Consider the following 72,089-nt stretch of genomic DNA (forward strand, 5'->3'; position numbering starts at 1 on the left):
CCATTAAATTTGAATACAGTCCAGGAAGTTGATTAGAGAAGCATGCACGCAAACTCTTTTGAAATAAACTTATGTCCCTTAACGATGGATTTGGCATTTTATTTATGAAAAGGGGCATCTTTGAAGTTCTGGTTGACAACTACCGAATGCCAATATTGAACAGAGCATGGTCATAGAAAGGACGCAGGAGTTAGGAGTTCAGACAAATGTAGATTGGTTCTACTCTTTATCTGACCATCGATAAGACCTTATGGAACCTTGGGTAACTTCTAGGAGTTTCAGTTTCCTCATCTGTAACATGGGAATATTAATACTCCTTTGCTAGCATTGTTGGAAGGGCTAGAAATATAAATGACACGTAAAGTCCCTGTCACGTAGTAGGTGTACAGTAAATCACAGTTTTTGTTTTCTGTTTTCATGTTTTGAAAACTGTGGTGCACTTCCCCAACAAATGGTGATTTTTTGTTGGATGGGATTCTGAGCTCATACGATCTGTGAACATGTTCTATAGCTGTATAACTTTCTCAACATTTGTACAGTACAATTAAACACAGAATAATCCTATAGGAACAGATAACTAGCTCAGGGGTTTCGTATCTGTGAAAATATCATTCGTCTAATAACTAAAGTCAGAATAGGGTTAAAGCAGCACAGAGAACAGTAGTGAAATTGGTTTAAACAAATCTGTTTATATTAATTCCCTCCACTTTCTATAGAATGAACAGTTTTATTAGAAAATAATCAGTGTGGGGATCTCTTTTTTTCTACACATTCTATCCACCTTCCCTACGTAGACCCTCTTACTCTCAGTGCTTCTTGTTGAGTTGGGTTCTTCACAGATAACAGTGAATTTTAAGCATAGTATTTACAGCATTCTTCATTCTGTGGGGAAATTGATTTGATGGGAACAGTAGATTTGGAGTTCTAGCCTGGGGCCCTGTGGAGAGTTTATAGAAAAAAACAGATAACTGGGCAAAGTAAACAATATCTATACAGAACTTATCATCCCCCCTCCAGAGAAGGCCAGCAGAGTCATTCATTTGCTGGGTATCTTATTTTGTTAGAAACATATATCTCAGTTATAAAATCAGTTGCAGACTCCACTACATGACTTTATAAAACACACGCTTGTAAGCCTCACGAAGGTTCCACACACTCGAAGCATCCTCCTCATCCCCTCGAGAATCTTCCATTAGAGGCTTGGGATATATGAGTTAATAGGGTTCATGATCCCCATTCTGTTTTCTTCCAAGCAGATTTCCTAAGAGTATTAATTTACGCATTCTATTCCAATAGAGACTTTAATGCTAAAAATGTCAAATTATTACCCACATAATTTTTGTCACTTATTAAAGTCTCAGTTGTCAGAAGTCCCCCTTCACCTGAGATGTTTGCACGAGAGGAGCTCCAGCCTCTTTGCTGTTACCCCTGCTTTAGTCCAGCACTCTGGAAATTCTGTGTGCAAATCTCCTTCTTTAGGGGAACAGGACCCTTTGACCTCCAACTCTTCTTCAGTAAAGACAGGGTTCATCCTGCTTGGTAGTAGACGCTAGTCAAGTTCTAACAGTCCAGTCTTCTTTGCCTTTGCATCAGCCGCACATTGTCCCCATGCTGTTTGCTCTTCTAGTGGCAAGGAATTTTAGAAAAGGAAATATCCCATATTGTAATGGGCTCTTGTTTTGTGGCAAGAGTTGGAAGGTCTCAACAGAGGGCCCTTTACAGTTTGCTGGGCACTAGTTAGTCTCTGTGGTTAAAAAGCAGAATGAGAGGACGAGGGGTCCTCCCGTAGACCTCCTGCCTTCTTTCTGGCTGCAGTGGAGCTGGCAGCCTAAGGTCAAGGTGTGGGCCCTATAGAGCTCTACCTTAGAACCCTGGAGAATAAATCCATTGATTTACAAGAGGTTCTCCCTGATCTCAAAGGGTGATAGAAAGTAGGTTCAGAAAGTAGAATGGTGCCTGCCAGGGGCTGGCTGGAAGGAGATGAGGAATGCTTCTCTAACGGGTATGGAGTTCTAGTGTTAGAAGATGAGAAGAATTCAGGGGATGGATGGTGATGATAGCTGAGCTGTGTTCTTAAGCCTGGTGACTTAGTGGCTTTAAGTTCCCGCTGCTTCTCCTTGGGCTCTTGGGCTGACTAGATCAGCTTGATTCCTCTCCACCTGTAACACCATTTGGAAACTGCCTTATCTTTGGGGAACTTTGATTTTAGATGGTTTTCTACTGAGGGAGACGGTGGGGTAAGTGCTCAGATGCTCTAACTATTCAAACTCCCAAACTCCGAAGACTCTGCTGTACCATGACTTTGTCCTAATGAGCCTCTCCTTGGAAAGATTCCCGTGGAATACATAGCTCTGGTATGAAGTGCAAATTCTCTCCCTCCAATAAGAAAGTCTTCCCCAGATTAAATCGTTCACTCCCCTGCTCCACACTTTCTCAAGGTTTCACATCTTGGTAAAATACATAGTGATTAATACGGCCGCAGGTCTCTGTGTGATCTGGCCTTTGTCCCCTCTTAAACCTCATGCTTTCTCCATCTCTCTTACTCTATTCCAGCCCCTGTGGCCTCTTTCCTGTCCCTCTAAGCTGGCACAAATGCTCCCCCGTCAAGTGCTTTGTCCTTGTTCTTGTCATAGCCTTCTCAGATGCCAGCTGCGGTTTTTCAGCCTGACGTCAGTGAGTCAAGATGAGTAATAATATTAAAAATGTGAGTGGCCTGGGAAACCTTGGGGGGCTCAGTTCGTTGAGCATCCGCTCTTGGTTTCATCTCAGGTCATAGTCTCAGGGTCGTGGGATCAAGCCCTGTGTTGGGCCCCACACTCAGCCAGGGTCTGCTTGAAGATTCTCCCTCCCTCTGCCCCTCCCCGCAACTTGCACATGCACGCCGCATGCCTGCTCTCTAAGTCAGTCTTTAAAGAAGAAGTGCATTCATCATGATGAGCCCCGAGTAATGCATAGAATTGTTGAATCATTGTATTGTTCACTTGAAACTGACATGGTTAAATATACTGGAACTGAGATTAAATAAATTCCTACCTTCTCCCCCTCATCCTTCTCGGCTTCATTCTCATCCTTACAACTCATCACTGTCTCGTGTACTGTTTAGTTTGAAAATGTATCCTATTATCTGCTTTTAGAAGCGTAAGCCACCCGATGGCAAGATCTTCCACTCGTGGTGTTCATTCCCGTATCTCTAGCCCCTAGAATAGTGCATGGTACGTACTAGGTGCTCAACAAACATTTGTTGAATAAATGAATGCGTGAATGAAGGACAGACTGAAGGATGGGCTCAGGGCCACTTACTGCCATTCCTGACGGTCCTTGCCCAAGAGCAGCCAGCCCATCCTCTCTACAAATGCTCAGAGATGCTCTATACACTCTGATTGTGCTCCCGAAAGCCTAATGTCTGACGGATCCTTTTTTCATCAGTCATTGACCTAGCGGGGGGTAGGCGGGTGAATGCAGTAGGTATTCTGCGGCTCTTTGCATACACAAATTGATTCTCTCCAGCCTCACCCTCCTGTGGATACAAATGAGATTGTATTTAACCGAAACTTACATCGTAGGGGCTCTCAGCTTTTACCCCTGTAACTGCAGGACCTCAACCCATCTCCCCCAGTTTATTTCTTCCATGTTCTTCCGTGCCAACTTTGCCAAGGCACCTGCCCATATCTCTACTGCCAGCGCCCTCTCCAGAAAGATTGCCAGCATGCCTGGCACCTGAACTACTTAAGGGTCTTCTCTGCTCAGTCCTGGGGCTTCTCTGTGGGCTCTGGAGGGGTGAGGGGAGGAGGGCAAGCATCTCTGTTTCCGCTCAAGACTTCAGTGACCACAGCTGCCTTGAGGCGGCCTGGGTCTGTATGTTCCAGTGACACAGTTACGGAGAAACGCTCAGGCTAGCGGGAAGCAGAGAACTCGCGTCCTCTCCTTGATCCCCGCCTCCCCCTCCCCTTCCAGGTGCTCATGTGAAGTAACACCCCGTCCCTCCTGCCCGCGACACATGACAGAGAGGTCTCTGTGCAAGCTGGAGGCTGGGCTTCTGAAGTTGTCACCCATGGGCTAGACGTTTCCAGTCTTCGACGGAACAGGCTGTCAAAGAACTCATCGGCATCCAATGCAGAGGGTCCCTCTGTGCAGCCCTCTTCCTGTGACCCTCCAGGTCACTCGGAAGGGACCCGGAGGCAACATTTACTCCTGCTGGGAGCACAGTGCCCGTTCTCTCAGGCTTCTGGCAAATCTACAGCCTTCTCTGCACAAACCCACTTCTTTCCTTCTTTATACGTAATCACGGAGGAAAAAGCAGAGCCCAGCATAGCTCTGATGGACCTACGGCCGCTCGCCCTGAACTCAAAAATTCATATTCTCACTCAGGACAATGAAGAGCTGTCTAGAGAAAAAAATATCACCCTAAGGTGTCATCTTCCCTAGTGTCTTCCTTTACTTTGAGATCCATGACGATGCCCTTTCCATACTCCTCCTGGGAATTTAGACCCCCCTCTCCCAACCCTTCGAAGCCTTGGTCATTTTGTGATACCCTGCAGAGCCTCAGGCGTGGAAAAATATTGGATCTTAACCAAATAATGCAAATACCTCCAAAGGGAATCAGCTTTTTGTTCCTGCCTCTTTTAATGATTTGGTGGTAGCGGAAAGATGCCAGTTTGATACAAACCATAGAGCTGGGAGATGTGGCTGTCCAAAGCGGGCAGTACTTGGTGCGACCTCTGAACTATGAAAGACAGCAGCCCTGGAGTTAGGAGTCCGCAGCAGTGAGCTCCTGAGCCCGTGCGGGGGACCCCAGTTCCATCTGCCTATGTCACCATGTCACCCCACGCTGTGCCCACTGACTCTCCCGTTCCTCTGTTCTGCACGTACCCTCCTTTGCTGTCACGTCAGGACAGACAGAAGTTTGCCAAAGCTCCCCATGTGTGCTCCTCTTGGAAGAAGGATCAAAACTGAGAAAACAATAGGAAGCCACTGTCCTCAGAAGAAGAGATGTAGGACTTGTCACTGTCCGGGAAAGTGGCCGGCGGCGTGCACCCGGAATCCTACACGAGCTCTCCTCTTCTGAAGGCGGTTTACCGAACAGCCCGCCGGCTCGCGTGCAGCAAACAGACCGGCTGCCCCAGTGGGTCCCCAGAAGCTTCCAGATGTTGTAGAGAGGGACCTGCAGGCCACAGGCCAGCTCCCGTGGGAGCTCGGTGGGAGGCAGTGGCCTGCTCTGCTGTCTCTCAGGCACCAGTGTTTCTCGTGGAAAGGTGTTTGAAAGTTGCTGCTTGGAGAGCAGCAACTTTTTTTTTTTTTTAATTTCCAGAAAAAGGAAACTGTTTTTCTTATCAAATGTCTTGTAGCCTTGTGACCTGAAACAAAGTATCATGAAGGTTTGAATGCCCTAAACTTCAAAAAACGAAACGATCCCTGCGTGCTCCAGGCTTCGAATAAGAATGAGGCTCCAACTCTCCGTGGCCTAAGTGGCCCACGCGGGTTCTACTCAGAATCACTGCTGATCTGTTTCTCCTGGAATAAATGCAATGCCATTATGTGTTGGTGACAACAGAAATAAGCTTTGGCCAGGTCTGCGCATAGTTTGGGGATGAAGAAAATAAGTTCTGAAAGGCAATGGGTAGTGCTGATTATAGATTTTTATTAGGAACAGATGTGGGGCTACGGCTGTTCGTGGTGGACGAACTTATTGAAACAAGCAGCTAAGAGCCACATTACCTTCTTTTTTCAGGAAAGAGAAATAGTAACAAGTTGAGTTTGTCACCTTTTTCTTCCAGGGACGGCCCGATCATGAAAAACACACTCTGAAAACATTTCTCTGTGCCTCTGTCGAAGAGGGCACAAACGGGGCACTGTGTGTGTGAACATGTCTGCAGGCAGAAGCAGAGGTTTGGAAAGTAATTCTAACAACTTCTTTTACCCCTGTGCTAAAGCTTCAGATCTCTGCACTTTAAATTTATTTATGGCCGCTGCCTTCTAACTGGTGTGATCCTCTTGGAGTGCCGAGGTGTCGACCCTGCGTTATATTCTGTTAGGACGCTTTGCGAGAATATTCCAGGGCTGTTTTGCTCTTCCTACAAGGACAGCCTCACCATTCTGGATCCCTTCCTACCCAGTCTGGGGCTAGGTTGGCGAAGGGGCAGGCTTTAGACATCACAGACCATCGCCGTCTCTCTCTGCCATCCTTTTTGGTCACCGTGCATGGCGAGTCCTTCACTTAAGGTCACTCCCCAGAAATTTCAAAGGACATTTCCAATCATAGACCATTGGCCAGAACTTACTCATACGGCCATGCCTTGCTTCCAAGGAGTCAGGAAAGGGAAAGTTAATCTGAGCGTCCAGGTAACTCATTACAATCAGGAGTCAACTCTGTGGTTGAATGGGAAATGCATAGCGAGACTGACCATAGGCTTGTACCAACCTACCCTCCTATCAGCAAATGAGAGCTCTGTGTTCTCCATGTTTTCAAAAAGACCTGGTTATTGTCAGACACTTTGATTTTTGTCCATCTGATAGGTACTCCTCTATTTTTTCAAAAAACCCATTTATAGCCCTGAGTGACTCCATTCCATCCCCCACAATAGACAGACAACCAATCTAGTGTATTTGATATAGATCCGTGTTTTCTATGAGGCATAGTGGGTATTATTTGGTGTTTATATATTTATAAAATATTTATATAATATCTATAAATATATTTATATTACATACATTTATGAAATATATAAATGTATTTTATTTCTTTGATTCATAAAATAGTTGCTGTCCAGGTCTTTTTTCACGAGGCACTGTGTTTCTAGGACCGTTCGCGTCACTGTGAACTCGCCTGGCCTGTTCCTTCGGACGGCTGCGCGGTACTCTGTGGTTCCCTCCGACCCTTCTTAGGCTGCCTCTGATTCCCTGACGTCACCTAATGCCTGACGATGAGTCTGTGTGAGGAGTATTATCATTCCGACTTTACAGATAAGACCATGGAGGTTCAGAGAAGTGAAAAGAGTTTGCCCCAAGTCCCCCTAGGTAATGTACTCTCCCGCCTGAGGATAACGGCCTGTCGAAGGAAGAACGCCTGTGAAAACCCACTTGTGGGTCCGAAAAGGGAAGGGTCTCTCTGGTGTGATTTCAGGGGTTCCAGGAAAGCTTTCCTGCTCTCAAACATCTCCCCCATTCAGCTCCAACGCAGCCTCCAAGTTGAAAGCAGAGATCCTTTTCTTTGCATCGATGATTCCTCTTTGATCAGAGTGCAGATTGACTGCCAGCCTCATTGGTTTCTATGCCTGGTGGTTTAGTGAGTTTTCAGCCCCTTTCTGGAGGGGAGGGATCAGGCGAGCTGTTGTGGCTACTGAGGGGTCAGAGGTCAGTGCATCAGCTGGGACTGAATTCTGCTACGAATACAAGAAGCCAGAGGCTTCAACAGAGGGCAGCTCAGTCCTCTAGTGGTTCTCTAGCCTGGGCTCCAACCAGTGGAATCAGCTTTAGCTGGGAACCTATTTCAGGCCTCACCCCAGACCTTCTGAATCAGACGCTCTGGAGGAAGTTCCCAGAAGCCCATGCTTTTAGGAGCCCGCCAGGTGATTCAGAGGCCCACTGGAGTTCAGGAGCCACAGGGCCATCCTTCGTAGCAGGAAGGCCAGAGTGGGCAGCTGGGGCTGGTACAGTGGTACAGCCATGCCACTGAGACCACAGGCTCCTTTTCTCTCCCTGCCCTGACACCTTCCATCTATGGCTCCCATCTCTGCGGGAGGAGGGTGTCCTGCGTTCCAGGTAGGAAGAAGGGGCAAATTCGGAATGGGGGGGAGCCGGTATGGGGAAAACAAACGTCTTTCACCAACATCTTCTGCTCCCGTCTCCATGACCCCAGATGTCACACAGCTAGGCCCGGACGCTGCAGAGTCTGGCTCCCAGGAGGTCAGTCATATGGGCTGCACCTGCTTCATAACTGTTCTGGAGGCTGGCTCGGGATGGAGAGGAGATATCACTCCTCGCGAGCCCAGGCACCTGACAGAGGGTGCCCTTTTCACTGACCTCGGAGAGCCAGAGGCGTTCCCTCCTTCACAGTGACAGAATCCGAAACACTAGCCTCCCCAAGAAGGTAACCCATCCTGCAAAACCCACCGCTGCGATTAGCAGCAGGACAGAGATTAAGAAAGGCTTGTTGGGATGAGCCTGTTTACAGGAGCTCCCCACAGCCCCGGGAGAAAGGATCATCATTTATTTTTGCCTCTTGGCCTTGAGCCTGTTTTGATCCCTGAGTATCTCTGCCTGTTGACTTACTTGCCAGCTCTGGGGGTTTTTCACGGACTCTCCAGGTGAACTCGGGGATGGGCTCCGGATGGAAAGACTGTCCAGAGCTTTATCGTGGTCCTCCAAAGACTACTGTTTTGTTTTGTTTTAAAGAGCTTATTTATTTATTTGATGGAGAGACAGCGAGAGAGGGAACAGAGGTGGGGGAGTGGGAGAAGGAGAAGCAGGCTTCCCGCTGAGCAGGGACCCCGATGCGGGGCTCGATCCCAGGGCTCTGGGATCACGACCTAAGCCCTGCCAGGTGCCCCCAAAGGCTGCCTGGTGAGGAAAAAAAGCCAGACCTGCCCTGACTTAAGCATTTGGAGGTTATGGAGCACGAGGGAGATCCTGCCTTTGCCTGGCCGCTCCCCGGCAGCCTTGCTCCCTGCCTTCCTCCCGGGCCGGGCGGGGTGCTGTAGCTACGGGAGACCTTTCATGTTTCCCCGCTCCTCGGAGTGGGTTGTGCCCCTCAACACGACAGGTGGGTCCGAAGCAAGTGCCAAACAGGCAGCTGCACAGCCCAGGGACTTTGAGCTGTTCGCAGCCCTCCTCTCTTTGTACCCCTGCCAACTCACACACACCTGGGATTTCACCAGCTGCCTGCCCACCGCAGCCCCCTTCCCACCATGTGACCTAATCCGCATTACACCTGCTTCTCTTCTGGGCGGCCAGCCCCATCCCCACCTCGCCGAAAATACGGCCCCGGGGAGGTTTGAACAGGACCCACGCTATTCATGCCTCAAAGAGCCAACTCCCACTAATTTCATGGCAAATTACGGGGGATTAAGGTTTCCTTCGAAGAAAGGCTGGAGCTGACAATTAATCAGCTTGGTCATTTGGGGATCAAATTAAATTGGACCTGAGACCTCGGCTCCAAAATGGAATCCGATTCTCTCTTTGGCATGGTGTGTGTATTGGACTGAGACTACAAACACAGACTGTCCCCATCTTGCTTCTTTGCATATAGATGTTGGTGGGTAATTTTGAAACACAGCAAGGGGCAAAGCAAGTGAATGCAGGGCGTCTGTTGAATTCAGCAAAGACTTCTTTTGTCCTGCTTCTATCTGAGGAGCCTCTCCGTTTAGGTGTCGGGGCGATCAGGCAAGATCTGAATAATTCCAGAGCCGTGTCTTCAGGGAGATCAAAAATCCCATGATTTCTGGAAATGATATTAACATGAATTTGACCATCTAGCACGAGAAAGTATTTTAAAAAAGCTCTAGAAATGATGAATTCCGATCGGGGATTAGCAATGATTTTGCAGGGGACGTGACATTGGGGCTGAGTTTTGAAAGCTGGGTTGTAGTTCCGTGCTTTCTGTCTTTGGGCGGACACCGGAGGTCCCCTGCCGTCAGGATCTTTTCTTTGGTTGTGCCCGACCTTGTTCTGCACGATTATTGTTCCTAACCTTCTGTGCACGGCTATAGTCCAAGGCTAAAAGCGGTAATCACCTTTGGAAACTGCCAACAAACATGAATAACTGTTCTGGGGCCAGCTTTTCTCAAGGAAGTAATAAACGTCCTCTCGTGGCTGATGGCAGCAGGCGTGGAAGCCCGCTACTCCCTCCCTCCCTGCCTTGTGACTTTGGACGTGAAACGTATCAATTCATCGCCTTTGCAAGCGTGGTTTCTTCCCGATGGCCATCACGAGCAGACGAGTTGTAAGCTCTTACTGTGCACTTGGTACTGTCTATCGCCACTTCTCTGCATCACAAAAGTGCAGAAAAGATGAAAAACAGGGAACAGAAAGCACACTAATAGCAACATAAAAACAGCCTTGTTATTTTAAAACAGTACCATTTTCAGAAATGACTGGAATGGTCATGGCGGGGGGGGGGGGGGGTTTTATAAGTGCTTTGCAAAGTTTAGAATTCAAAAGGCTTTTCTGGTTGCTTGGAGAAGGCACACAGACCCGCGCCCGCCCCGCCGTGCCCCTGCGCTGCCCTGTCTGCTCACTGTGGACCAGCCTATCTCCAGTTCTCATTCGGGGACCACAGGGGATGGCATTTCTTACAGTTCCTTGAGTTTGGGCATGGCCACGTGTCTTGTTTTTGCCAGTGAACAGTGAGTGTCAGTGGCTTCATACCTGAGCCAAGGCGTCTGGTCACCCGCCGTGAGCCACACCGTCCTCATACCTCAGGAGCGATTTCCATAGGAAGGGTCTTGCCAGGCCGTCTGGAGGAGGGTAGTTTCCCTCCAGAGTCACACAGGCTTGCAGTGGCCTCTGCTTAAGGAAAACAAAGCAAACAAACAAACAAAAAAACCTTTTGAGAGTTTTCGAAAAGCCCTGAGAATTAGGGACAGCTTGTTACCACGGTATAACCCAGTCTGGCCTGACTAACTCAACAGCTGATTAGATGTCATTGAGTGTGTCCCGTGTAAGAGATTGGACGTGATTAGAACACATACACCTGGGGCGCCTGCATGGCTCAGCCTCTGCCTTCAGCTCAGGTCATGATCTCAGGGTCCTGGGATGAAGCCCTGCATTGGGCTCCCTGCTCAGTGGGAAACCTGTTTCCACCTCTCTCTCTCTGCCTGCCTCTCTGCCTACTTGTGATCTCTCTCTATCAAATAAATAAATAAAATCTTAAGAAAAGAAAAAAGAACACATACACCTGAGGTAGGACTGACACACAGGGCTCATCTCAAGGTAGGTCTGTGCGTGCTCAGGCCCATTACGTACATGATCTTATCTGAAATCTCACAGGAGCACCATCTGATAGGTGAAGTCCCACCTACATTCCACAGATGAGAGAATCCCAGAATTTAAGTAACCTGCCCACAATCACACAAACGTGGCCGGTGTGGTGCCAAAGGCCACATTCTTTCCTCACTGCCTCCCAGAACACTTACCTGGAGTGTTCCCTCCTGATCATTTTATGTCAGACACCTTCCCATCAATCCAAAATCCCCATGGGGCAGGTAATCAGCTTCCCTTTTCTCCAAAGGTCGCTCACCTCCATCTCACCTGATTTCTGAATCTAGCATCTGATGGGTGTCAGTGTTAAGGAAACCTGATGGGTGGGGTGCCTGGCTGACTCAGTGGAACGTGTGACTGTTGATCTCAGGGTTGTGTGCTTGAGACCCATGTTGGGTGTGGAGATTAGTTTCAAAAAAATCTTTAAGAGGGGGGGAAAAAAAAGGGCACCTGGGTGGTGTAGTTGGTTAAGCATCTGCTTTTGGCTCAGGTCATGATCTTGGGGACACGGGACCGAACCCCATGTCAGGCTCTGTGCTCAGCGGGGAGTCTGGTGCTCCCCCTGCTTGTGCTCTCTCTCTCTCTCTGTCTCAAATAAATAAATAAAATCTTTAAAAAATAAAAAAATATTTAGAAAAGAAAGAAAGAAAGAAACCAACCTGGTGGAAGGATGTGGAAGGCAGGAGGCAAATGTATCCCAACTTCTAGAAAACGCAAACCAGATAATTGGCTAACGGAGTCCTCATTCTGTATGAAAACCAAGCAAGATTTCCAGGGACTAGGTAGATCAAACAAAAACAAAGAAGTTGTCTATTCTCTATTTTTCTAGAAAACGTGGTGGCAGCCCAGCCAAGGTCAGTGTTGTTCAGGCATGTCCTTCAGTGAGGTCCAGGACGGTTTTCATCATTTCAGGTAGTCCTTCGTTTTGCTCGCACCCCTGCCTGTGGATAAACACCCAAGTTCCCCCATTTCTGCATGTGACCCTCCAGTCCAGCATCAGGCTATTCACAGGACAAGGTGAAGCTTTGGGGGGGGGGGCAGGAACCGTGACCGGTTTGTGAATTCGTGGATCTCAATGCCTAGTTTGAAGTCTGGAAGGCAGGAAGCTGCTCAGCATATCTGTTAGACGGTGAAGTTAAAGAACCCATGACCACTGATCAAAGTAACAAAATAAGGACTCCTGGGTGGCTCGGTGGTCTAGGCCTCTGCCTTCGGCTCAGGTTGTGATCCCAGGGTCCCGGGATTGAGCCCCGCATTGGGCTCTCTGCTCAGGGAGCCTGCTTCTCCCTCCCCCTCTGCTGCTGTACCTGCTGCTGCTCTCTCGTGCTCTCTCCAATAAATCTTTTTAGAAAAATAACAAACACAGAAACAAGAGTGTAGTTTTACCAAAATGAAAGGAAGACCTGGTTGAGCCGATCACATGAAGGTTTATCCCCCAAGATCCGGCTGTACAACCTCTACAAAGTGGCATAGAGCTAGCCCAGGTCTAAATGCAAAATAGTGCTTCCCTGTATATTTAAACTGAAAACCTCAGGTTTTCCTTTTCCGCGCACACTGTTTTAAAATCAGCAAGAATCTCATTAGCGCTACTAATACGACCTTTTGGTGAAGGAAGAAATTTAAATTGGGGGGTTTTGGAGACTTTTGTTTGGGGAGATGCCAGCATCTGGATTTGGGTTTACAAGTGGAAACCAAAGCAGGCAGCGAGCGGTGGACACGCACTTCAAAGGCCGCTGCCTGAGGAACCAGAGGCGCGTGTTCCTCTTTGAGGTATAATCACCCACCCGGCATCGGGACTTGTAAGAAGCATTCATTGCTTCGAAAAATAAATAGTTCCTTATTCGGCAAGGTTAATTTCAACACGTGTGTCATCGATTCCACAGCGAAGATGAGAGAAAAAAGTCACCGGACAGATTTCATCAAGTGTAGACACGGACGTGTGCGGTGGGTGCTGCGCTGACAGGAGCTGCACCCCACGTAGACCAGCGCCTGCCTTGAGAGTCCATCACGAAGAATCCACAATTTGCTAGGATTTTGCGCTGCTTTCCTTTGTGTTGTTACGTCTGGGCTCTTAGCTCCGTTTCCTCTCCTTTCTGCAGTTAGTTGTTAACACGTGTGTCGTTTCGGGGGGAGGTTTAAGTAAACGTTTGATTTGCTAGACTCACACAGGACGGAATTGCGGTCAGGGGCGTGCGCTGGTAATTAGCTGGTTTAAGCTCCTTGCAGGCAGAGGGCACACTGGACTGGATTTTTTAAAAATCCTTGTAGCCTTTAGCTTTGCATTAAACAGGTGTCTCGTAAGTGCCTGTCAGGTAGGCTAGGTAGAGTGTATATGGTGCAAACTCTACAACAAATAAGTTGCTTTCTACTTTTTTTTTTTTTTAACTAAAGACATTTTTTTTTTGCAGATTTATGCTTTTTTTAAATTTATTTTTTATTTTTTATAAACATATATTTTTATCCCCAGGGGTACAGGTCTGTGAATCGCCAGGTTTACACACTTCACAGCACTCACCATAGCACATACCCTCCCCAATGTCCATAACCCCACCCCGCCTTCGCCTAACCCCCCTCCCCCCAGCAACCCTCAGTTTGTTTTGTGAGATTAAGAGTCACTTATGGTTTGTCTCCCTCCCAATCCCATCTTGTTTCATTGATTCTTCTCCTACCCCCTTCACCCCCCATGTTGCATCTCCACTTCCTCATATCAGGGGGATCATATGATAGTTGTCTTTCTCCGATTGACTTATTTCGCTAAGCATGATACGCTCTAGTTCCATCCACATCGTCGCAAATGGCAAGATTTCATTTCTTTTGATGGCTGCATAGTATTCCATTGTGTATATATACCACATCTTCCTTATCCATTCATCTGTTGATGGACATCTAGGTTCTTCCCATAGTTTGGCTATTGTGGACATTGCTGCTATAAACATTCGGGCACACGTGCCCCTTCGGATCACTACATTTGTATCTTTAGGGTAAATACCCAGTAGTGCAATTGCTGGGTCGTAGGGTAGTTCTATTTTCAACATTTTGAGGAACCTCCATGCTGTTTTCCAGAGTGGTTGCACCAGCTTGCATTCCCACCAACAGTGTAGGAGGGTTCCCCTTTCTCCGCATCCTCACCAGCATCTGTCATTTCCTGACTTGTTGATTTTAGCCATTCTGACTGGTGTGAGGTGATATCTCATGGTGGTTTTGATTTGTATTTCCCTGATGCCAAGTGATATGGAGCACTTTTTCATGTGTCTGTTGGCCATCTGGATGTCTTCTTTGCAGAAATGTCTGTTCATGTCTTCTGCCCGTTTCTTGATTGGATTATTTGTTCTTTGGGTGTTCAGTTTGCTAAGTTCTTTATAGATTTTGGATACTAGCCCTTTATCTGATATGTCATTTGCAAATATCTTCTCCCATTCTGTCAGTTGTCTTTTGGTTTTGTTAACTGTTTCCTTTGCTGTGCAAAAGCATTTGATCTTGATAAAATCCCAATAGTTCATTTTTGCCCTTGCTTCCCTTGCCTTTGGCAATGTTCCTAGGAAGATGTTGCTGCGGCTGAGGTCGAAGAGGTTGCTGCCTGTGTTCTCCTCAAGGATTTTGATGGATTCCTTTCGCACATTGAGATCCTTCATCCATTTTGAGTCTATTTTCGTGTGTGGTGTAAGGAAATTGTCCAATTTCATTTTTCTGCATGTGGCTGTCCAATTTTCCCAACACCATTTATTGAAGAGGCTGTCTTTTTTCCATTGGACTTTCTTTCCTGCTTTGTCGAAGATTAGTTGACCATAGAGTTGAGGGTCTATTTCTGGGCTTTCTATTCTGTTCTATTGATCTATGTGTCTGTTTTTGTGCCAGTACCACACTGTCTTGATGATGACAGCTTTGTAATAGAACTTGATGTCTGGAATTGTGATGCCACCAACTTTGGCTTTCTTTTTCAATATTCCTGTGGCTATTCGAGGTCTTTTCTGGTTCCATAGAAATTTTAGGATTATTTGTTCCATTTCTTTGAAAAATATGGATGATACTTTGATAGGAATTGCATTAAATGTGTATAGTGCTTTAGGTAGCATAGACATTTTCACAATATTTGTTCTTCCAATCCAGAAGCATGGAACATTTTTCCATTTCTTTGTGTCTTCCTCAATTTCTGTCATGAGTACTTTATAGTTTTCTGAGTATAGAATCTTTGCCTCTTTGGTTAGGTTTATTCCTAGGTATGTTATGGTTTTGGGTGCAATTATGAAAGGGATTGACTCCTTAATTTCTCTTTCTTCCGTCTTGTTGTTGGTGTAGAGAAATGCAACTGATTTCTGTGCATTGATTTTATATCCTGACACTTTACTGAATTTCGGTGCAAGTTCTAGCAGTTTTGGAGTGGAGTCTTTTGGGTTTTCCACATATAGTATCATATCATCTGCGAAGAGTGATAATTTGACTTCTTCTTTGCTGATTTGGATGCCTTTAATTTCCTTTTGTTGTCTGATTGCTGAGGCTAGGACCTCTAGTACGATGTTGAATAGCAGTGGTGATAATGGACATCCCTGCCGTGTTCCTGACCTTAGCGGAAAAGCTTTCAGTTTTTCTCCATTGAGAATGATATTTGCGGTGGGTTTTTCATAGATGGCTTTGATGATATTGAGGTATGTGCCCTCTATCCCTACACTTTGAAGAGTTTTGATCAGGAAGGGATGCTGTACTTTGTCAAATGCTTTTTCAGCATCTATTGAGAGTATCATATGGTTGTTGTTCTTTCTTTTATTGATGTGTTGTGTCACATTGACTGATTTGCGGATGTTGAACCAACCTTGCAGCCCTGGAATAATTCCCACTGGGTCGTGGTGAATAATCCTTTTAATGTACTGTTGAATCCTATTGGCTAGTATTTTGGTGAGAATTTTCGCATCTGTGTTCATCAAGGATATGGGCCTGTAGTTCTCTTTTTTGATGGGATCCTTGTCTGGTTTTGGGATCAAGGTGATGCTGGCCTCATAAAATGAGTTTGGAAGTTTTCCTTCCATTTTTATTTTTTGGAACAGTTTCAGGAGAATAGGAATTAGTTCTTCTTTAAATGTTTGGTAGAATTCCCCCATAAATTAAAGACATTTTTAAAGATTTTATATATTTATTGGAGCTTGAGCAGAGGCAGAAGCAGAAGCAGACTCCAGGCAAATCGGGGACCCTGATGTAGGGCTCGATCCCAGGACCTTTAACTGACTGAGCCACCCAGGCAGCCTCCTAGACTTTTTTAGAGCAGTGCTAGCCTCATTGCAACATTGAGAAGAAAGCACAGAGATTTCCTGTAGCCTTCTTACCCCCGACACATGCATGGTCTCCTCCAGTGTTAACAGCCCCCACCAGGGTGATGCATTGGTCACAGCTGATGAGCCGATGTGGACGAGCTGTAATCACCCCACATCCATAATTTACATTAGCATTCCCTCTGGGTGTGGTACCTTCTAGGGGTTCCGGCTGGCAGCTTTTTGATAATGAGACCTCAACTCATTTAAACTCATTAACTCCTACATCTGACTTTTAAGATGTATTGGGTTTCATTTTAGACTCCTAAAAACCTTAATTTTTTTAAATTTCAAAATCACAAATTTACAGAAGAATTGCAGCTACAGCACAAGACTCCTTTCCTGTGCCATTTGAGGGTAAGTGCACCCTGATGCCCCATCACCCCAAATACATTAGTGTGGCTTTTTTCCTAGATCATAGACGTTCTCCTACAGGAGAATGTACAACACAACCATCACAATCAGGAAGTTAACAATGACACAGCACCCCCTCTCATCTTGAGGGTCTATATAAGAAAATCCAGTTGTGGTTTTCGGTTCTCTCTGCCCCCAGCATGGGGCTCGAACTCATGACCCTAAGATCAAGAGTAGCACACTCTTCTGACCAAGCCAGCCAGGTGCCCCTCCAGTTGTTTTCACATCTCAACTCGACAGCACAAGGATCCAGTCCAGAATCACATTTCTTCTGTCAGAAGCAGTCCCTCGATCTTTGGTTTCTGTGAGCCTGACCTACTTTGGAAGCATGCAGGACTGTTCTAGAGCACATCTCAATTTGGATGTATGGGTTGCTCGCCCAGAAGTGGTGCTCTGTTCTCTCTGTGTCCCATTTGGTGGCAGGATTTCACTTTGCCCCTTACAGGTGCTTTTCAGCTCAGCTGATTAAGGTAAACTTCACCAGGCGTCTTCACCTGCCACGCTACTCCTTTCTCCCCTTTCTGATGAATTCAGGTTGTCGTAGGTAGTCTTTTGAAACCGTGCAAATATTCCATGTGTCATCAAATGTTTATTTAGTAAGATGCAAGTGTTCCTAGTTTGCTATTTTATTGGAGGGGTGAAGTCTGCTTTTAAAATGAACATCTTAAGGTTCAAATTATCCTACATTTGGTCAGTAGGAGTCCCTTCAAGGTAGCTTCTGTGCTTTTCTACATCACCCTGTCATTCCTTGAGCATGTCCTTTGTTTCTGGCACAAAATTACCGTATTTCGCTTGCACCTACCCTAGAATTAGCCATTTTGTCAAGGAGCTCCGGTTCCATTTAGGCGAGAGGCCAAGACCGGGACCCTAAGGATACTCCTTCTGCTGGCGGTGCTGCTTCCGTCAGTGGACAGAGCTGGGGAAAATATATGCAGATACACGTGTTCACACATATTTTGTGTCTATATTTCTGTATCTGCCACTCCCGAGAAAACAGAGGGGCTCCTGGGTTGCCCAGTCTGTGAAGTGTCTGCCCTCAGCTCAGGTCATGATCCTCGGGTTCTGGGATCGAGTCCCGCGTCAGGCTCCTTGCTCAGTGGGGAGTCTACTTCTCCCTTTCCCCATGCCCTTCCCCCTGTTTGTGCTCTCTCAAAAAATAAAATAAAATAAAATAAAATTTTAAAAATATGGACAGAAAACTATAAGTTTGTACCAGTTTGGGGCCCTTCACTCCGACAGGTTTATTCTAGTTTTCGCTAGTATTTGTAATTCATACCTCCCTTCTCTGGTAGTGAAAAACATGGTGTTAGGGACTGGACTGTGTCCCTTCCCTGCCCCCACACCCCCACCAACCAAATTCCTATGTTTAAGCCCTAACACCCAATGTGATGGTATTTGGAGATGGGGCCTTTGGGAAGTAATTAGATTTAGATGGAGTCATGATGGTGATACCTTCATGATTGATCTAGTGGCCTTACAAGAAAAGGAAGAGACAGCAGAGCTATCTGTCGTGTGAGGACAAAGCAAAAAGGCAGGAGTATGAGCACTGCACAGAGCTCCCGACCTCAGAATTCCAGCATCTGGAAGTGTGAGAAAATACCATTCTGTTGGTTAAGCCACTTGGAGTATCGTACTCATTAGGGCAGCCCAAGCAGATTAATATACATGGTTCCCGTTACTCTTAATATATTTACTGACTTGATCAGTGTCTGTCACGGGGACCTCCGGACCCCGCATTGGGCTACTTCTTCACGGGGATGCCGTCCTCAACCTCCCTGGGCTCTGATTTCCCATTCTGGGCTGTCGTGTCCACTTCATTTCTCCCACTGTTAACTTCTCCTCTCCTCTGCTTCATCTAATGGCTTTGGCGCTGACCTCTTCAGGAGGAGAAGGAAATGGATTTTGCTTAGTTTCCTAAAATATCATTTGATCATTTGGGGGAGATGTGTTTTATCAAGCAAACATCTTAAAAGTTCATTATAATAATAAATTTGAAGCCAGAAGGAGCCTTAAATATCATCTATGATCATCTTATTTTATTTTGTAACTATTTGATTCCTACGGATCATTTTTCTTGCTTTATTTGTTAAAAAAATTGTCTTTATTTCCTTTGAAGATTTTATTTATTTGACAGTGAGAGGCAGAGCACAAGCAGGTAGAGGCAGAGGGAGAAGCAGACTCCCTGCCGAGCAAGGAGCCCAACGTGAGGCTCGATCCCCAGACCCTGGGATCATGACCTGAGCCCAAGGCAGATGCCCAACCAACTGAGCCACTCAGGCACTGCGGAAATTTGTCTTACTTATAAAAGAAATTGAGTCTCATAAAAACTATCATGCATGAACAGAGCAGTCAGTATAAAGAAACTTCTGGAGTTAGAAGCACTGCTTTACAGAAGCTACTTGTTGTTGACAGAAGCTCTGTGGTTACAGGCATGCTAGGAGAAGTAGCGCTAGCATTGTCTACGTCACATGGCCCCCTCACAGAGTTGTTCATCCCACTCCGTGTGCTTCTCCTGCCCGTGCTTTGTGCTTCCAGCAGAGGGACTTGGAGAAGCAGATGGACTGGACCGTAGCTAGAAAATTTGTCTTGTGAAAAAGCTAACCTGGGAAGGTGCCGTGACCTTCGTCTTCCAACTAATGTATTGAACTAAGAGAAACTGTGTTATGGTCTTCCCACCACACACACACACACCCCACTGGTTTCACAAGTATGAAGACATTTACAGAGACAGCGTTACCACAGCTGAGACTGCAGAGGAAAGGGTACACAGCAGCAACAGTAAGTGTCTTGCTAGGAAATGATGTAGGGCTCAGTCTGTAGGAAAGACTACGGACAAGGATGTGCCTTTAGAGATGCAGATTTAGGGATGAGGAGCAGAGAGGGAAGTAGGCCCAGGATCAACAGAGAAAAGCAACCAAGGAACCAGTGCCTTCCTGCATCTGATTGGACTGGGGAAGGAGAGCACTCACAGAAGCAATGCGAGAACAGAGAAGTGGGATGAACCCGTGTCTGTTGGGCCATAGGAAGTCTTTTTTAGGTGAAGCATTTCAGATAGGACTGAGATCAACTGAAAATAATAGAAAACCCAATCAAAGTGGCTTAAAGGAACCAGGATGGATTTATCTATTTTTTTCTTTTTCTTTTATTTGAGTATTTAAATTCTAGGTGGTTGACATATATTCAATGTTGGTTTCAGAAGAAGAGTTCAGTGGTTTTGCACTGACATATAACACCCAGTGCTCATCATAACAAGTGCCCTCCTTAATGTCCATCGCCCAGTCATCCCGTCTCCCACCCCTCTCCCCCCATCAACCTTCACACTTTTTCTCTGTCACTGAGTCTCTTATGGTTTGGTTCCCTCTCTCTTTTTTTCCCCTTCCCGTATGTTCATCTGTTTTGTTTCCTAAATTCCACATATGAGTAAGATCACATGGTGTTTGTTTTTCTTGGACTTACAGCTCCATCCATGTCATTGCAAAGGGTAAGATTTCATTCTTTTGATGGCTGAATAATATTCCATCTCACACACACACACACACACACACACACACACACACGCTTCTTTATCCGTTCATCAGTTGATGGGCATTTGGGCTTTTCCCATAGTTTGGCTATTATTGATAATGCTGCTGTAAGTATCAGATAAACACACCTTTGAGTGTGTATTTTTGTATCCTTTGGGCAAACACCTAGTAATGTTTAATCCAAACACTATGTTGGTTCATAGGGTGATTCTACTTTTAGCTTTTTGAGGAACCTCCATACTGTTCTCCAGAGTGGCCGCACCAGCTTGCATTCCCACGGACAGTGCAAGAGGGTTCCCCTTTCTCCACATATCGCCAACACTGTTGTTTCCTGAGTTACTAATTTTTAGCCATTCTGACAGGTGTGAGTTAGTATCTCCTCAGGGCTTTGATTTGTCTTTCAAAGAGGGTTGGATTTATCCTAGTAGAAATCTGAAGGTTAGTGGTTGCTGGCAACGGTTCAATAGCTCAAAAATTTAGGGCAATTATCCATGTGATTCTCCTGGCCTTTCCCTCATGGCCCCAAGATGGCAGGTATAATTGCAGGTCCCATATATGCATGTAAGAGAGGGAAAACAAAGCTTATCCAGAGTCTTACTCCATCACCACCCCCAACAGATACTCATCCCCTGAACATTAGCCTGCATTTTCACATCATCACCTCTACCTCCAAAGAAAGCTAGAAAAGTGAGTAGTTAACTTCCCCAGCTTTTATAATGGAGACAAGAAGTAAAAAAGTGATTAGGAATGGGTATTTGGCCTACCGATCTATTTGTCTGACACAAGAAGACTGATGCATTATTTTCCATTTATCATTTAGGAAATGCAATAGGTTTCAGTTGGACATAGGAAAAATGTTTTTAACTCTCTGGTTAAAAGTCTACTGAGACAGACAGCAATCCCTCTATCCTTGGAGATCTTCACATTGAGGAATCACTATTATGTGTCCTAGAAGATTTAGACATTCAGTTGCCTAAAGCCTGGAAACTGGACCCAATGATTTCATGAGGTCTATGATTATTTGACTCACTGTTTCCAAGCTACACATTCCTACCTCTCAAAGCCACTGTGAAATACCAAAAAATACAAGATGGCCACCCCTCCTCGTCAATCCCCCGACCCCCATCTACTTCACTGGAAAATTTCCAACAGCACTTTGCTATTACAGCCTCTAAGGCTAATGCTGTTTCTCTTAATCAAAACTAGTTTCAGATATGCCAAGAAAAAAAAAAGAATTTGATAAATGAGGTCTAAGTAAAAGATCAAAACATCAAGATTTATTGAGTATACTGAGATGCATTTAGATAAAACTGAGAATTAGTCTAAGATCCTATTAGGTAGATGTGAAGCAATTACTTGAATTTTATAGTAGCTTCACAAAACTTCCCCAGATATAATATTATATCAGATGATTGTGTTATGCTTACTTTGTAAGTAAACACATTTGTAAATCACTTGGCAAATGTGTTGAGAGCCCATGGTTTATTTCTGCTTCACGTTACACTGGAGTCTTGGCTACACCAGGCTCCCTAATGGCAAAAACAAACCTTTTCCAGACAATCCTTCACACCCTGGGGCAGAGAAGACAATGCCCCATTGTGAACTTACACAAGATTTGCAGACATGGCGCAATTTTGGTGTACCAATGGCCTGAACTTCACAAACCCACCAAAGATTCCAGCTAGCCTGTACTTGTCAGCCAGAAAGCATGAAGAAGACTAGGGTAAAGTCCCTCTTTCTTTAATGTGTTTAAATACCATCTAAAAGCCATATTCTTCCCCTTGTCTTTTAAATGGCCAGAGCGAGAATTGGGATTGGTTTCACAATAATCCAACAAATCATCTCTTTCATACACATTTATTTTGATTCCATTGCTGGACTAGTTTAAGGAAACACTGGCCCCCAAGGCTTCCACAAGTTTTGCCGGCTGAAAGTTCATTTCCCCCCACGTACCAGGCTCCAAGCGATGAGCGACATATGTTACCTCAGCCTCATTTCATCTGCTCAGCAGATTTTTACTGAGCACCTACTGTGCTCACCTAGTATAGCCTTCCTGCTCTTGACTGGCCTTGTCAGGATGGGCCATCATCAGAAATGTACGACCTCTTTCTCTTTGAGACTACAGCTCATGAACATTTATAGTTCTTCTGCTCAAAGGGTTCATGCTCATGAGAATTAAAAGGGGGTCTGTCTCTGTTGACCCTGGTATAAAAGTCCACTCCTCTTCTTTCCAAACTGCTCATCTCCAAAATTTGATTTCAGAAGGCTTTTGCTGTCAGGCATGCCAACCAGTCCTCCTGGCGGCCAGCTCAGATTGGGAGTTATGTGAGTCCTGGTTAGGGTATCCTCAGAGGAGCGAGGAAAGAGCCCTGAATCTGCCATCAGGAGTTTCTAATCTACTTGCTCCCCTTCTGGACAACTTCCTGTTGCTTCCAATTCTATATGTTTCAACTTCAGGGTTGTGAGAAACAAGTGAGGGGACATTCGGCAGGGCCATGAAAACTTTGGAGCAATCATCTGTCAAGAATGGTCACCCTCCTGGCTTGCCCCCAGAAGGGGCTGACCACCAGGTGCGGCCTGACACAACACTTCAGCTCAACGTTACACAACTTCGAATAAAATATCATTTAATCAGGAGACTCCGAGGAGGGTCATATGATCACATGCTCTCACGGCCCCTGGTGTCCTGGTGCCTGGGGAAGGAGATTCTGAAAAGGAAGAGCCTTCCAACTTCTTGGACACAAATGCAGTGGTTCGAGGGCGGACCTGTCCTGCCCCAGAGATCTTCTCAAGCCCCGTATGATGGTTTAGCAGAGGCAGAGAACTAGTGGGGTCTTGATCACAGCTTGAGTGGGAAGTTCACAGCGTGTCAGAGGAGCACAGAAGGCACGAGGCTATTTCTACGTGGTTCGTGAACCAGAATCTCCTCCGTGTGGCCTTGGGCAGGACTCAGAGAGGCAGGTTTGAAGGGTCCTGAGGCCTAACGGGGAAGGCAGGGAGGAGAGAAGACCCGCATGGTTTTGTGGGCCCAGCGCCCTCTGTGGAAGTGTAACAGGGCCCTCCCTTCCACCTCTCCAACCCAGAGGCAGGGCCTGTCGCTCAGCCCATTGCTTCCCCTTCCCGAAGCACCTCCCCAAACGGGCGCCTTCTGCATTCCTTTCCTCCATCAGCCCACTCCACGTCTCCAGCCAGCTCCTTTGTCTCCAGGACTTACACCACCCTTCCCAACTTTCTTCTAACTTGTCCTTGGAGAGTTCAGCCCTTGGTCAGAAGCATATACTGTGTCTTCTAGAGAAAGCTTTAGTGGGGCAGGGCCATGGAATGCCCAGAACATGCTGCCAGGAGGGGTAAAGAGCAACCAGGCTCCCGTTCCAGTGCCCAGGGCTTCAGTTTCCACATCAGTAAAGGCGGGGGTTATCTCTGCTTGTTTGTTCCATGCAAATCAAACAAGACGTCTGTGGAACTCTTCAAAAACACTTTAAGTATAAAGCAGCCCCGTTTTCCCTGCAGTGACCCTATGACAAGTGCAGTCATCTAGCCAGTGACTACTGAGTGTCGGTGATGGGCCACACTGGGCTGGGCCCTGAAGCTATGACAATAAATATGGCATGTGTGCACGGGGCTCAGCGGAGGGTGGGGTACAGCAGGGCGACAGGCAGTTAAAATATACTTTGCTAAATCTCCTAACATAAGAGGGGAGCCTGGCTGACACAGAAGGGGTTCTGCAGGGGAAGGGGTAACCCAGGAGCTAAATCTGGAAGAATGATCAGAGCACCTGCTGGGAAAAGAAGGGGGTAGTGGTCCTTCCAGGTGGAAAAGCAGCATTCACAGAGGTGAGAAAAAAATGACAGCATGGGAGGGTCAGAGTACGGCAAGTATTTCAGGCAAGCTAGGGCCAAAGGTGAGGGAGACATGACCCTGGGGCATCGGGACGGAGGTCCTTCTTGGTTAGTGAGCTGCGTGCTTTGAACAGGCAAGGCGCTTTTCTAGTCCATCGTACGTGTTAACTCTCCCAGCCTCCCGCACCCTCCATGAGGCCTGTCCTGGCTGCTTATTGCTTAGGGAAGAAGCAGGTGATGCCCAGAGAAGTCAAGTAACCTGCCCAAGGTCATGCAACTGGAGTGTCCGCCAAGGAGCTGGGATTTGTCCTAAGACCACGGAGAAGAAACCGAGATTTTAAGCGTTGTTTGGGGGCTGGTTCAGATTTGCTTCTGTTTATTCTAGGATCTGTTTCCAGTCTTTTAGATAGTTTCCTGACAGCATACATAACCAGTAAATTACATGTCACCTTCTCTTCTGGAAATGTGTGTTGTTTGCTTAAATACTTAATGCTTATCTCCTGGGCTTATCAATAATGTAATGCAGTAAATCGAAATCTTCTGGGAGGGGGTGAATTACAAATGGAAATTTACACTTAAAGGAGGTCGATTATACTTAATGATCAATTAGCTTGGCTAATTTTGCTCTTCCTCCTTTCCTTCACAGTCTTTTGCGGGGGGAGGAGAGGTATAAAAAGGATCAGTGGATTTCAAAAATACAGAAACTTGTAAATAAGACAATATATACAAAAAATTTCGAACTCTTCAGATTTTTTTTCAGTCATCTCCCTTCAAGGAATCATTAAACAAATTAAATCTGGTCTATCACCACCAGCCAGGACTGGTGGGATGCTCTGTCAGTCATTGTTCCAAGTTCTTGTTTCTTCTGTTGTCCTTTGGGTTGGGGGACAAAGATTTAGGTAGCGCAGGAATTTAGGAGAAGGGATGGTACTTGGGAGTTTATGATCTAAGCTTGCATGGACCTCCCAACCCTCTGGACCTAACTCAGCCCCAGGAATGTAGAACAGTCCCCAGGTTTCCTCAAAGGCCCCCGTCCACAGTTCTGGCACTTCCATGATGCCCCCCACCAGCGTCCTGAGGATTCGTTCCCTCCCGAGGAATCCACCCCTCCTCATTACCAATATTGGAACAGCCTGTCTTGCTGCTTCCAGTCTGGCCCTTCTCCCTCTGGACTGAGCTCAAAACCTTCAACCCTTCACTCTCCAAGACTCCGGGTTACTGGACTTCAGTTGACTTTCCTGCCTGAACACATACTTTTGCAAGCAAAGACTTATTAACTTGCTCCTGAGACCAAGGAAAGGCCAGATGGTGCCAACTCGAAACCCAGCATGGGTCCTCTGGAAGAGAAGGGGAGACCTCGTTGCTTTGTAATGACCCCGCAGCCTCGAAAACAAGCTTAGTTTATGCTCAGTGCATCCTACCACATTCAAACTTCAATGTCATCCAGTTACATCTATACTAGGAAAAATCTGGAAAAGGTTAAGGGTCCCACTGAAAGAATTGTATTCTGGAATAATACACAGGGCTCTGTTTTTAGAAACTGTTTCAGTGATTTGGAAAAGTACTCTTGATATGTTACTCATTTTTTAAAAGTAGGTTATAGAGCAGAGTCTGCAACTTATGTCCAATCTTTAGACTTTATTTCCACACACACATGCAATAATAGGGCTTATCTCAAAAGTAGTGGGATTGTAGTTGAGGGCCATTTTCCCTTTTATGTTTCTGTACATTCCTCCAATTCCTTTCATCTATTTATATTGTTTTTCCAATGACATGGCACAGTACAATGGGGTGTGTATGTATGTGTGTGGCACTGGCCCTTTTTCTGGAGTAGTTAATCCAAGTGAGGCAATGAGCCATCTTGACTTATTGATTGGGAATAAGAAGTTAATTTGCCAAGGGCACAATAACGTGAAAGCAAAATACAAAATACAGAAGAGGTAGGACAAAAAATAAATTTTTACCAGCGTGACTGTACTGTAGTATTTTTTTTTAAGTTGTTAAATCTCTCCTTTAGAAATGTAAGTGACACAAATCTTTTTTTTTTTTTTTTTCTTTACTTTGGCCAACATCCTCTCTTGGGCAAGGCACAACTTTCAGAAACAGGCCTGATGTCCGAATGCCTGTGTTCGATGGTGGGTCTTAAAGTCACCGTATGATCGGAAACAAGCCAACCATCTCTTCAGACTTTATTACTTCATCTTTCATTTTTACTGTTAATCAACAAATACTTCTGTTCTTTTCATTTCCATAGGTTCCACATCCACTGTGGAGCCCAGCGTGTGGCTTGAACTCACAACCCTGCGGTCAAGACCTGAGCTGAGGTCAGGAGTCAGGCGCTCAACCAGCTGAGCCGCCCAGGCGCCCCTCAGCAAATACGTCTCCAGCACCTGCACCCGCCCGCTGCTCTTCTACGGGTTTCTGCAGATGTTAACTAAGGTAATCCTCATTCCTACCCTATGAGGAGGGAGGGCACTGTTATCCCTACGTCGTGTGGGAGGAGACTGAGAAACACAGAGAGGTTTGAAACTCCTCAGGGATCACAGGATCATAAGCCACAAAACCAGAGCTCAAATCCTCACTTTGTGGCTGCAGACTAGACTGTTAGCTCCTCCGTTTTTGTCTCGCTGGACTGACATCGTCTGCCATTTACTGTGTCTGACTCCCTGCTGGGTCCCAGGCACAGTCCCTGACCTTGCTCCCTAAGGCTCTTGCTTGCTGGAAAACCAAGTGAGAAAGTGGTCATACTCACACCAGGTTTTATTTTATGAAACAGTGATTCTCCTTCCAATGCAAATTGGTTTCTTAATTTCTAAGTCACCTATTCAGTATTAAATATTAAATGTGAAATTCAGGGCAGTGAAACGGAGATCCATCAAGCCAATGTGTCATGAAATAAAATAGATCCTGCTCTCTTACCTTGACAAATGCAAAGTGGGAATTGAACTTGGGACTTTCCCCAGCTTTTCTGGATGCTTACAGATTTTCATAATAAAATGTTAGAGAGATTCTCTTTCTAGAGAGAATAGGCTCTCTAAAAAGATAGTACACAGAAGATTTTCAACTGTGTTTTTGATGGTGTCATTTTTTTTTTAAGACTTTATTTATTTATTTGACAGAGAGATCACAAGTAGGCTGAGAATCAGGGCCAAGCAGAGAGCCCAATGCAGGGCTTGATCCCAGGACCCTGAGATCATGACCTGAGCTGAAGGCAGAGGCTTAACCCACTGAGCCACTCAGGCACCCTTGATGGTGTCATTTAAAAGAAAGCCTCACTGAGTACCTAGGTATACCTATCTCTTTTGTCCCACATGCGTTCTTCTCTTGGGCAGTCCTAGTGTATAGCATACTGGTACTTGGTAAAAGCACATTTCATTACTACACACTCAAAACTTCGGGGGAAATACAGTATGTCATTGTTCTCGGAACTTATTAATTAGAGAAATCCCATATCAACTAGGAATATTCTATTTGATTATACGTGAAATGCATCTATTCACTACAAATACGAAGTAGAGATTAATATATATGGTCCCTGAAGAGTTTTTTGGTTTCATTTATCTCGAAGCCAGACAATAAAAATGAGTTGAGGGACGCCTGGGTGGCTCAGTTGGTTAAGCAGCTGCCTTCGGCTCAGGTCATGATCCCAGCGTCCTGGGATCGAGTCCCACATCGGGCTCCTTGCTCAGCAGGGAGCCTGCTTCTCCCTCTGCCTCTGCCTGCCATTCTGTCTGCCTGTGCTCACTCTCTCCCCCTCTCTCTCTCTGATAAATAAATAAAATCTTTAAAAAAAAAAAATGAGTTGAAATCTAAAATGCTGTAGTGTCCAGAAAAGACCCGTTACTAAGTGATAAAATTTATACATTTTTTTATTAGTGGGATATAGTTGGGATTTTTTAATTAAGGCAAAATTGGTACATAACATCATGTAAGTTGCAGGTGTACAACACTGTAATCCGGCATCTGTGTGAACTACAAAGTGATCACCACTAGAAACCCAATTCCCGTCCTGTCAGCATGTCCCGGACTGCCTGCGCCCATTTTACCCAGGCCCCCATGCCCCCTTCCCTTCCAGGAACCATCGGTCTGTTTTCTGTATCTATGATACACATTCTGTCTCCAAGCATGAGGCATTTTGGCAGATTCCAGGAGTGCTTGTGGGTGTTTAAATTTTAAATCACCCCTCCGTAACTGCGTTTGATTCTCTGCAGTGATTGGGCGAGGGAGTAAGGAGGGAGGGGCTAACTTTGTAGCGTCTTTCTCATGCCCACCAGAAAACAAGCAACCAAACAACAACAACAACAAAAATCAAAAGCTAGAACACTACAAAATAATGTTAAGCCGTGATTGCCTGAGATTCACCCAAATTAACCCCTAATAATATACCTCCACAGTTTATTTTTCAAGTTACCTGCAATTGTAGTTATTCTTGTAGTAGCCGTTTGCCTGTGTTATGCTTAGCTAGAGCATTCTAAGTAAGATACATCCATAAGTAGTGAATAAGTTGGCAATAGGAGATTAAAAGTTATCGAATGAACTTATTTTTTGTACATTCTGTATATTTACATTCAATTATTTCAGTAACGTTTGAAAGAAAATGTAATTTCAGGGAAAGACTGGGATTGAAGGTTATTAGTCAGTGAGCAGCTCTCTTTGACTCTACCTGTTTCTTGTGGCAAAACAATAACATTTCAGTATCATCAAGCACTAAACAAGATAGTGTTAACACATGCACCTGCATCCTAAAAAAAAAAAAAAAAAAACAAAAAAAAAACCTCATTTTCCAAGAATATAAAGTATAAATATTTGCATCCTAAAACTACAACCTTCAAAGTGGCTCTCTTTATCAAGTGAATAGATTTAGTTTCTGAATCCCCAAAAAGGTAACTAAAGTCTGATTTCCAGTTATTCTAAGGTAATTTTAGTATACTTATATCACTTAAATATCAGACACATAAGCTAGCGCATTCAAGTCCTGCTCAAACTATGACTGTTGAAGAGCTTTAAAATACCAGAAATGAAAAATCATTTGCAGAGTGTTAAGACCATGTGTTAATAAAAGAAACACTGGCCCATAGACAATATAGGTTTGTGAAAAGCCCTTTGTCACTAGCAGCCAAGCCTCTTTCTTAAAAGATAAGAATAATGGGTTCAGTACCAGAAATGTGAGCCATCTAAAGAAAACAGTATGGTAACATAATTAGCATCAGTGAATTGCTTACTATTTTTTAAAAAAATTATTTAGTAAGTAAGACTGTTACCCCCTTCCTTTGAATAGCATTAGAACCTTGAATGTATTTAGATAAAGGGAACAGACATTATATTTAAATCACTTCTTAAAATACTATCTTTGCATTTATATTTAGGAAAAAAAAACCACAGAGGGGCGCCTGGGTGGCTCAGTCGTTAAGCCTCTGCTTTTGGCTCAGACATGATCCCAGGGTCCTGGGATCGAGCCCCGTATTGGGCTCTCTGCTTGGCAGGAAGCCTGCTTCTCCTTCTACCACTCCCCGCCCCTGGCTTGTGTTTCCTCTCTCACTGTCTCTCTCTCTCTCTCTCTCTGTCAAATAAATGAAATCTTTAAACACACACACACACAGAGAGAGAGAAAAAAGTTGTTAGTTATGCTGAGGGTGGTGAGAGTCACAATAAGTGGAAACAATACAGCATAAAACACATACACCCACCGAAACTAGACAAGAACACAATCAGTTATCCTAATGATTAGAAATATGACTTACCTCCTTCTGACAAAGGTATTTGGAGGTGTATGGAAGGGCAAAAGCCGCAATAATGGATTAAGCACATCAGAGCTGAGGGTCTCAAGCAAAACATTCACAATATTAGACAGGTATGTTTCAGACCTACCTTCCTCCCCAAGAACTGGCATCCCTCGGAAACCCTGCCTTAGAAAATCACACTTGAGTCAGTTGACTAGCAGGAACCCGCACACTGTCTTCATGCTACTGGGAACTAAATGAAGGCACAGGGTCCGTTCTCCAGCGAGGCTTCGTGAGCCACTTTTTGGCGGGGGATGGGAGGAGGCAGAGTTACCCTGAAAGGGACCACGCAGGCTGTCCGAAAAAGTCTTCAGTTTCGACTGCACTAGAGAGCTGGCAGACATGCCCACAACCGAAGTCCCAGCAAAGCTGCCTTTAATCACTCCATCAGAAATACAAGCTTTTAATAAAAGCTGCACAGTTATCACTGCAGGTGTCTCCTGAGCTCCTTTTGAATCATACCAGGATTAGAATGTCCGGAAGGAATCTCTAACCTGAAAAGGGGTTTCAAAGGAGAAACAAAGACACAGGCTTTGTCTTGACTGCATTTTTTAAACTACTCTCCCAGAACAGAATCTTTCCTCCCTTCTAGTAAACACATGCTTGTAAACATGAAAATAAAGGGGACATAAATGAACAAGCCCGTGCTCTCCTATATCAAGGCATCAACCCCAAATCCACGACAGGCTCACCATTTCTCCCAAACAGGCATTTGGGGTTGTAAGCATTGGAAAACAAAAACAAACAAACAAACAAAAAATGCAAAAAGTGCAAAAACACCCACCAAACGAAGGAGGCACTGCAGCCTAGGAGAATGAGCTCTGCTAGGCTTTCAGAGTTCAGGTATTTATTTCACACACCGCCTCACTTTTGTTCCGGAGCGAGACAGATCCGCCTGTGCCAGGCACGGTGATGGACAATGGGCACTAAAACCACACAGTCAGTCTTAGCAAATTAGGGAAACGAGAGATCGTTTGGTGGCATTCTATTGTCACTACTGCAATCACCGTCCTTTTCCCTGGTAATGGTGCTTTGTGATGAAGTGCGGTTCTCGCAGGATAATTGGGAAAGATACCGCAAGATTCAGGGAGGCAGCATCTGGTTTTAAAAGCTCTTCAGACTCAAACTGGCATTTTACTTTATCTTGGAAAATTTATTAGAGATTCAGATCATGCCGGTTTAAATGGAAAGGTGAAAGCAGGGTAATTTCGATCTATGAATTATTCAACCTCAGCCTGGCGAAATTGCCATCCCCGAGCTGGTCTCGGACAGTCGTCTCCCAGAGCCTCCATTACGCTTGTCACTTTTATTTCTTTATCTACGATCTCTTTCTCCGTTACCAAGCGTTGTCCCTTCGGGCTCGGCTTCACAAACCGAAGTATCTCAAACTGGCAAAAACCTAAACGCGCTGCTGCCTCCACAGGCTGCCTTTCTCCCCCCCCCCGCCCACCCCAAATCATTAAAAACCACATCCGTGATGCTATCTGTTAGGCTCCCGGAGTAGATAAATTACAGGGCGCGCGCGCGCACAGGGGCACATGCAGGAGCGCATCCCTGCGAAGGAGAGTTACGTTCCGCTAACATCGCAAGAGAAGATAAAGTGAGGCTTCCTGCTTCTTTCTTTGTTGTCAGTGTGACCCATCCCAGTTACGTAGCATCACGCAGAGAGGAACCAGTGCGAAAGCAGGCTTGCCTGGCACCCTGATTTCCAGCCAGAGCAGAGGAAGACTGCACCGAAGGCAGGCTCACTGCAGACAGCTGCACACCTAGCAGCACGATTATGTAGGAAAATAAGAAGAAGCCATCAGATGACCGGAGTCAGACTGTCATTCTCTCTCTGGGATGCACTGAGCAATCGTCCACTGATGGCTGGTCGTGTCCCTGCTAGTCGGCAGCTGTCCCCGCATCCAGAGAGGACTGGCATTGAATTAGGTCAGTGAGTCTGGTTTCTCCTTTACACCGTGTTCTAACTGAGGAGCGGGGACCCGCGCCAGCCCCTGTGACCAGCCTGAACTGGGAGCGGGAGAGTCCCATGGCTTCAGTTTGCTGGTGTCGCCTGCGCAGGCCCCGGCAAGCCGCACCAGCCACGGGCAGCCTCGTCTCCTCGGTCCTAGCCTCTATTCCTGCAGGGCGAGCCGCGTGGCATGAGGCGCCCGCAGGCGGGGGGCACAGGTGGCAGGGGTGACCCGCCGCGCCCCGCCTGAGGCAGTGCAGCTGCGAGGCTCCAGCACTACCTGCTCTGCGGCGAACTCCGCGGCCAACGTGCGCACTCAGACCGCGTCTCTGCTCCTGGCTAACCCAAGGTAAATACTCCTCACGTAAGGGATGCTGAGTGGCGGCAGGAGGAGGTCACTCTCAAACTCTGCCGCTGTGCGCCCAGCTGTCCGCCCCGGCTTTGCTGCACTGCGGCTGGCAAGTGGCAGGAGCCCGGGCTCTGGCAGCCGTGACCGTGATGGTGCAGCAGGCGGCGGCGGTGACGAAGCCGTCAGCTGATCGCAGGGCGCTCCCGGGCCGTGGCCTCCGCAGCATCAGGCCGGTTTCCAGGGTGGCACCGGGCAGGTGACCTTGAAGACGTCTGCAGCCTCGCTGCTGCGGGAGGGCAGCCTGCCTCGCTCCGTACCTGGCAGCGATCCCCCACACCTGGCAGGGACGGCTCCCCGTTCCTTGCTTTTCTCTGGGGCACAGTTTGTGTGCATGTGCGTGTGCGTGTGTGTGTGCTTTAACTCGCAGCCTGCAGGACTTAACTATTTCTGCCCTGCTTGCTAAAGGCGGCAGGTCATTCTTGGAGTGACCATTGCGACGCGAACACAGGCTGCAGTCATCTCTGCCACCTGTCGTTTTCATTAGCTTCAGCGTCCGAAGAAGAAACATGGGGGGAATTCCTGCCAGTGTTCTGATTTTAAAAGCACATTTAAAAAAAAAAAAAAAAAAAAAAAAAGGTAAAAATTGCCTCAAGCCACTTGTAGGCTGTAACGGACTAGTAAATGGTACCCTAACGCGATGGCAGGAGCAACAGGGAAACCCCGGGGGTAAAGGAGTCCAGCAATAGCTTTAAATCGTGGTGCGGCAGCTGGAAAGCAGTGCGCACGCTCCGTGACGGAGCGCAGGTTGCGCATCCCAATTAATCTGACAATGGAGCAAAAGCCTTATATGGTATTACCCTAGTGGTTTGAGGAATGTCGAAATAAGAAAGCAGTCATTACCAGGCATTTGTTTAATGACTGTAATCATACTGAATTAATTTAACTTGCTGCAATGTTTAACAGAAAGTCAATTATGAATTTGTGCTGGAAGCATAACAATACTAGTATTTGCATACACCTTGCTCCGAGGAGACGTCCTCTGAAGATAACCTCATCTCGCCAGCACTGACAGAGCACTCAGGATGTGCCAGGAGCCTTACAGGACAATCCAGGGCCAGCCTCTCTGAGGACAGGTGCTCCTGATTTGGAGCCCGAATGACACAGACATCCGGTGTGAGGGGCCAACAGAGGATTGCTCCCCTGGCCTATGCCAGGCACTTCGTAAGAATTCATCGGAGCTTTTGTGTTTTTTTCCTATTTATGTCCTACAAATTTTAGTTTTCTATTTGCTGCTTTTCAGGTTGTCTTGACATGAATCCTAGTCAAAACTAAGAGGTCCAAACTAGAGGACATAAATCATCCATGCCATCATCGAATTACTGTATTAGGAATACTCTGAATATTAAGATTAGGATGACTAGGAGTATGTAAATGAAGGACTGATTCTATTTGGAGGCAGTGGGCGGGTAGGAGGGAGCCAGAGGCCCATGGGGAAGGCTGCTGCCTGCAGGGAACCCAACAGAGGTCTGTCTTTCCTATTCTCTCGTGCTCTCATTAGAGAGTCCAAGTCTCTTAAGTTCCCCCTGCCATCTTCTTTCAAAGTCTGTTACCAGGAAATGAGCACCCAAATGACACAAATAACCAATAAGTTTTAGCATCATTCCTTACACTTTTTGAGGCAAATAAAGCTTCCAGAAAAGGTATGGCTATCTGCTGGAGCATTTTGAGCACTAATTCATTTCGGAGGGCCAAGGAGGCCTTCTTCTTCATCATATGGCAGATCTGTGCCTGTGGTGCTGACTGCATGCCCCCTCCCCCACCCTGGGTGTAGGTAAGACTCAGTCTGGAACTTGCTAAAGCCAGCCAGCTTGTACCATGAATGAGGGTGATCAGCGTGGGTCACTGGGGCAGGCCAGAGACACTCTCCCTCCCTCTAGGACATCCCGTCTTTGCTTCTGATTTCTCTCAGGTGCTTAGCCACCAAGAAAAAATGGCTCTAGCATTGGTATTTTTAGAAAGCGTGCCCAGAGATGCCCAGGTTTCCCATAGGCAGAGAGCAAGCTTTCCTTTCATTGCAGACTATCCTGAAATAGCATGCTTCCCAATGACTTAAAAAAAATGCTAATTCACAACCATTAAGTACAGACTTGAAACCTCTGTAGCAAAGGATGGAGAAGGGGGTGTGCGAGTGTGTAGAAAAATGGGTGATCTGCTTTATGAAAGTCAGTCAAACCCCCATATGTTAATGACATACATTTCTCTTAATTTTAGGTATTCAGAAATAGAAGGCACACATTTCCTTTTCCTTTGCATTTGCAGAATGAGGCCAGTGAGGTGGTGGCTGTCCAGGCCTTTGTTAGATAAGGGGAAAAAAAAAATCTGTTCCTAAGCTCTCTGGAAATCTTCATTTTGACACGTGCACCTTTGGGGGTTGGAGTGGGGACACAGTCTCTGGCAGTCTTTAGAAGTTTGTGGATCGCTTCTCAGTGATATGCATACACAGTATAATAAACAGGATTATTGAGGAAACTAATTGTATTAAATATTCTAGCTTAAGAACTCTTGCCTTGGAAAATCCAAATACTTCCAAGGTGAAATTGCCAAGTGATTGTGATGGTCTCTGTTCCAACTCTTATCCAATAAGAAAATAAGTTCAAGAAGAGCCTAGGGGTTCAGTTGGTTAGGTGTCTGCCTTCAGCTCAGATCATGGTCCCAGGGTCTTGGGATTGAGTCCCGCACAGGGCTCCCTGCTCAGTGTGCAGCCTTCTTCTCCCTCTCCCTCTGCTGCTCTCCCTGCTTGTGAGGCCTAGACAAGATAAAAGGGTGGGAAGGAGACTAGATGACTGTATTTATTGAACTTCATTAAAATTGAAAGCATGTTTCTTCTCGAAAGTGACCTTTTTAATGACTAGCAGATTTCCCATTTTCACATTTAAAAGAACACCCTAGACTTCCCAGACCGTCACCTCGCATCATATGGATCCTTCCTAAGGCTGTGGATGCAATTTATTCTTTCATCTTTTGTTTTACAGATGAGGGAGACAACTGAAGCACAGAAAGGCTGAGTTCTGCTTACAGCAGCATGTGAGTAAAAGGGCAGTAGAGCCCGGAGCCCAAATCCTACACCCGCACCAAAACCCACTCCTTGCACATACTCGGTCACTCTACCAAACCACGGGCAGCTTGCAGTCAAGCACAGTGGGAATATTTACACCACAGAAATGGGCAAATGCTAAAATCAGAGTGGTGGCTTTCCCTCCAGAGAGCTGATGGACGTGGTGTGATATCTTTAATTATGCCAGCTTCTAATCACACGTTCTTTCATTTCAACCCCAGAATCCAGAGTGCTTAGGAATGTCAAACATAATGGTTCATTCATCATAAAGCTCGCAGGTCAAAGGGTCTTTTTTTTTTTCCTCCCCATAGCACATACCCTCTCCAGTGTCCATCACTCAGCCACCCCATCCCTCCCACACCCCCTCCCCTCCAGCAACCCTGAGCTTGTTTCCTGAGATTGAGTCTCTTACGGTTTGTCTCCCTCTCTGGTTTCATCTTGTTTCATTGTTCCCTCCCATCCCCTATAATCCTCTGTTTTATTTCTCAAATTCCTCATATCAGAGATCATATGATAATTGTCTTTCTCTGATTGACTTATTTCACTCAGCATAATATCCTCTAGTTCTATCCACGTCCTTGGAAATGGCAGGATTTGGGGGTTTGGATGGCTGCATAGTATTCCGTTGCATATATATACCACATCTTCTTTACCCATTCATCTGTTGATGGACATCTGGGTTTTTCCCATAGTTTGGCTATTGTGGACATTACTGCTATAAACATTCGGGTGCACGTGCCCCTTTGGATCACTACACTTGTATCTTTAGGGTAAATACCCAGTAGTTCGATTGCTGGGTCATAGGGCAGCTCTATTTTCAACTTTTTGAGGAACCTCCATGCTGTTTTCAAGAGTGGCCGTACCAACTTGCATTCCCACCAACAGTGTAGGAGGGTTCCCCTTTCTCTGCATCCTCGCCAGCATCTGTCATTTCCTGACTTGTTAATTTTAGCCATTCTGACTGGTGTGAGGTGGTATCTCATGGTGGTTTTGATTTGTATTTCCCTGATGCTGAGTGATGTGGAGCACTTTTTCATGTGTCTCTTGGCCATCTGGATGTCTTCTTTGTAGAAATGTCTATTCATGTCTTCTGCCCATTTCTTGATTGGATTATTTGTTCTTTGGGTGTTGAGGTTGATCAGTTCTTTATGGATTTTGGCTACTAGCCCTTTATCTGCTATATTTGCAAATATCTTCTCCCATTCATGTAAGAGGGTCTTTAATCCTAGGCCACTGGTTATATGTGTGACCTTGGGCAGGTTCATTCCCCTGTCTGGGATTCAGCTTCCTCTGTCGAACAAAGATAAAAATACCATGCATACCAGTTGTGTACATTCGTGATGCTGTGCTCACACGTGCTAAGCGACCAATGGCTGTTAGCTGTGATTATGTTCCTCCTCTTCTTCCTTCTCCTTTCCTGGTTCAGTTGGTCATCATAGCAGACTGAGGTTATTTGCACTGAGATAGGTAAGGATATTAAAAGATTTTATTTATTTTATTTATTCATTTTATTTATTTATTTATTCATAAGAGAGAGAGAGGCAGAGGGAGAACCAGGCTTCCCAAGGAGCAGGGAGCCTGCTGCAGGGCTCGATCCCAGGACCCCAAGATCATGACCTGAGCCGAAGGCAGATGCTTAACCATCTGAGCCACCCAGGTACCCAGGTAAGGATATTTTCAGGAGATCATAGCACAAACAGCCCCCTCCCAAAAAAAGCCTATACAAAGAACTTGGGATTCTGGAGAGTGTAGGATTAGCCTCTGTTTCCTGACTTTTGCGGGTAACAGATTGGAAAGGCCAGTATTATTTCTGCATACCTTCTATAACCTCAGTTCAACAGAGAAATTACTGAGGGGCATGACTTCAGCATGGTTTTAGAGATCTTAGAGTAGACAGAGTAGAAGTATACACTGGATTTGAGGTATTCAGGCAAAGACAAAGTTGCCAGTTCTATGCAGAATGTGCAATCCTGGGGCCTCTGGCCCGTGTAGCCATGGAGCTCCCTATGTGAATATGTCTTCACTTGTGGTGTCTAGCGGCCAATCCGCACACCTGCCGAGTGTGCTGTATGTTTCAGAGCTCAGAATCCCTCCTTCGAGGAGCTGGAGCTTCAGGGGAAGAGGCTTTGCCTGCAGGCTCTAGGGGACTTAGTCCACAGGAGCAAGGGCTTGGAATGTCAAGTTGGCTGCATCTGGAGGGCTACAAGCCAGGGAGATGCCCCCTCCCCTGTTCAGTGGCTTTGGCACGCCCCTGGAATAGGTCCCCCAGGTTCGGTCCCATCTTTTGGGCTTCTCTGCAGCCAGAATGCTACTGAACACAGGACTGCCGTGACAGTGAGGGGATAGAGAAGCAGCTTGGGAAAGGTGGGGCAGCACGCACCCTACTTCTGCTCATCCCAGCCCAACCACGGAAGGGCAGCGGGGGACAGTGTTATCGCCATGGTATCCTAGGTTCACACCGAATCCCAAGGGACGACAGAATGATGTCACCCCATCCTTACAGACTAAACATTACAGGCAGTAAGTTCTAGCAGTTTAAAGGAAGGACAGGTCACCTGGCTCTCCTTGCCCTGACTCCCCCGCAGGCTCCACGTGGTGCCCCCCCTTACTTTGGGCTCGCTCCTTTTCAGAGCTGAAGGTGCACTCGCAGAAAGTGGAATCAGCTGGGACAACAGGAGCCCTCAAAAGAGCCAGGCTGTGGCCCAGGAGACATCAGGCTTCCAGTCCCTGAAGGTAAAGATGTTTTAACCCAAATACCAATGTATAATAAAAACTGCAAGAAAGAAAAACAGACACAGTTTCTATTTAATGAGTGTCGGCGTGTGCCAGGCACACAGGCTAATCTTCCCAACCACGAATGCAGTAATAATCACATGCATAGGGCCTCCCGTGGCCAGAGTTCCAAACGCTTTACATCCATAACTTACATCATTCCCACGACCACCCTCCAAGGAAGGAATTCCCATTCAACCTCCGTGAGGTCCCTTCCACAAATGAGAAAAGGGAGGCATGAAGAGAGCAGTATTGTTCAGATCACACTCTTGGTAAATATGAGGCTGCGCATTCAAACCCTCAGTGTCTAATCTGCGTTCAAGTTCGGATCCTGTGCCCTTGAACACCAGTATTCAAACACGGGATTCGTGCGGTGAGTGTTCAGTTGTAACAGTCTTTGAGTGGCTTGGAAGAGCCTAAGAGAAAGGAGGGGAAAAACAAACTAAGCTTACAGTCACTCAGGGAAGGGTTAAAATCTAAGAGTCGGTGACAAGGGAGACCCCATCCCATAAGAAGTATTAGCGAAACGGGCTTTTCAGCCAAGTGTTCCTTTAAAGATTGAACTCTGCGGTATGCTAGTAAGTTGGCTCTCGAAGGAAGAAAAGAATGGCTTGTAGCGTTTGCCCATTTCTGTGGTGTAAATACCCCCACCACGGCCAAGTTCAAGATTCCAACAGTTTAACAACCTATTTGTAAGATTCCTGAGTATTTAACAATTGGTTCTCCAAAAGCCTGGAGGAGCCGCTTCAGCACACGGCAGTGTGGGCTCCACGGCGGCCTGATCCACTCCTTCCTGGAATCCTATCATTTTATAATGTCTACACATTCAGGGCGGGTTTCATACTAAACTCACAGCTCTGTGATGTCCCATGACCTTAGGTAGTCTCTCTCCTACTCTCCCTCCTAAGCAATGTTTTTAACTTCTCGTATTTCATAAAAGACGTTTTTACTTTTGATCTTGATTTTAAAAGGAAGGTGCGACATTTATAGTTCTCTTCCTTTGACCTTCTAATAAATCTAACAAATCGGTGTGGCTTTGGGAGTGGGAATGATTCCTGCTTGGGTAAAACATTCCTCCGTGAATTGGTGGGCCTTTGGGAGACCTGAGAAACCCACAGATGTCGTGCTTACATGTGCATGGGAATCTGCGCGCGCGCGCGCGCGCGCACACACACACACACACACACACTCACCACTATTGACCGTGAGCCCTCCACAGCCTGGAGCACGTCTGAACCCGCCGCACTCACCAGTTTGCATCGGCACCTGTTCCCAATCACTGCCTCAGACCAGAGCTGCACACAACCTTTCAAGACCCGGTCAGCCAGGCAAGTCACTTTGTAAGTACATGATTGCCATGAGGTCATGATGTGAATTCAGACCCTAGCAAATGAAGTGGCAGTTACCCTTTGAGAAACGATGTAACTCTAGGGATAATCACCATGTTCTGTGTGATTTTTTTTTTTTTTTTTTAGATCCTTGGGGGGTGTTAATTTGTAAAGCACATATAACCAAATGAATAATTATATAGCAAGGAACCGAAGGCAATTACAAAATAATTGCATGCTATCTGATCCCTCCATGAAAACAGGCTTCACAGAATGTTCCCCTAAACTATTTCTTGTACCTGTGGAAGGCTTTAAGGTCATTCTTTTTCTTTAACTCTTTTGAGTTCTGTTGTTTGGTAAAATATACTCAAGTGTTGGCCCTCCGTGTAGGTTAGAAACCCAGCATAAAGCTTGATTTTTGCCCGTATGTTCTATAAAGTAAATTTATGGGAAACTCAACACTTTGTTATAAAATAGGCTTCGCGTTAAATGGCTTTGCTCAGCCGCAGGGTCATGTAAGTGTTCGGAGCAGACAGGCCAGCCTGAACTATGATGTCCAGTATTGCTGACCTCGGATACTTTCAAGTTATGATGGTTTATCAGGATGTAAGTCGAGGAAAACCTGTACTAGAATTATTCAAAAATTTTACGAATACCATCTGTCTTTGGGTCTGAAACAGCACCTGAGACCTCTGAAAGCATGTTCCTGTGCATTATGCCTTTGTGCACGCCCCTCACAACGTTTCCATTCTCAGCTGAACATGAGTAAGACTGGGAGCGAAGGGGTAAGGGATTTGCCCAGTGACTTTTATCTCCTGTGGCTCCAAGATTCCCCCTGCCTACCCCATGCCACATGCATGCACTTTCTTTGTCCTAATCTTTATTGTTTCTATTCCTGAAGTTAGAAGAGAAAGAGACAGAGGGAGAAGTGCAGCCACACTGGTTACTAGAAAGAAATGGAGTGAGGAGTTGGGGATCCATGGGGTGCATTGTGCAAGCCCGTCCAGAAGCTAGAAAGAGCCCCCTGTCAATAAACACACACGAAACTTGCCCCACTGTGTATCCTTCTAAAATGGACTGCATTGACGATCAGCTTTAAAAGCCAATAATCGATAGTGTTGGATATCTCATGTAATTTGCTGAAGCCTGTACCAAAAGTGGAAAAACGGAATGTGTGTGCAGAGGGATGGTTAAGCGTATTGGCTGCTTACCATCCTGATCGCCGTCCTGATCGCGGGGCTGACCGGGAGGGGGCGAAAGCTTATCGCCGCGGCCGGGCATCACAAGGTGACATCCTACCCCGTGTATCGCCAGCCTGGGAAAAGATGAGAATTCCATGTACAGTTTCTCCTGATTTAGTATTTAATCTAGAATGATCTACGTGTGTGCCCGTGCTCGCCCTCCACCCCCGCCCCCTGCCCCCAGACCCTGCCTCTCACTCTATTCCCGCCCTTGGCAATTTCTTGTGCTAATCATGCTTTGCAGATGGTCCAGAATGAGAAACGATAAAAAGTCAAGGATCTAATCTGGAAGCAAAATCATTTCTTGTATTTTAATAAGAGATTAATTACAGTTGACCTTTGAACAAGATGGGTTTGAACTCCGTGGGTTCACTTAGATGTGGATTTTTTACTGTCTCGTACGGTAAAGTTATTTTCCTTATTTTTTAAATAACATCCTCTTTTCTCTAGCTTACTTTATTGGAAGAATATAGTATATAACACACATAGCATACAAAATGTGTGTTAGCAGACTGTAATCATTAAGGCTTCTGGTCAACAGTGGGCCATTTAGTAGTGAGATTTTCAGGGAGTCAAAAGTTACATGCAACTTTCTCACCACACCAGGGGTTGGCCTCCATGTTGTTCAAGGGTCAACTGTACTGTTTTACTTCTACTTTTAGGAAATTTTAGAATTTTTCCTTGAAGGGTATTGTTTGCTCCAATCCACTGGATACAGAAGGGGCCTGAGAGCTCAAAATTGGCCGGCGGTGAAACTTTCCCAAACCACCAGCGTTCCTAACAATCTCGAGGTGGTGGTGTTTAGAAATGTAGTTATATCATACTTGCAGTTGAAACCTGTGGTTTTCCAAGCCTTTGTGAAAGGGTCTACTTCCAAACTGTTGCCGAAGTGACTCAGGGCTCTTCCATATTCCCAGGGGATGTGGAGCTGGGGAATGATGAGTACAGGGGCAGAGGCAAACGGACGGTCAATGGTCTCTTCCCAGATTCTTCATGTCACTGATACTTAGTCCACTGATAATCAAAAACGGAACAGTCAGTTTCCATTCACTTTAAATACGGTCACAGGCACTAAAATTATTCAAGTATAAAAGAACAGAAAGAGTCTGCTTTCTTCTGTAATGAGAAAGTGAACAGCGAGCCCACGAAATCATTGCCGAGTTTAGGTTCACTGTTTCGGAGTGAATTAAAAGTCCTATTGATTTAGTAGGAGAACACATTTGTGAAAACTAGACTTTTTAACAGGTTTAGGAATGTTTTCAAGATATCAGATAAATGAGCAGCCCTTAAAATACCGCCTCCACCAAGCCTCCAACTGTCAGCTCCTTTACCTTATAAAGAGGCCGGCCACAAGGGACAGACTTGTGATTGTAAATTGCTGGGGATGTCCGACGTAGTTGGAAATTGAAAAGGGTATAAATGGAAAGCAAGGAGGTAGAGACCGCATATATTACATATTCTTTGTTGTTATTTTTTGAAGATTTTATTTATTTATTTGGCAGGCAGAGAGGAAGGAAGCAGGCTCCCTGCCAAGTAGAGAGCCCGATGCGGGGCTCGATCCCAGGACCCTGAGATCATGACCTGAGCTGAAGGCAGAGGCTTTAACCCACTGAGCCCCCCAGACACCCCGTTACATATTCTTTTAAGAAGTGTGGTTATCAAAGACTCATTAGAAGTCACAGTTTAAAAGGAGGTTTTGGAGGGCTATTTATTTAGGATGGAAACTTAAATAAACTTACTGGCTGAGGAAAAAAGAATTGGTAGAAAGTGACAAGGTGGGGGTATAGGAGACAGAAGAGTCCCCTGGTGGAGCTCCAGGGCCAAGAGCAAGGCGGAGGTGTGGCCGAGAGCAACCTCCTTACCTGCTGAGACTGTTGAAGGTGGCGTGAGTACAGGAGTTCGTGGTTCCCGTCGTCTGAACCCGGCTTGCAGAATGAAGAGCAATGCTGCAAATACATTTTGATCGCAGACTGTTCTCTCCCCAGACGTAGCGACTGTGATGCTCTGAATGCAGTCCAAGTCTGAATTAGCTTTGGGGGCATCCGGCTGACTCAGTCGGTGGAGCATTTGGGTCTTGATCTCAGGGTTGTGAGTTCGAGCCCAATGCTGGGTGCAGAGATTACATAAAAATAATAAAATCTTTTTATTTTATTTTATTTTATTTATTCGTCAGAGTGAGAAGCAGACTCCCCACTGATCAGGGAGCCTAACGTGGGGCTTGATCCCAGGACCCCAGGATCATGACCTGAGCTGAAGGCAGAGGCTTAACCCACTGAGCCACCCAGGCAACCCCAAATAAAATCTTTTAAAAAAAGATTGAATTGGCTTTTTGAGACAATCAATCTGTTTCCCTTGAGAAATAGTATAATATAAAGGAAAATAAGGGTTATAAGTGTTCTGGCATTAAGTTCGAATCCTGGCCCACCTACTTACTAGCTATAGGATTTTGGTCAAGTTACTTATAATTCTCAATTTTCAAAAAAAAAGAAGTAATAAAATAATAAATCTCCCTCCGAGAATTACCCTGAGAATCACATGGGCAATAACTAATAGTAAACATTCCGGAAACGTATTAGTTTGATTGCTATTACTGCTCTTGTGCTAAAGGAAAATTAGTAGATATTGTTACAGGGTTAAGAAACATTTCCCCCAGTCTATTTACTGTTGATTTTTTTAGACTCAGGGGTAAGACTTTAACTCTCCTGAACTGTGCGCATGTTAGGTTCATTATACTGTTCCCCTCTCCTAAGACCCTTCTGCGTTCTGACTCCATCAGTCCCTGCATTTCCTGCCCTTTCCAGCCTGCAGGATCTGTGAACCTCAGCAGAGTCCTGGCCCCGCCACTGCCACCGCATACCCTGTGTCCCCTTCCGCCTTCTTCCCTGCGGGCAGATGCTCCGTCGGCTTCAACCCTAGCAACGGGCTCAATTTCAGCACGCCGTCTCCCAGACTCCCTGGCAGGTAGGGTGGTCATGTGACACACTTGTCGCCAATGAGGAACAGCAGAGGCCACGGGGTGGGTGTCCAGGAATGTTTATTAAGGAGGCGTGAGAATGAGAGCCCGATCCCAAGAAGGATGGAGGAGGAGGAGGAGCCTGGGGCGTGAGGCCTTCGCACAGGCCCTTCTCTGTGCCACACCGCAGCCCTTGCGTGTGACGAGAACAACCCCTATTTCCTTCGGCCTCTCCGTTCCTTTTAGCAAACGCAATTCCTGCCTGCTCCGGACGCCATCGTGCTGTCGTCTAAATATCTGGGGCCAGGGAAGTTAGCCCGCACAGAACGGAGCGGAAGCTAGAACACTACCCCGAGTCTTCACAAACCGTCCTCCACTCGGATTCCAAATTCACTGAGACACGCCTGACATCTTAATTTAAGGCGTACAAACGTGACGCGTTATGGACACACACAGTTCTTACGCTGATGTCTTACTTTGCAACACGTGTCCACAGGTGAGTCCTGCCGCCGCGCTGGCCCGGAATCCGGGACGAGATGGCTGAGGCGCTGTCTGCCGGGCCCGGGGCATGCATTCCGTGTAGATCTGTAAAACCGAAGGGCGTCGTGCGGTGATCAACTCCTTGTGGCACAGACAAGGGACCTGGGGCTCAGACGCCTTGTCCCAGCTCAGGATCCCAGGAGGTCGTAGGGCCCGCGCCCATCCCGTAGACTGTTGCACACCCTGTTTGAGAAAGTCGTGCAAACATTCCTTCTGTCTTACACTCTGGCTTCAGGATCTCGTTTTACTTTACCCCCAATGACATTAACTTTTAAAATACCCTCAGGCACTGATGCCAGACTAAAGACCGTGTCTGTTTTTCAGGTGAACACACTTTGATTCGCAGTACCCTGGGGTCCTGTCCAGAGTTACAAAGAGCCGGTGGTAGTAAGACACAAGGCTGAAGACGGCTTCTGTACCTACAGGAAGGAGACGGATAAAGGGCCTCCAATTCCCCCTTGAACTTGGAGTGGGTCACGCTGCCCTCGCCCCCATGGTTGGGATCTCAGTAAAAATGGCTTTTCCGCAGTCATACCTGTCATGCGTCGAAGTGGAAAACAGCGTGCAGATTTCTTGTGCCACCCCGAAATGGGACAATACCGGCACGGACATTTCCCTGATATCTGAGAGCCGAGAACTCCCTCCAACCGCTGCAGCTGCTGCCCCGCAGACACCGGGGAGATTAGATACGGGGTTTGCACCTGGCCGGCCATAAAGGGCCTCTGGGTCGCACCTGAAGGTTAACAGGCCCCGTTCCCTTCCCTCCTTAGACCTAGAGTGTGAAAACATGAAAGAGAGCTGTAATTATTGATCAACAATAAAAGCCTCGGCGGCGTGTGTAACATGCATGGATGTATTTGCCTGCCCGGAGTGGAGGCGGACCTGTTCCTGCGGGTTGACAGGGACGCGCCTCCTCTTCCTGGATCCTGTACTGATTTATCTTTTTTTAAGATTTTATTTCTTTAAGTAACCTTTACACCCAACGCGGGGCTCGAACTCCCAGGCCCGAGATTAAGAGCCCCGCTTCATTCTGTCCCTTACATTCGAATGTTAGACTGTGGGGCTGGTTTCTGTCAGAGGGACAGGAGGGGACTTACTGTGTGCTTGGTCAGCTAGTGAGAGATGCCACCCTTCACAAAGCAGGAAGTCGGGGCGCCTGGGGGGCTCAGTGCGTTAAGCCTCTGCCTTTGGCTCAGGTCATGATCTCGGGGTCCTAGGATTGAGCCCCGCATTGGGCTCTCTGCTCAGCGGGGAGCCTGCTTCCCCCTCTCTCTCTGCCTCTCTGCCTACTTGTGATCCCTCTTACTGTGTCAAATAATTAAATAAAATCTTAAAAAAAAAAAAAAAAAGGCAGGAACTTCTCTCTCCAGAACTTTGCGTGGTTCTTTCTGGTACATCTGCTCCCCACCCCCGTTGAGCTAGGCTTTGTTCTCACAACCCCCTTTTTTGTGACCCAGCATTGATCCTGAGGCCGGACAAGTGGGGCTCGGCTTGGGAAGCAGGGCAGAGCTCCGTGCGTTTCCTGGAGTCCTCTCCGTGATTATGATTCAGGGGATCCTGGCTGGCTGAAAGCATGATTAAAATGAGTTTATAGACTTCTGCGGCCAGCTGTCATCTACTTAGCCACAATGTGGTAATTCGAGAACATTAAAAAAAAAAAAAAAGACTCCATATTAGCAGATCATTTGAATGTACCCCCCTCTTTTTCCTCCACAAATCCTAATGCTCCACACTTCTGTTCCCAGTGTGTTATATAAGCATGAATCATTCTGAGACTTGAATAACTCCTTTGACCGTGGGGAGTTCGGAGGCCTACAAGGAACTTTAGCTGAAACAGAAACTTGCCACATGGGTGATACTCTCCACTCCTATTTTCTACTAGTTCCTAAACTTTTCAAGTACAAGAGCCGATTTTTCACCCAATACTAGGCATTTTGTTTTAGTCTCTGTTGACTGATATTACCAAAAGCTGTCAAGAAAGCAGTGTATTTTGTACTGATTAATCATCGCAACAACCACTTACACATGAAAAATAACAGTACATCTATACCCGTACATTCTTCATTCTGTCCTCGACAATACTCAGTATAAATATAGATTTCTGGACTCCTTAACGAATCTTCAGGGACTCCCAGGGGTTCGAGGGCCAAATTACACAGTCACTCTTCGAAAGAGTAAATGACTCTTGCAGAAGGAATTTAGAAAGAGGGCTGTTAAAAGAATCTTGCGAAAACTTGCAGAATAAGATCTTCGGTACACCATGTTCCACAGGATGAATGAAGAGAGCGTGAGGAAGCTAGCTCTCGAATTTCCAGCAATAACTTGGGTGCTGTGCTCCTGCAGTTTAACCAACCTATGGGGCACTGTTGTTGTTGTTGTTTTTTAATGGACCAATATAATTAGATAAAATTCGTAATCAACTCAAATATTTTTTATCTTCTTGGGGCTCCTGGCTAAGACAGTAAAGTGTGCGACTCCTGATCCCGAGGTTGGGGTGTTGAGCCCGATGTTGGGTGTAGACCTTACTTCAAAAAAAAATTTTTTTTGTATCTTTTATCATCTTATAGTGCAGCCCCCTGAACCAGTATAATCGCTGTATGTTAACAAGAATGACTACACTTGAAAATCCCTATTCAGTAAAACTAAATTAAGTAAAATCCAGAGTACATAATTCACAATCTGATTTAATTTTTACATGAGATTATTAACAAACTACTGAGCCATCACAGACCCTCTAAATCATGTTCTCACCCTTTATTCAGACCTATAAAATAATACTCAGGTCACTGAATGTGTTTTAAAAGTTATTTCTAACCTCATTTTCCCTTTTGATTTGAGGCAAGCAACGGTTTCCCCCAAGAGTCTCCAATGCACATCTTCAAACACAGAGCAGAGTTCTAGTGTAAATTATAGTCCTTTCTTCTCTAAAAAAAAAAAAAAAAAAAAAAAAAAAAAAAAAAAAAAAAAAAAAAAACCACTGTATTCCATTTTTCAATAATCCTCAACTGTTGCTCTTTCCTGCCGGGAGCCCACTCTTCCTGATGGAATTCCATTGGGTTTGTAATCTAAAGAACCCGTTTTCTCTGGGCCAGAAGGAATGAAAGGCTCAGCCTCACACCCAAGCCAAACTACTCCCTGGGGAATCCTCTCCAGATAGCAAACATTAGAAAAAGCAAAGATAAACCTCCCGGGAGCTGCTCCAAGGCTGCCGAGCCCCAGGAGGAATCCTTCGAGACTTCCTTGGACGCCTAGTTACAAGAATGATCTGGTCGGTGGTGACGAAAGATACACATTCCCATAAAGCTTTTATACCAGCCAAACACTGACCCCCACCAGGCAGGGCAGGGGAGCTGATAACCTCTCCCAGTCAGGCTGCCCCGAGAGATCTTTGAAAGCCAAAGGGCAAACTCACATCAACTCAGCTGCCCTGATGATACACAGTGGACCTGCCAACATCTCACGGCTTCGCACCGATGCAGACCTTCCAGAAGGGCAAAAATCAAAGGCTTCGCTCCCAGTCCTGTTCTGTAGCGCAGGGTTGTGTCCTTCACAGAATGCAATACCTTCCGTCACTGCAAAGACACCACCTCCCTCTCCCCAAGTCCACCGCACAGCCCCGCAGAGCCCGCTCTCTCTGGATTTGCATCCAGGTGCAAATTCCTACTTGCAGTGGGAATCCTTCATCCAAATGCAAATCATTTTGCAAGATCAAAATTCTTTGGCTATGATCAGTAGGGACCAGCCTCTAAGAAAATTTGCATTTTAACTGGTAAGGTAGGTACAGCCACGGGTCAGAGAAATGAAGGGACAAAGAGATCATTGCAAAAACAAATTAACAAACAAATGAGATATGAATACACTCTATTAACTGTCCACATTTTTGAAACAGGAAGAGACGAGAATTTAGAACGCTGAAACGCATCCAACTGAAAAGGGGCAAAAGGAATTTTAATGAATTACAACCCAACTTGAGATGAAACCTGGATAATTAGGGTCTCCATGATTATAACTCAGTGGAAAACTGGCTTGATGTAACCCCCCTTTAAATGATTGCTTGTAGTTGAAGACAGCTAGGTTATAAAGCAAGGCAAGCTAGTATTAGAAAAAGTTAAAAACCTTTCCAGCCAAATATTTTTAAATGACTTGCTAGCATTTTAGGACACTGTTTTCTATATTATTTTAAAAAACGAAAGAAAGAAAGAAAGAAAGAGAGAGAGAAAGAAAGGAAGGAAGGAAGGAAGAAAGAAAGAAACCAGAAAATTTTCCCAAATTCAGTTCCAGGAAGCTCCTGTGTGTGTTGGTTCATGATATCATAATCCAAATACACTGGCATTGAGGAACCAAGATATCCGGTCAGTGATCTGGATAAGCGTAAGATCAATAAAAATAACTGATAGGAGAAGCACCACCCACAGTTTCTAAGGCAGAGCTGTAGGTACCTTGAGCACTGGCGAGAGCTACCTGTGAGGGCACTAACTTGGGCAATGACCCACCTCACATACCCTTGTCCATCCCTCCGGACATGGAGATTCACATCCCCAGGAGCGCTGGGGTTAGACTCTGGCCCTCTGAAGACCCGAGCCCCCTCTACACACAGGCTAGAAGTGGTTGGAGGCTTACCTAGAGATGGATTCCCCGAATGCGATACGCAGGACACAGTAAGATCCATCCTAGCAACCACGGGGGACCCCAAGAGCATTTTCTCAGTCCTAGGCCTGCCTGGGATGTGGTTAAAATCGGTCTCAGACAGGAATGAAGTAGACTACAAGTTTCTTGGAGTAAGTCAACTCTCCCTGCCCCAGTTTTCTCCTGCCAGGTCCCTACCCCAAGCTCGATGCCTGACGTTTGACGTTTAAACCTTTGACAACAGGAGAGACCTTGGGCTAGATGAGCGGACACCCTCCACCCGGAGCCACTTCCTGTGACTGCTGGCCCGTGACACAGACGTGTCTCTCTCCTCTCTCGTTCCCACTGTCCCTTCCTGCCCTTCTGGGACCAGAGCAGAAGGGCGTGCGGATGCACACTGGCGTGGAGGTCCTATTCTCGTGAGACTGGAACTGTAAAACTCTGCCTTATCGCTAAATACACCGAAGGCTTATCTTTATGAAAAGAGAGAAAAAGCTGAGCTCACCCTTACCTGCTTAATCCTTCTCCAGTCTAGCCCTAACACTTCCACTCGCCGGCGGGGGGGGGGGGGGGGGGGGCGCAGGGGGAGTCAACGGTTTGGCTTCTAGAAACTGTGCCTTATTAGTGCTTGCTTAAAAACCCACAGCACTTTTGGGCACCTGGGTGGCTCAGTAGGTTAAAGCCTCTGCCTTTGGCTCGGGTCGTGATCCCAGGGCCCTGGGATCAAGCCCCGCATCAGGCTCTCTGCTCAGCAGGGAGCCTGCTTCCCCTTCTCTCTCTGCCTGCCTCTCTGCCTGCTTGTGATCTCTCAACTAATAATAGCAAATATGCCCTGAGAGATGTTCCCTAGCATATACCTAAAAACGTCTTATTCCTACCATCCATGATTGTCAGCTGTGGTTAGTGATTTTCATGTCAAAATTAGGAAACTCTACTGAGAAAAGGGGAAAAAAAGCAAATGTGAAAGCTAACTTACTTATGAAAAGGCATTTCCAATTCAATTTCAATTTGTTTCTGAAATCCAGTTGGAATGACCGAAGTATTCCTTGTGCGTGCAACTCAAAGGGTATCTTGGATCATTTCAGTGGAGGTGACGAGTTTTACATATCCTGTAGCTAAACATATTCGATTTTGTAGCTTCCTAATGATCTGCCCTGAGGAGTTATTACTCCTGATGGCAATTAATCAAAATTAAAACCGACTGCATAGAATGAAGCAAATTCAAACATCCAGCCTTGGTTAGGAACACCTGCACATTAAGATCAATCATGGGCCCTGCTTGAATGTGACAGGTGTATCAATATTCCAGAGAAAAGAGAAAGTGAACATTTTCCAGCAGAGTTCCAAGATCATTTCCAAGGCGCAAAGGCTCTGAACCTGAGTCTATGTTGAATCCAAACCACACAAAATCCAGAGTTACCCATTCCATTGGAATTAGATTTATTTTCTTCCAAAAAGCTTGGATATTTGTGGCACTCTGTGTTGCTAAACATGCAATGCAGGGAGAGGCGACAGTGAAATCGAGGAACACAAGTTGTCCTCTGTCTTACCTCACCCAAGAAAACACACCAATTCTGAGCATCACCCACAAATGAAAGTGCTCTGTGGTTGTCCAGGAGTCCAACAGAGAAGTCCCAACACGCTGCTGGAGCAGAATCCAAGACTGGACACAATGAAAAGGATAAGAACAGGTTCACTCTCCCGCTACCCTCCCCCAACAGTGGGACAGCTCAGCACTGAGGAAGAGCTTGTTTGCCAGTGACTTCTTCACAAGGAACGTGGGGGCATGTGATTGTGTGTCTAGCCTCCCCAGCTGCCAAAGAGGCCCCATACCTTCTTGCCTCATCCTTAACACTGAGATGGTACATGCTGAAGCATCAGGAGGAGCTAGGAGATCAGCAGCTAGGGTGCTTGGAGAGCAGAAGTGCTGCAGATCCCATTATGTGGGCCCCACCAAGAAGCCCCACCAGCAAACCCTGGGGATGCCTCACCTGTGCATCTCCCCAACCGGCCCACAGGCACCCTCAACGCTCTGCATAGCCTACCCTCAGCCACCCCCATTCCCTTGCCGCAACTGCCACCACCACGTGGCCAGCTCCTTGTTTACACTGCCATGGTCAGTGAGTACACGTCTTTGCAGAGAGCTAGTGAGCATGTGCAGAAAGCCAGTCCAAATCTGCAGGATTGGGAAAAAGCACAAAAACTTCAGCATTCAGCATTGCCCTAGGGAAGGCAAATGGGAGGCTGACAGCACTCAGCTGGGCTTTGCAGGGTCAGGAGAAAGAATACAATCTTAAGAATCATCACCCACCCACCCAACCACCAGGAGAGAACAAGAAGTATGGAACACATGTATGCATAGAAAATGTCTGAGACACTCTTAGAATGCTTAGCAGGGTGGGCAGAAAGGATTTCTCTCCCAGAGACAGTAGAGACTGCAGACGGGGAGTCCTTCTTTAAATGTGAAGATGGCAACACAAGGACATGATTCAAGGAACATGAAAAGTCAAGGAAACATGACACAACCCAATGAACGCAGTAATTTTCCAGTAACCAACCCTAAAGAAATGGAGATCTGCAATTTGCCCAATAAACAATTCAACTAGTTGTTTTAAGGAAGTTCAGTGAGCCACAAGAAAACACAGAAAGACAAGTCAGTGAATTCAAGAAAACAGTATACAAGCAAAATGAGACATTTAACAGAGATACAGAAATCAAAAAAAAAAAAAGAAAGAAAGAAAGAAAGAAAGAGAAAGAAAAAAAGAGAGAGAGGAAAAAGTCTGGAGCTGAGGAATGCAATGAACACAAAGATGCAATGGAGAACACCAAAGGCAGACTTGGTCAAGAAGAAGAAAGAAGCTGTGAAGTCAAAGACAGATTATTTGAAATTATCAAGTCAGGGGAGAACAAAGAAAAAAGAATGAAAAAGAGTGAAGAGAGGGGCACCTGAGCAGCTCAGTCAGTTAAGTGTCTGCCTTCGGCCCAGGTCATGATCCCAGGGTCCTGGGTTCAAGCCCTGTGTCAGGCTCCCTGCTCAGCGGGGAGTCTGCTTCTCTCTCTACCCCTCCCCCTCTCCACTCATGTGCATGCTCTCATTCTCTCTCTCTTTCTCTCTCCCAAATAAATAAAAAATTTAAAAAGAGTTTATGTGAATCATAGAACACCATCGAAACAATAAACTATGCTTCACTGGAGTACCAGAAAAAGAAGGTAGGAAAAGGGGCAGAAAAATTATTTAAAGAAATACTGGTTGACAAATTCCTAAATGGCAAGAAACTTGGACAGCCAAATTTATGAATCTCATAGGTCCCCAAAGAGATTCAACTCAAAAAGATTTTCTCCAAGACAGATTATAATAAAACTTTCTAAATCGAAGAGAATTTTAAAACCAGCAAAGACAAACACACAAACATCATATACAAGGGAACCCCCATGAGGTTGTCAGAAGCCTTGTAGGTCAGAAAAGAAGGAGATGATATATTCAAAGCACTGAAAGAAAAAAGGGAAGAGCAGGAGACTTAAATATCCTAGGGTCCCAGGAATTCAGCTAGATAGTTATCAAACTATTCTGAACACCTACAAACACATCAAGAAATCGAAGAGCAGAGCAGCAATTCTAGGAACAGAAAAGTAATCACCTTCTGGAAGGTAGGACGAGCAGAGAAGTAAATCCGAGGCAACATATGGGAAGAAGGATGGAGGTGGGAGGGGTCGGCTCCCAACAAGTGGTGGAGCAGCAGAGCACAAAATTGGGATCTTAAGAAGTTTGCTCCACTGAGGGACATCACTCCAGAGGCTAAGTAGGGGTGGAGCCCTCGTGGGGACAGTGTGGTCTCAGGACCCACGGGGTCACAGAAAGACTGGGTGTGTCTGAGAGCAGAAGAGCTCCCAGGTATCGGAGTGTGGGAGCCCGTGGCAGAGACAGAGCTGAGGACTGGCTCTCAGCTCAAGGTTACCTTAAACCATGATCCAAGGCACAATCGGGCCACTACTCCTCAAGAAAGGATCCCACGAGTGGCAGATTTGGGGAGACTCACCTGCCTCCTCTGGGAGGAGTGGCAAGGGAGCACACTGCAGGAATCTGCTGGGTTTGGAGACTCTAAATGGGGCTGTGCGAAACGCTCAATCACAGGTTGGGTGAGCTTGGAGCGCAGCTGGAGACCAGGGAGATGGGAGGGACTGACTGCTTTTCTCTGAGGGTGCACTGAGGAATGAGGTCCCTAGCTCTCAGCTCCTCTGGGCTGGAGATTAGGAGGCTGCCATTTTCATTCCCGTCCTCCAGAGCTCTACAGAAAGCGCTCAGGGACAAAAAGCTACCAAGTGTGAACCCAAGCAGGGGCACTTCCACCTTGGACAAAAATAATTTGAGAATCACGGCAACAGGCCCCTTCCCTCAGAAGATCAGCAAGAACATCCAGCCAAGACCAAGTTCACCAATCAATGACAACTGCAGAACTTCATAGCTAGGGGAAAGCCACACATGAGATTCCTGTCTTGTTTCCACGATCCTTTAGTCTTTCCAAAGTTAAATTTTTTTAATTTTATTTCTTTCATGTTCTATTTTTTAGTTTTTCTTCTTTCCTATTTTAACCTTTTATAACTATTTTATCTTATCAATACCTTTTAAAAATCTTTTTAAATTTTCATTCTTATATTCTATCCCTTCATTGTTTTAAGCTTATTTTTTTGTACACACGTAAGTTTTTCCCTCTTTAAAATTTTGGGATATAGTTTCTTCTAACAGATCAAAATATACCCTAAATCTGTGTATAGCTTTGTTCTAGTCTCCAGCCTGATCACATCCTTTTTTTTTTTAACCAACTGATCAATTCCCTTTTTAGACTCTTCTTTAATTTTCATCTTTGCAGTCATATTCCATCCCCTCATAGTGTTTACCCTTATTTTTGTATATATATATATATATGTTTTTCTTTCTTTAAAATTTTGGGAGGCAGTTTCTTCTAACAAGTCAAAATACACCCAAAATCAAGTGTGTGGCTCTGTTCTATTCATCAGTCTAATTGTATATATTCCCCCCACCTTTCTTCTCCCCCAGCATTGGGTTTCTTCTGATTTGGCTAGGGTATATTTTTCTGGGGTTGTTGTTACCCTTTTAGTATTTTGTTCTCTCATTCATCTATTCTTATCTGGATAAAAGGACAAGGCAGAAAAACTCACCTCAAAAAAAAAAAAAAAAAAAAAAAAAAAGAGGCAGTACAGAAAACAAGGGATCTAAACAAAAAAAAGAAAAAGGAAAAAAAAAAAACCCAAAAAAAAAAAAAAAAAAAAAAGAAAAAGAGGCAGTACTGAAAGCTAGGGACCTAATCAATACAGACATTAGTAAGATGTCAGAACTAGAGTTCAGAATGACGATGATCAAGGTGCTAGCTGGGCTTGAAAAAGGCATGGAAAATACTAAAAAATCCCTTTCTTGAGAAATAAAAGAACTAAAAGCAAACCAAGTTGAAATTTTAAAAAAAGCTTTTAATGAGGTACAATAAAAAATGGAGGCTCTTACTGCTAGGATAAATGAGACAGAAGAGAGAATTAGGGATATAGAAGAGCAAATGACAGAGAATAAAGAAGCTGAGAAAAAGAAACAAACAACTACTGGACCATGAGGAAAGAAGACGAGAGAAAAGTGATACCATCAGACAAGACAATATTAGAATAACTGGTATCCCAGAAGAAGATGAAAGAGAGAGAGAGAGAAGGGCAGAAGGCATTTTGGAGCAAATTATAGCAAAGAATATCCCAAATTTGGCCAAGGGAACAAGCATCAAAATCCAGGATGCACACAATACCCCACTCAAAATCAATAAAAATAGGTCAACACCCTGTGATCTCATAGTAAAACTTAGAAGTCTCAGTGACAAAAAGAAAATCCTGAAAGCAGCCTGGGACAAGAGGTCTTTGAGAATTACAGCAGCAGAAATATTAGACTGGCAGCAGACCTATCTACAGAGACCTGGCAGGCCAGAAAGGACTGACATGATATATTCAGAGCACTAAATGAGAAAAATATGCGGCCAAGAATACTATATCCAGCTAGGCTGTCACTGAAAATAGAAGGAGAGAGAAAAAGCTTCCAGGACAAAACAAAAACTAAAAGCCCTGTAGGAAATATTGAAAGGGGTCCTCTGAGCAAAGAGAGAGCCTAAAAGTAATAGACCAGAAAGGAACAGAGACAATATACAGTAATAGTCACCTTACAGGCAATACAATGGCACGAAATTCATCTCTCTCAATAGTTACCCTGAATGTAAATGGGCTGAATGCCCCAATTAAAAAACACAGGGTATCAGAGTGGATAAAAAAACAAAACCCATCAATATGCTCTCTACAAGAAACTCCGTTTAGACCCAAAGACACCTCCAGATTTAAAGTGAGGGGGTGGAAAACTATTTACTATGCTAATGGACATCAAAAAAAAAAAAACTGGGGTGGCAATCCTTAAATCAGATCAATTAGATTTTATGCCAAAGACTATAATAAGAGATCAGGAAGGACACTATATTATACTTACAAGGTCTGTCCAACAAGAAGATCTAACAATTATAAATATCTATGCTGCTAACATGGGAACAGTCAATTATATAAACCAATTAATAACAAAATCAAAGAAACACATTGACAATAATGCAATAATAGTAGGGGACTTTAACACTCCCCTCACTGAAATGGACAGGTCATCTAAGAAAAAGATCAACAAGGAAATAAAGGCCTTAAATGATAAACTGGACTGGATGGACATCACAGATATATTCAGAACATTCCATCCCAAAGCAACAGAATACACATTCTTCGCTAGTGTACATGGAACATTCTCCAGAATAGATCACATCCTGCGTCACAAATCAGATCTCAACCAGTACCAAAAGATTGGGATCATTCCCTGCATATTTTCAGACCACAATGCTTTGAACTAGAACTCAACCACAAGAGGAAAGTTGGAAAGAACCCAAATACATGGAGGCTAAAGAGCATCCTACTAGAGAATGAATGGGTCAACCAGAAAATTAAAGAAAATTTTTAAAAAATTCATGGAAACAAATGAAAATAAACACAGCTGTTCAAAACCTTTGGGATAGAGCAAAGGTGGTTCTGAGAGGAAAGTGTATAACAATACAAGCTTTTCTCAAGAAACAAGAAAGGTCTCAGATACACAACCTAACCCTATACCTGAAGAAGTTGGAGAAAGAATAGCAAAGAAAGCCTAAATCCAGCAGGAGAAGAGAACTCATAAAGATCAAAGAAAACAATGAAAAACAGAAACCAAAAGAACAGTACAACAGTTCAACAAAACTAGGAGCTGGTTCTTTGAAAGAATTAATAAGATTGATAACCCACTGGCCAGACTTACCAAAAAGACAAGAGAAAGGACTTAAATTAATAAAATCATGAAAGAAAGAGGAGAGATCACAACCAACAACAAAGAAATACAAACAATTACAAGAATATATTAGGAGCAACTATATGCCAGCAAATTTGACAATCTGGAAAAAATGGAGATGTGTAAACTACCAAAACTACCAAAACTGAACCAGGAAGAAATAGAAAACCTGAACAGACAGACCCACAACCAGTAAGGAAATTGAAGCAGTCATCAAAAATCTCCCAGAAAACAAGAGTCCAGGGCCAGACAACTTCCCATGTTTAAAGAAGAATTAATACCTATTCTCCTGAAGCTGTTCCAAAAAATAGAGATGGAAAGAAAACTTCCAAACTCATTTTATGAGGCCAGCATGACCTTGATCTCCAAACCAGAGATGCCATCAAAAAGGAGAATTACAGAGCAACATTCCTGGTGAACATGGATACAAAAAAAAAAAAAACTCACCCAAATACTAGCCAATAGGATCCAACAGTACATTAAAAGGATTATTCATCACAACCAAGTCGGATTTATTCCTGGGCTGTAAGGGTGGTTCAACATCCTCAAATCAAGCAATGTGATACAGTACACTAATAAAAGAACAAGAAGCATATGATCCTCTCAATAGATGCTGGGAAAGCATTTAACAAAGTACAGCATCCTTTCTTGATCAAAACTTTTCACACTATAGGGAGAGACAGTACATACCTCAGTATCATAAAAGCCACCTATGAAAAACCCACAGTGAATATCATTCTCAATTGGGAGAAACTGATAACTTTTCCCCTAAGGTCAGGAACATGGCAGGGATGTCCACTATCACCATTGTTATTCAACATAGTACTAGAAGTCTTAACCTCAGCAATCAGACAACAAAAAGAATACAAGGCATCCAAATCGGCAAAGAAGTAAAACTCTTACTCTTTGCAGATGATATGCTTTATGTGGAAAACCTAAAAGACTCCACTCCAAAGCTGCTAGAACTCATACAGGAATTCAGTAAAGTGTCAGGATATAAAATCAATGCACAGAAATCAGTTGCATTTCTATACACCACCAACAAGACAGAAGAAAGAGAACTTAAAGAGTTGATACCATTTACAACTGCACCCTAAGGCATTAGATACCTAGGAATAAACCTAACCAAAGAGGCAAAGAATCTGTACTCAGAAAACTATAAAGTACTCATGAAAGAAATTGAGGAAGACACAAAGAAACGGAAAAACATTCTATGCTTATGGATTGGAAGGACAAGTATTGTGAAAATATCTATGATACCTAGAGCAATCTATACATTGAATGCAATTCCTATCAAAATACCATCAACTTTTTTCAAAGAAATGGAACAAGTAATCCTAAAATTTATATGGAACCAGAAAAGACCTCGAATAGCCAGAGGAATGTTGAAAAAGAAAACCAAAGTTGGTAGCATCACAATTCCAGACTTCAAGCTCTATTACAAAGCTGTAATCATCAAGACAGTATGGTACTGGCACAAAAACAGACACATAGATCAGTGGAACAGAATAGAGAGCCCAGAAATAGACCCTCAACTCTATGGTCAACTAATCTTCGCCAAGGAAAGAATGTTCAATGGGAAAAAGACAGTCTCTTTAACAAACGGTATTGGGAAAATTGGACGGCTACATGCAGAAGAATGAAACTGGACCATTTCCTTACACCACACACAAAAACAGACTCAAAATGAATGAAAGACCTCAACATAACACAGGAGTCCATCAAAATCCTCTTTGACCTGAGCTGCAGCAAATTCCTAGAAACATCACCAGAGGCAAGGGAGGCAAAGGCAAAAATGAACTATTGGGATTTCATCAAGATCAAAGCTTTTGCACAATAAAGGAAACAATCAACCAACAATCAAACCAAAAGACAACCAACAGAATGGGAGAAGATATTTGCAAATGACATATCAGATAAAGGGCTAGTAGCCAAAATCCATAAAGAACTTATAAAACTCTACACCCAAAGAACATATAATCCAATCAAGAAATGGGTAGAGGACATGAACAGACATTTCTTCAAGAAGACATCCAAAGAGCCAAGACACACATGAAAAAGTGCTCAACATCACTCGGCATCAGGGAAATACAAATCAAAACCACAGTGAGATACCACCTTACACCAGTCAGAATGACTAAAATTAACCAGTCAGGAAATGACAGATGTTGGCAAGGATGGGGAGAAAGGGTACCCTCCTACACCATGGTAGGCATAGTAGGCATGCAAGCTGGAGCAACCACTCTGGAAAACAGTATGGAGGTTCTTCAAAAAGTTTGAAAATAGAGCTATCCTATGACCTAGCAATCGCTCTATTGGGTATTTACCCTAAGTATACAAATGTAGTGATCCGAAGGGGCATGTGCACCCCAATGTTTACAGCAGCAATTTTCACAATAGCCAAACTATGGAAAGAGCTTAGATGTCCATCAACAGATGAATGAATAAAGAAGATGTGAGATACACACACACATTAAAAAAAAAAAAAAAAAAAACATGAAATCTTGCCATTTGCAATGATGTGGATGGAACTAGAGTGTATTATGCTAAGTGAAATAAGTCAATGAGAGAAAGACAATTATATGATCTCTCTGATATGTGAAATTTGAGAGGCAGGGCAGAGGGTCGTGGAGGAAAGGGAGGGAAAAAATGAAGCAAGGTGGGACCAGGGAGGAAGACAAACCATAAAAAACTCTTAATTTCAGGAAACAAACTGAGGGCTGCTGGGGAGGGGAAAAGGATAGGGTGGCTGGGTGATGGACACTGGGGAGGGTGTGTGCTATGGTGAGTGCTGTGAATTGTTTAAGACTGATGTTTCACAGACCTGTACCCCTGAAACAAATAATACATTATATATTAATAATAAATAAATAATAAAATTGCCAACCCAGAATACTTTACTCAGAAAAGCTATCCTTCAGAAACAAAGGATCTGAGATAAAGACTTTCCCAGACAAACAAAAGCTAAGGCAGTTCATCACCACTACATCTACCTTTTAAGACATACTGAGAGGATATCTTCAAGCTGAAATGAAAGTAAACTAATTAATAAGCTAAAAACATGTGAAAATATATACTGGTAAAGGTAAAGGTGACTACACAGTCTAAATCTATAATATGATAGTGTGTTAATCACTTAATTCCAATATAAAGGCTAAAGGACAAAAGTATCAAAGCTTATGTCCATTAAAGCACAAAAATATTGAAGTTAATAACAGTTGTAGCTTATGGCTACAATTATTTGCTAATGGAAACACAATATAAAAACTATGTAAACTGTGACATCAAAACCATAAAATGAGGGGGTGGTGAAAGAGTAGTTTTTGTATGCAACCAAATTTTTTTAAAGATTTATTTATTTGAGGGCTTCTGGGTGGCTCAGTGAGTTAAAGCCTCTGCCTTCAGCTCAGGTCATTATCCTAGGGTTCTGGGATCAAGCCCCACATTGGGCTCTCTACTCAGCAAGGAGGCTGCTTCTCCCTCTCTCTCTCTCTGCCTGCCTGCCTACTGTGATCTCTGTCGAATAAATAAATAAAATCTTTCTTAAAAAGATTTATTTATTTGAGAGAGAGAGAGACGGCATGAGTGGGGGGAGGGTTTGAGGGAGAGGGAGAAGCAGTTTCCCCATTAAGCAGGGAGCCCAACTTGGGACTTGATCCCAGGATCATGACCTGAGCTGAAGGTGGACACCTAACCAACTGAACCACCCAGGCACCCCACAATCTAATTTAAATTTCTATCTTTCTTTCCTCTCCAATCTGGGCCCAACAGAATGGCTCCTACTAAAAAGGGTGGCAAGAAGAAGGGTCATTCTGAGGTAGTGACCAGAGAATTCACCATCACTATCCACAAGCACGTCCACAGAGTGGGCTTCAAGAAGCATGCCCTATCTAGCACTCAAAGAGATGGGGCACTTTTCCATGAGGGAGGTGGGAACTCCAGAAGTGCACACTGACACCAGGCTCAACAAAGCTGTCTGGGCCAAAGGCATAAGGAAAGTTCCATACCGTATCCATGTCCAAAAAATGTAACAAGGATAAAGATTCACCAAAAAAACACTATACCTTAGTTACCTATGTACCTGTAACCATTTTCAAAAATCTACAGACAGTTAATGTGGATGAAAACTAATCACTGACCATCAAATAAAGATATAAAACTGCAAAAAACAAACAAACAAACAAACAAAAACAACTAAGTTGCTATCAGCTTAAAACAGACTATTACAATGATAAGATGTTATGTAAGCCTCATAGTAACCAGAAAGCAAAAACCTGTAATAGATATATAAATGTAAACAGAAGGGAATCAAAGCATGCCACTATGGAAAATCATTAATTCACAATGACGGCAAGAAAGAAAGGTTCAAAAGAACTACAAAAACAGCCAAAAAACAGTCAATAAGATGGCATTAGTAATCCCTTACTTACACTATATATACACTAATATACACTAAATATAAATGGATTCAATTCTCTAATCAAAAGACATACAGTAGCTGAACAGGTTTAAAAAAAAGAAAAGAAAAAGAAAAAAAGAGGAAGAAAAAGACCCCAACTATCTGCTGCCTACAAGATACTCACTTCAGCTTTAAGGAAACACACAGTTTCAAAGTGAAGTAAAGGGTTGGAAAAATACATTCCATGCAAATGAAAACCTAAAGAGACCAGAAATAGCTCTATGTGTATCAGATAAAATAGACTTTAAGTCAAAACTGTAATAAGACAAAAGTAAGTCATTATATAATATTAAAGGGGTCGATTCAAGAGGCTATTACAATTGTAAATATATGGGTGTGCAACATGGGAGCAGCTAAATATATGAAGCAAATACTAATATAATTAAAGAGAGATACAGAAAACAATACAATACTAGTAGGGGAATTCATACACAACTTCCAATACTAGACAGGTCATCCAGGGAGAAAATCAATAAGGAAACACTGGGTCAAATAAGAAATCAAAAGGGAAATTAAAAATACCTTGAATTACATGAAAATGGAAACACAAATTACCAAAATTGTTGAGATAGAATAAAACAGTTCTAAGAGGGAAGTTTATAGCAATAAATGTCTACATTAAGAAAAAGAAAGGTCTCAAATAAACAACCTAACTTTATACCTCAAGGAACTAGAAAAAGAAACAAAAACCAAAGTTAGCAGAAAGAAGAAAATACAAAGATGAGAGCAGAAATAAATGACTAGAGACCAGAAAAATCATAGAAATGATCTATAAAATTAAGAGCTAGCTTCTTGTAAAGATAAACAAAACTGACAAACCTTTAGTTAGACTAACTATAACGTGGAGTTACAATCTAGGAACACAACAACAGCAAAGATAGGGAGAGAAAAGGAAAAGAAAAGAAGAGAAAGACAAATACTTTTGTTCCTCTCCTGAAAGAGGCTACAGTCTGGTGAGGAATTCAGCTGAGTGAATAGATAGTTCCTGTTCAGGGTGAGAAGTGCTGTAACAGGGAAATGACAGGGTACTCCTTTTAATAGAGCTCTGGAATTTTCTCAAGGACAGTTTCTCAATTCTAAATTGACACCTGAGAAGTTTACTCCTCGATTTCAGCAGATTTGCATATCGGAAAGATCACTGCTGGAAGGAAGAGGAAGGGTTGGAGGGGGACAATACTGAAGGGAGCAGGTAGGAGGCCGTTGCAGTGATCCAGGCTAGAGAAGACGGCAAGCAAGCATCAGGCTAGTGGCATTGGGGCTGGAGTGACATGAGCTTCTCAAGACAATTGTGAAGCAGAAATAAAAGAATTTGGTAATAGAAAAGAAAGGAGTAGAAAGAAGGATGATGTCTTTCTTTGGTTTCCTCCAGAAACAGACTTAAAGGAAGGATCAAGAACAAGTAGTTCATTTGGGAACAGGGAACATGGGTAGGAAAGAGAGGAAGTGACATGGAGAAGGGAAGGTAGCCAAGAAAGAGTGGTTTATCAAGCCAACTGTACCATGAATTCGTGAACAAATCCTAGGAAATGATATACAATAGGGGCACCTGGATGGCTCAGTCAGTTAGATGTCTGCCTTTGGCTCAGGTCCTGATCCCAGGGCCCTAGGATTGAGTCCCACATTGGGCTCCTTGCTCAGCAGGGAGCTTGTTTCTCCCTCTGTCTGCTGCTCCCCCTACTTATTCTCTCCCTCTGACAAATAAATAAATAAAATCTTAAAAAGAAATGATATAAAACAAATGCCAAGAGATCTCACCCAAGAGATTGAGGAGTTGGGGAATTTATAAGCCAATTCCCATGAGTCATTGACCCAATGTTTCCAGTTTGCTCTGCACAAGGCAGAACAGTTTCCATCGCTTCCTAAAAGGTTTGCTTTCCTCACACAAAACTAAACAACAACAACAACAACAAAAAAAAAAACCCCACACAGACACAGGCCACTGGAAACAAGGAGAAGCACCTCAAGTGGTAAGGACAAAAGGATATGAGCTACAGATGACACCCAGTCTCTGGTGTGGATAAATGGGGTCAGAGTTCAATGAGATGGGAAACCCAGGGGTTAAGGCAAGATAGAGGGGTGCTGAGGAGTAGAGAGTATGAGTTGAATTTTTGACATGGTACATTTGAGGTGTCCATAGGACGTCTAAGTGAAGTTGTCTGGTAAACAGTTGGCTATGTGAATAGGAGTCTGTGGGAAGCAGTCTGATCTAGACTTACAGATCCAAAACTGTCATCACGTGAATTCACGAGTGCGGCAGAAATCTCATGGGAATCCCATGGAGTGAGGAACAAAGATGGCCAAGGGCAGACGCGAAACACCCTATTTATGGGGCAGTGAGAGAAAGAGAAACAGAGAAGAATGAGAAAACACATCAGCAAGTTACAAGGAAAACCACAAGTTCTAGGTGTCTGGAAGCCATCAAATAGAAAGCAAAAAATGTGTCACATGCTACTGAGAAAGCAAGAGAAACTGAAGGTAAGTACCTGTAAAAGATCATATAAATAAAGCATACTGTAATGAGCTTTTAAAAACAAAAGTGAATATCAGGTTAAGGGAGGACTTCCAAGTGAAAGAAGGATCATTTGTTAACAGAAAATGGAAGAGACTCTGACAATGTTGCTGGGAAAGAGCAAATGAAAGAGATGGAGATCAGAGGTGCAGCAGAAATGCTAGAAAGGCATAGGAATCTTCAGAGGACAGAAAGAGACTGAATGCAGAGACGGGGGGTGGAAAAGGCGGGGCAGGGAGGCTTCTGACCTGGCATGGACTTAGCTTCCTTTGTCACAAATGGGAAAGAGAAATGTGGTGGGTCCCCATCCAGGCTAATTTGTAAATCTGGTGGCATGAGATTAGTAAAGTATCTGTGCATTTTCTCCATGAATTAAGAGTTGAAGAGAAGGGGCACCTGGGTGGCTCAGTGGGTTAAAGCCTCTGCCTTCAGCTCGGGTCATGATCCCAGGGTCCTGGGATCGAGCCCCACGTGGGGCTCTCTGCTCCACAGGGAGCCTGCTTCCCTTCCTCTCTCTCTGTCTGCCTCTCTGCCTACTTGTGATCTCTGTCAGATAAATAAATGAAATCTTTAAAAAAAAAAGAGAGAGAGAATTGAAGAGAAAGGTGTGAGTGAGGCGAAATGGGGGATGTCCCACGTGTGAGGAGCTTGTGGGTGGCGTGCAGCGTCTCTGGAGAGAACGGAGAGCAAGGCAGTGAGTTAAGCTGTGCTCAGTGGCCCAGAGACTGAAGAGCTGGACGTACTCAAGGGGGTTTCAACAGCTGGGCGAACGAGAACGAAATTGGGCAAGGGAGCTGCACGGTGTGCAAGCGAAGACAGTAGGAAATCTACGCAGCACAGGAAAGGAATTAAAGACCTGGGAAATGACAGATGGACGATGTCCGTGGGAATGGTGTTCCAGCTTCCACGCAGGGCATTCTGTTTCCAGGGTTTGAGGCAAGGGGAGAGCATGCATAAGGGAGGAACCTGTGTCAGTGGATGACAGCTGACACATTGATTAGTTTGCCGGAATAGAAAGAAGCCAGAGCTGGCTCAGGGGAATAAAGGCAGCCACAGCTGTTACGGGTTATGGCTGGGCCAGAGTCTAACAAAAGAGTTAATTCATGATCGTGGTCTGTCCACTGTTCTGTCCCTCTGTTATAGGTTGGATTGTGTCCTCCAAAAAGATACACTGAAGTCCTAAGCTGTGGTTCCTGTCCATATGATCTCGTTTGGAAACAGGGTCTTTGCCAACATAACCCTACCAAAAGGTCATTTGGGTGGGCCCTACACCAATATGCCCGTTGTCTTTATAAAAAGAGAAGAGACATACAGACCCACCGGGAGACCATGACGTGGCGATGGAGGCAGAGACTGGAGTGGTGTTTATAAGCCAAAGGAGGCCAAGGTTTGCTGGTGACACCAGAAGGGAAGAGAAAGGCATAGAACAGATTCTCTCCCAGAGCCTTCAGACAGAGCATGGCCTTGCTGCCATCTGGATTACAGATTTCCAGAATCCAGAACCATGATGGAGAACCAATTTCTGTGGTTTAATCTGTTGGTAGTATTTTGTTACAGCCAGTCTAGGTAACAAATACACCCTCCATGCTTTTACATGGCTTAGCCTGGCCTTATACCCGGGCCTTGGTATGTCCAGTAGGGACTTACTGCCTTAATGTCCCAGTACACCAAGAGATGTCAGCCTGTGGCTGACAGGTCCTGGCATAACCCTCCCTTTCTAAGTAGAAATTGGACATTTTCATTCTCATTAAGTGTCTTTTCAACTCTCATCTGGTGATAGGGTAATTCATTAATTACCAAGCAAAGAGGTCCAAAAGTTAAGTTCATCCAAAAGGAAGAGAACTTAAAAAAAAAAAAAAAAAAAAAAGTCAACCTGCCTTGAATTTAAATTTAGAAGTGTAAGGGTATTTTAGACTAGATCAATCATAGTGCCAGAATACTGGTGTTTATTATATTTTTACTGTCAAAAAGAAGCCAGTGCACTTTTTCTGGTGACAGTACGTGCCCACTTTGTGTACTAGAACTTTTTTTGTTTGCAGCAATGTTGACACACAATGATTTAATGTTCTCATCTCCACTGACTGATTTGGCACAAACAATGCATTTATGTGCCAATGAGTAAGAGAGATCTACGTGACACCTTCCTCTCTCTCACACACACACACCAGAAAATGTAACACCGTTTTCCTATGCGCAAATATTGAGAACAGTAGTTTAATCCACGAATTAATGAATGCCTCACAGATGTTCTCAAAAGTCTCAAAGCTGTAATGCTTTTCTTGGTTAAAGTCCTGAAAATTGGGAGATTTTCTATGACCTTCAGATTGTGTTACGTTCTCTGCTTTACACAAATCATTTAAAACTTAAAGTAATAACACAGTTTTCATAAATCGGGGAGGCAAACACGGCCACCCTCAGGAGTTGGACAGGTAATAAAAATAACCAGCGTTGGCCAGATTGTATTCTTGGGACGTACTTTGTTTACACATTCAACAGCAGCTTCATTTCCACCAAGAAATGTTTTCTCCTACTTTTCTTGAAACACAAAGCCCTGCTCAGTCTACTTTTTATTTGCTCATCTTTGTAGAAGCTGAGCTTTAAAACGATTTGGCCATTCTGTGAATTGTCAAAAAGAGAAGCAACCAGGCGGGCACCGGGCTGAACGACAGGAGAGCTTAGATGTCAGTGCTGACAAGAGCATGGTGTAGGAAGTGGAGGTACGTGCTAGGAAGCGGGGGGTGGGGGGAGTTGGCCTTCCTTGGCTCCAACAGGTTGTATCCAAGTAGGAATGTGTGTCTCCAGTTATGGGGCAGCCCAGTTTTAGAAGGGTTTATACAAAATCTCCAGATTCTAAATGTTAGAAACGAATCTCATTTTTTTGTCCACACACGATAGCCAGAAGAATCTGAGGCCAAGGAAAACCTGTCTGAGAGCAGATTTAGCCAACAGGCTGCACATTTACAACCTTTAATGTTGCATGGGGTTTTTTGATGTGTGTGGTAAAACATACAAAATATACAATTCACCAATTTTCACTATTTTTTCAGTGTATAATTCGGTGGCATGAAGTACATTTGCAGTGTTGTGCAACTACCACCATCACCCATTTCTCGAACATGTTCATCATCCCAAGCAAAAATTCTGCACTCATTCATTTGTTGTGCATTTTTATCCTCAACTTCGAAATGAAAAGAGAACTTTTTTTTTTAAGATTTTATTTATTTATTTGACAGAGAGAGATCACAAGTACGTAGAGAGGTAGAGAGGCAGGCAGAGAGAGAGAGAGAGGAGGAAGCAGGCTCCCTGCTGAGCAAAGAGCCTGATGTGGGACTGGATCCCAGGGCCCTGAGATCATGACCTGAGCCGAAGGCAGTGGCTTAACCCACTGAGCCACCCAGGCGCCCCGAAAAGAGAACTTTAAGAGGAGAATGACCCAAATGGTTACCAAATTTGTTGTTAAAAAAAAAACAACAATGACAAAACAAAAAGCACTTCAGACTTCAGCGTTAGGCTAAGTGCCCACCTCCTTCCAAGAGCTAAGAATCTCCCAGTGACTCATCACCAGCTGTAAAGCCCCTCCAGAAATCCTTTATCGACATCCACACTCCATGTGACCCAACTCTGGACTTCATTGTGCCCTTGGAAATTCTGCCCTGTGCTCAACCAACTTTCCAGTGCCCTTCACCTCTGCTCTCCACACCCTCTCCCCGTATCTGCCTCAGTGAAACCCAAGGGCTGTCTGAGAACAGCACCCCCTCCCCCACCCCAGCCTTTTAAGCAGAAACTGCTTATTCTCACCTCAAGTTTGGCGGCTGGATCAACGTTTGCCGACTTGCAGACGTTGAACCTGCTTCCTCCTGTAAATATCCCCTCTCTTTTGAGACTCCTACATTCAGCTCCATCACACTTCCCTCCTGGTCACTGTCATCTGCGGTCACTTCTCTTCATTCACCTGAGATTTCAGCAGCGGACTTCCAGTCCGCCTTAACTTCTGTCATCATATTAGACAACGTCAACGTATCTCGGATGACCCACCCAAGATGCTGAGCTACTGGTTCACTCAACTCCCTACCTCAGCAACTTACAAAATCAGAAATCAGACACCCCACTCCCTCATAAAGCTATTTTTCGTTCAACCTACTCAATGCCTCCCCCTGCCATTCCGCCATCTTTCATCTCATGAAGACTGCCAACCCACAACCCCTTGGCTTCTCTTTGCCCGTCCGCCCCACCTGCCTTTACTTCTTCTTGTACCTGGATCCTTAGAGTCACTCTCATTATGGTAAGTCCTTTGAAAACACTATAGCCACGGCCATGCTTCTCTTCCCCCACCGCACCCGCCGTGGGACACACCAAACCCCACCAAGATGAATGCAACCATCTATCTGTTCTCACCCAGACTGAAGAAAACACACAACAGAACCGATTGGTCTAGATGAAAAGTCGATGTCTCCAACCTAAACACTGCTTAGCATCCTAATTATGTATCTCTAATAAACTCGGCTGATCACTCCCGAAATGATTATTTTGTACTTCCCTAATCCCAAATCTTTTTTTTCCTCATCTCCCCAAGAGTCCATTAGGACATTCTATCAATTTTATCCCCCAAATATATCACAAACCATTCACTTCTCTCCTCCTCTCCTCGTACCCAAACCACCACCATCATCTCTAGACTGGGTCACCACAACACTACATCCCTCCCCATGGGGAGGACACCCCATCTTAGTGTCCTCCCCATGAATTCTCCACAGAGCAGCTAGAGGGATATCTTTTTTTAAAGATTTTATTTATTTATTTGACAGAGAAGGATCACAAGTAGGCAGAGAGGCAGGCGGGGGCGGTGGGGGGAAGCAGGCTCCCCACTGAGCAGAGAGCTCAACATGAGACTCAATCCTAGAATCCTGAGGTCATGACCTAAGCAGAAGGCAGAGGCTTAACCCACTGAGCCACCCAGGCATCCCCTAGAGGGATATTTTTTTAAATGTTAATCAGGTTGGGGCACCTGGCAGGCTCAGTTGGTAGAGCATGTGACTCTTGATCTCAGGGAAGTAAATCCGAGCCTCACAACGGGTGTAGAGATTACTTAAAGAAAAAATCTTAAAAATGTTAATCAGGCCATGTCATTCATATACTTAAAACTAGTCCATGACTTCTCACTGAATTTGGAATAAAATCTGAACTTCTTCATATAACCTAGTACCTCGCCTGGTCTGGGCCGTACCCATCACTTCATTTTCCTCTCTGCCACTTGCCTTCTTGCTCATTGCATGCCAGGTCTACTAGCTTCATGCCCTAAGCTCTCCTTTCTCCAGCCCTGGCCCCATCTGTTGTCTCTACAGGAAGTGCTCTCTCTCCATCCCCCATGTTCCTCCCCATTCATGCTGATGAATTCTGTTCATTCTTTAGGTCTCCCATTGGATGACCCCATCTTGGAGAAGTCCGCTCGGTCAACTCCATCTTTAAATTATGCGCTTACAGGGCACCGGGGTGGCTCAATCGCTAAGTGTCTGCCTTTGGCTCAGGTTATGATCCCGGAGTCCCAGGATTGAGCCCCACATCAGGCCCCCTGCTCAGTGGGGAGCCTGCTTCTCTCTCTCCCTCTCCCCCTGCTTGTGTTCCCTCTCTCACCATCTCTCTCTGTCAAATAAACAAAATCTTAAAAAAATAATAAAAATAAGTTGTGGTCTTTCCATTCTTCCTAACTTGCCAATTTCTTTTTCTTTACCCCACCTACATAGTACTTATTTCTCTGTGGATTTGCTTGTTTCTGACTCTCACCAGACACTTCCTTGAGAGCCAGGAACCATATACAGTTTGATTTTCACTCTATCTGAGCTCCCGACACAGTAGGTACTGTATAATGAGGGTCCCAGAGGATTTGTTAAACACTGAGGGAAAATTCATTCCTGATTCAGTAGGAAAGACAGGACAATGTACAGGAAAGAGAGAGAGGTAGGAGAGATATTTTACAATTACTTGGGTATGATTACTTGGCATCTCTTTTCACCTTTACCAACACAAACACATGCCTTACTCTCAGTACTTCAAAAACCATCACACTGCAGTGCCTGGCTGGCTCAGGCAGTGGACTGTGTAACCCCTGATCTCTGGGTTGTGATTTCCAGCCCCAAGTTGAGTGTAGAGATTACTTAAAAACAACATTTTTTCAATCTTTAAGATTTAAATCTTAAGACTTAAAAAAGATTTAAAATCTTAAGATTTTAATCTTTAAGATTTTATTCATTTGACAAATAGAGAAAGCACAAGTAAGTAGAGAGGCAGGCAGAGGGAGAGTGGGAAGCAGGCTCCCCACTGAGCAGAGACCTGGCCTGGGGCTCAATCCCAAACTCTGGGAACATAACCCGAGTGGAAAGCAGATGCTTAATCAACTGAACCACCCAGGTGCCCCCAATTTTTTTTTAAATAAAAAAACCAATCATATTATATTTAGGTTACAAGAGAGTTTACCATGATAATTACCTATTACAGAAGAACGATTTGTACTTTGTGACTTATTGTAATGGGGGGTGTGGGGGGTGTAAACTTGTTATTGTTTTATTTTTTTTTTTAAGATTTATTTATTTATTTGACAGATAGAAATCACAAGTAGGCAGAGAGGCAGGCGGGGGGGGGGGGGCGGTGGCGCAGGCTCACGCTGAGCAGAGAGCCCGATATGGGGCTCGATCCCAGGACTCTGGGACCATGACCTGAGCTGAAGGCAGAGGCTTTAACCCACTGAGCCACCCAGGCACCCCTTGTTATTGTTTTAAAGCAGGAGTTGGTAAACTGATTTTTGTAAACGGAGTTTAACAGAACACAGCCATGGTCATTTATTTACCTACTGTCTCTATCTGCTTTGGCACAGCAGCAGATTCATACAGTTATAACAGAGAAAATGACCTGAAAGCCTAAAACATCTGCCATCTGGCCCTTTACAGATAATGTTAGTGGACTCCCGCTTTTTAAAGTGTTGAAGAGCGGGTTCCTTTAAATATCTTTGTCTTTCTCCAAGCTGCTACACACACTAAAGGCATACACAGCATGATCTTTAGTTAAATTCTATTTGGGTATACCGCCATGCAAGCATTACTTAAAGATTTGAATATATCAAGTATTCTGGAAAGTTCTCTCATGGCCATTTCCAGTCAACCCTTCAGTGACAGATAACCACTTTCCTAATTTCTATCACCTACAATTATATTTGCCTGTTTATGAGTTTCATATAAATAGAATCACGTGGGGGTACCCGGGTGGCTCAGTTGGTTAAGCCTTTAACTCAGGTCATGATCCCAGGGTCTTGGGATAGAGCCCCACATCAGGCTCCCTGCTCAGTGAGGAGCTTGCTTCTCCCTCTCTCTCTCTCCCTGCCCCTACCCCTGCTTGTGCTCTCGCTCTGGCAAATAAATATAATCTTTAAAAATGAATTTTAAAAAAGAATAAATAAAAATAAATAAATAAATGGAATCATGCAGCACCACTCTTTTTTACCTACTTCTTTTGCTCAACATAATGTCTATCCTTTTGTTTCTGTGTCAAATTTCATCAGATGAAAATTCCATAAGATATTTATTCTTTCTCCTGTTACTGAGCATGTGGATTGTTTCGAGGTTTGGGGTATGAACATTCCTGTATGTGCCTCTGGGTTGAGAGAGATATGTATATACATATCCTCATTTCTTTTGAGTATATGTTTGGGGTTGAATTTCCTGGACACATTAGTTTAGAAGTAGTGGCAACTTTCCATACTGGTTGCAGCAGTGTACATACCCACTAAACACATAAGAATTTCAGACGTTTCACATTTCTGTCAACACTCAGTACTGTTACTTTTTAAAAATTTGACCCATTCTTGTGGGTCTATAGAAGGCTCTAACTGCCATTGTATTTTGTATTTCCCGGATACGTATCTTTTCATATGCTTTATGACCATTGGCATAGCCTCTTGTGAAGTGGCTGTTCAAGTGTTTTGCCCATTTTTTAAACAGGTCGGGGGAGGGGGGATATATTCTTCATTGTAGTATCAATATCTTCTCTTAGTATTTGGGTTTTTTTTATGCTTAGCTTTCTTATGTCCTGTGTAAAAAGTTTTTTGCCTACTCCAAGATTATTAAGATATCCTCCTATGTCTTCTCTGCAAACTTACAACAATGATATAAAAGTTATTTTTTATATATGGTATGAAATAGAGGTCAAGGTTCATTTTTTTTCACCGTGTCAATATACAATTATCTTGGCATCATTTTTGTTACCAAATAAACCCACTCTCTTTTTCCCCACAGCACTGCAGTGGTGTCTTTGTTAGGAATCAAATAATTCTTTAAGTCTGAGTATTTCTCACTCTGTTCTGTTCATTTGGTCTATAATTTGTCTACTCCAATACTGATACCACACTATGTTAATTACTGAAGCTCTTAAAATCTGGTATTGTAATCAATTCTCCACCTTTGTTTTTATTCTTCTGGATTTTTTTCTTTTTGACCACTAGGTTCCTTTGCATTTGAAATTTACTAAATTTATTACATGTTAAATTTATTACATTTATTTATATTATAAATAGTATCATATATAAATAATATAGTATATTATTTATTATTTATATATTACAATTATTACCAAATTTATTTCATACAATTTCATCTCTCTTGATAAGGATGTTTCTGCAGTTTTAGGGTGTACTGTTGTAGCCATGTTAATTAGGTCCAGTTAGTTGACAGAGTTGTTAAATCTTTTATATGACTCATGTTTTATTGTTTTGATTTACCAATTACTCACAGGTGTCAAAATCTCCAACTTTGAGTTTGATTTTGTTTTCAGTTCTGTCATTCTGTGTTTGTTTTACATAGTTTAAAGCGAGGTTACTGGGTGTACACAAGTCAACTTTTTTGTTGTTGTCCCGCTGACCCATTTACAATTATGAAATGTCTCTAGGAAATATTTCTGCTTTAAAGTCCCTTTCACATTAATATAGACACACCAGCTTTCTTTTGGTTAGCATTTATAGCACAGCTCTATTCAT

The 72,089-nt window shown here is 44.4% G+C and overlaps 1 long non-coding RNA gene and 1 pseudogene across 2 annotated transcripts; one reads left to right on the forward strand and one right to left on the reverse strand.

Annotated features, from left to right (window-relative positions):
• Positions 1–6,818: 6,818 nt before the first annotated feature.
• LOC132017136 (uncharacterized) lies at positions 6,819–31,255 on the reverse strand. Of its 2 annotated transcripts, XR_009404177.1 has the most exons (4): positions 30,616–31,255; positions 29,920–30,325; positions 10,363–10,500; positions 6,819–9,436 (listed from the first exon to the last, which is right to left on the reverse strand). It is a non-coding gene; the product is annotated as an uncharacterized LOC132017136 (long non-coding RNA). The 2 variants fall into 2 exon arrangements; XR_009404176.1 differs by having other exon boundaries at positions 29,920–31,255.
• Positions 31,256–59,874: 28,619 nt separating this feature from the next.
• On the forward strand, positions 59,875–60,233 carry LOC132017137 (large ribosomal subunit protein eL31-like; annotated as a pseudogene).
• The last annotated feature ends 11,856 nt before the right edge of the window (positions 60,234–72,089 follow it).

This window comes from Mustela nigripes, chromosome 5 (assembly GCF_022355385.1).
Source record: "Mustela nigripes isolate SB6536 chromosome 5, MUSNIG.SB6536, whole genome shotgun sequence".
NCBI lineage: Eukaryota > Metazoa > Chordata > Mammalia > Carnivora > Mustelidae > Mustela > Mustela nigripes.